Source organism: Trachurus japonicus, chromosome 24 (genome assembly GCF_045865225.1).
Source record: "Trachurus japonicus isolate A0001 chromosome 24, Traja_1.0".
NCBI classification, from domain to species: Eukaryota; Metazoa; Chordata; class Actinopteri; order Carangiformes; family Carangidae; genus Trachurus; species Trachurus japonicus.
Genome location: NC_140930.1, coordinates 26,258,658 through 26,319,605, shown reverse-complemented (window position 1 = coordinate 26,319,605; position 60,948 = coordinate 26,258,658). Strand labels below are relative to the sequence as shown.

The 60,948-nt window shown below is 42.3% G+C and overlaps 4 protein-coding genes and 1 long non-coding RNA gene across 5 annotated transcripts; 2 read left to right on the top strand and 3 right to left on the bottom strand.

Annotated features, from left to right (window-relative positions):
- The first annotated feature begins 1,162 nt into the window (after nucleotides 1-1,162).
- chgb (chromogranin B) lies at nucleotides 1,163-6,880 on the top strand. Its single transcript, XM_085771477.1, has 8 exons — nucleotides 1,163-1,313; nucleotides 1,517-1,563; nucleotides 1,665-1,755; nucleotides 2,150-2,437; nucleotides 2,993-4,019; nucleotides 4,231-4,330; nucleotides 4,443-4,553; nucleotides 6,654-6,880. Exons 1-8 carry the CDS (start codon nucleotides 1,268-1,270, stop codon nucleotides 6,723-6,725), a joined length of 1,782 nt encoding a protein of 593 aa, XP_085627603.1. The 5' UTR covers nucleotides 1,163-1,267; the 3' UTR covers nucleotides 6,726-6,880.
- Nucleotides 6,881-7,111: 231 nt separating this feature from the next.
- trmt6 (tRNA methyltransferase 6 non-catalytic subunit) lies at nucleotides 7,112-13,975 on the bottom strand. Its single transcript, XM_085771476.1, has 12 exons — nucleotides 13,686-13,975; nucleotides 12,947-13,077; nucleotides 12,634-12,743; nucleotides 11,887-11,978; nucleotides 11,698-11,781; nucleotides 11,477-11,601; nucleotides 11,212-11,382; nucleotides 10,789-10,949; nucleotides 10,511-10,596; nucleotides 9,708-9,810; nucleotides 9,295-9,381; nucleotides 7,112-7,775 (listed from the first exon to the last, which is right to left on the bottom strand). The coding sequence occupies exons 1-12, from the start codon at nucleotides 13,790-13,792 to the stop codon at nucleotides 7,611-7,613; spliced, it is 1,422 nt and encodes a 473-aa protein (XP_085627602.1). The 5' UTR covers nucleotides 13,793-13,975; the 3' UTR covers nucleotides 7,112-7,610.
- Nucleotides 13,976-15,026: 1,051 nt separating this feature from the next.
- fermt1 (FERM domain containing kindlin 1) lies at nucleotides 15,027-24,196 on the bottom strand. Its single transcript, XM_085771001.1, has 16 exons — nucleotides 24,078-24,196; nucleotides 22,168-22,322; nucleotides 21,367-21,464; nucleotides 20,314-20,449; nucleotides 20,005-20,145; nucleotides 18,973-19,156; nucleotides 18,758-18,860; nucleotides 18,520-18,627; nucleotides 17,681-17,812; nucleotides 17,444-17,493; nucleotides 16,919-17,043; nucleotides 16,513-16,619; nucleotides 16,136-16,360; nucleotides 15,910-16,034; nucleotides 15,682-15,823; nucleotides 15,027-15,572 (listed from the first exon to the last, which is right to left on the bottom strand). Exons 2-16 carry the CDS (start codon nucleotides 22,316-22,318, stop codon nucleotides 15,399-15,401), a joined length of 2,001 nt encoding a protein of 666 aa, XP_085627127.1. The 5' UTR covers nucleotides 22,319-22,322; nucleotides 24,078-24,196; the 3' UTR covers nucleotides 15,027-15,398.
- Nucleotides 23,959-30,858, top strand: LOC146962089 (uncharacterized). Its single transcript, XR_015035231.1, has 3 exons — nucleotides 23,959-24,256; nucleotides 26,621-26,666; nucleotides 29,149-30,858. It is a non-coding gene; the product is annotated as an uncharacterized LOC146962089 (long non-coding RNA).
- A 16,536-nt stretch (nucleotides 30,859-47,394) lies between these two features.
- Nucleotides 47,395-53,875, bottom strand: bmp2b (bone morphogenetic protein 2b). Its single transcript, XM_085771000.1, has 3 exons — nucleotides 53,212-53,875; nucleotides 51,875-52,242; nucleotides 47,395-48,676 (listed from the first exon to the last, which is right to left on the bottom strand). The coding sequence occupies exons 2-3, from the start codon at nucleotides 52,227-52,229 to the stop codon at nucleotides 47,763-47,765; spliced, it is 1,269 nt and encodes a 422-aa protein (XP_085627126.1). The 5' UTR covers nucleotides 52,230-52,242; nucleotides 53,212-53,875; the 3' UTR covers nucleotides 47,395-47,762.
- Between the last annotated feature and the right edge of the window lie 7,073 nt (nucleotides 53,876-60,948).

Sequence of the window (60,948 nt, the reverse complement as noted above, 5' to 3'; positions counted from 1 at the left end):
AACTAAATAACAAAAAACAAATACATAAATATAATGTTCTGTTATTTTAATGCGGGTTGATTGAACAAGCCGTATTAACTGATTCGGGGAAATAGTGCTCATCTATAAACATACATTGTACCTTAGATGGAATTTGAACTTTTTGGCTGAACATATGTACGTGATCATTGCTGTATGAACTGATCTAGCCATCAGACGGGGTCCAGACTCTTGAGACTTCCATGGCTGAAAGAGACTGCACCCTAATCGGCCAAACAGCAAGACTTGGCCCCTGTCTCTGTTTGATGATCATTGCTGACTACTGCTGGTTGTTCATTTTAATTTGACATATTATTCAGTAATAAATTCTTTGAATCTTCATATGACTCATATATTTTTTTTCCATTCCTCACCATAGAGAAAAGTTTTGCCTCTACAAATATAAGCTACATTAGTCTGCTGTAGCCCACTGAACGCCAATAGAAAGTGGAGGGCAACATTGCAGTTACATAACTTCTGCAGGAGACAGTGCTCTTGTCTAGAAGTCTAAGTCTGCTCTGAGACACAGGGAGAAGACACGAACCACTGGGCACAATAACATGAATAGGCTATATCTGCAATTTAATGCAATGCAACAGCAACAGCAGACCTGCTGTAAAGAGGAGAGGGGGCAACTTTAAATATGAGTAACAAAGAACACAGGCTGAGCTGGATCAGCTTCCTGACATGATGAAATCCACCACAACCATCACGAAGTAACGTCGCGGGGCTCCAGTCCTATCATTATGTTGCGTAAGAGCGCAGGAATCTTCGTGATGTTGTGTCCACCCCCCCGCCCACCACCCTGTGCGCGCGGGTCTTCCCCTCCGGCATCTCGTGACATTCGAAACAAACAACGCCTCACGAGCTCTATAATTCCCCGCGTCTCCTTTGTAACCGGTTTAAAGTGAAACTCCTTGAAGAAGCGTGGTGGGCAATAACCATATTAACTGATTTGGTCAATATAGAAAATGCCAACTCGGTGCGTGCATCACATTTCACTCACAGGTCACTCTCCCTTGCAGGTGTAATGAGTCATGACACTAAGTGAGCCTAAAGCCTCCCACCCACGCTCCTGCAGCCCACTCCTCTCCTTTATCAGAGGCGCTCCTCAGCTCCAGCCTTCAGAGCAGCAGGCGCCCAGTCAGCGCAGCTCTCCTCTCCTCTCCTCTCCTCTCCTGCCGCCGCTGAGGGACGGGACAGGAGTTTTCCCGCACACTTTGTAGGATTTTACCCTCATCGAGCCGAGATGCGGCTCATTTTTGTCGTCGCTGCTGTTGCGGCTCTGCTGACAGGTAAGGTGAAGGAGCAGCGCGTTTCTTTTCCCCCATTTGGACCAAAACGCTGCAAGTTAGTGGGATGAGTTCAGGACCATGGACAGAGACACCGGGGACCTCCCCCACTTCCCTCCCTCCGCTTAAATGCATGGTTTCTGTTCGCATTTTCACATTCAACTTAAAAAATGTTTATTCTGATCTTTGTTCTATTCTTAATGCAGAAAATCTCGCGCTTCCAGTGGGAGAAGAAGGACAGAGAGACAACCTGGTATGCTTCAATGCAATAATTAGAACTAACTCAGCAAATAATAACAATGAAAAAAAGTGTCACAGAGCTGCATATTCACCTAGTTGATGTGATTTCTGCAGAAAACACGGTGTCTGGCCCAAATATATTTCAAACTTTTCCACCCAAGGAACATCCCGCTGGATCAAGAATGCATGGACATTATGAACGCAGGTTTGTAGCGCGTGGTTTACTGTTATCTTTCATGCTCATTCAGAATAACTCACCAAACAGCCTTATGTTTATGAGATGGGATATTCAAGGAGGGTGCTGCTTTTTTAAACTGATAGGCTCCTCAGACACTGAGGAACAGATGGATTCAAACCCATGAATATCTTGCCAAGTAAAATGACTTTAAGATTTAGTATATTCACAGTTTTCATTCCAGTTCTTGATTTAATAAGAAATATACATAGCATTCTCCTTGTCTTTCATCTCGAAAACTTTCAATTTATGGATATGAAACAAACTAATCATGAACCCAAATGACAAATCCATCATAATTTGTCCCTAAGAGCTATGTGATGTGGATCTTTATACCTCTTTTCATCTTCAGCGGCGGAGTCAGCGGCTAATCATGTCCCACAGAAGAGTGGAGACAGTATAGCAACGCATGAGGAGGTGGTCAATGGTAATCCTGGAGATACCGGGGCAAAGACTACTGATGTAAAAGACATTGAAGCACTCCTGAAGTCCGTAGAGGAGAAGAGAGAAACCCCAGAGGACGAGCGCAGCCAAGAATCCTGGAGTCTGGGTGACGAGAAGGAGAAGAGACACGACAACGAAGGAGAAGAAGAAGAGCGGGAGAAGAGGACCAGCTATAGGCCAAGATACAGTCCGAGGAAACACAAACGGGGTGAAGAGGAGGAAAACGATCGCAGTCAAGAGAGCTGGGGCTTAGACGATGAAGAGCGGGAGAAGAGGACCAGCTATAGACCAAGATACAGTCCTAGGAAACACAAACGGGGTGAAGAGGAGGACAATGAGCGCAGTCAAGAGAGCTGGGGCTTAGAGGATGAAGAGCGGGAGAAGAGGACCAGCTATAGGCCAAGATACAGTCCAAGGAAACACAAACGAGGAGAAGAAGAGGAAAACGATCGCAGTCAAGAGAGCTGGGGCTTAGAGGATGAAGAGCGGGAGAAGAGGACCAGCTATAGGCCAAGATACAGTCCGAGGAAACACAAACGAGGTGAAGAAGAGGAAAACGAGCGCAGTCAAGAGAGCTGGGGCTTAGAGGATGAAGAGCGGGAGAAGAGGACCAGCTATAGGCCAAGATACAGTCCTAGAAAACACAAACGAGGAGAAGAGGAGGACAATGAGCGCAGTCAAGAGAGCTGGGGCTTAGAGGATGAAGAGCGGGAGAAGAGGACCAGCTATAGGCCAAGATACAGTCCGAGGAAACACAAACGAGGAGAAGAAGAGGACAATGAGCGCAGTCAAGAGAGCTGGGGCTTAGAAGAGAAGAGGTCAGAAGATGAAGATGAAGAAGAAGGTGAAGATAGAGAGAAGAGGAACTGGAGACCTGGAAGATACCACCAAAGAAAACACAAGCGAGATGAGGAAGGAGAAGAACAGGACGAGCTAGAGGAAGAACGCAGCCAAGAGGCCTGGGATGTTGACAAAAGGCACGGGAACGAGGACGAAGAGGAGAGGGACAAGCGCATTTGGAAACCCACACATCGTTACCACCACAAGAAAAAGCTCCACAAACGTGGTGATGAGCCATCTGAGGAGGAGCAAGACACTGAGGATCGCAGCCAGGAATACTGGGGTCTGGACAAGAGGGACTGGAGGCCCGGCAGGTACAACCAGAGGAGACATAAGCGTGATGAAGAGCTCTCAGAGGAAGCCAGGGAGGAGCCTGAAGAAGAACGTAGCCAGGAGTCCTGGGATTTTGATACTGGAAGAGACAAAAGGGACTGGAAGACCGGCAGGTACCACCAGAGGAGACATAAGCGAGATGAAGAGCTCTCCGAAGACGGCAGAGAAGAGCCTGAAGAAGAACGTAGCCAGGAGTCCTGGGACTTTGACACTGGAAGAGATAAGAGAGACTGGAGACCCGGCAGGTACCACCAGAGGAAACATAAGCGTGATGAAGAGCTCTCTGAGGAAGCCAGGGAGGAGCCTGAAGAAGAACGTAGCCAGGAATATTGGGACTTTGATACCGATAGAGACAAGAGGGACTGGAGGCCCGGCAGGTACCACCAGAGGAAACACAAGCGTGATGAGGAGCTCTCCGAGGAAGCCAGGGAGGAGCCTGATGAAGAACGTAGCCAAGAGTCCTGGGGACTAGAAAAGCGCGTCTGGAAACCAACACACCGATACCACCACAAGAAACCTCACAAGCGCGGTGGAGGCTCATCAGAAGAAGAGGAAGAACAGAGGGGGGATTCAGAGGAAGACGAGGAGGCTGCAAAGGGAAGGGACGCAGCTCTCAGGTACTGCTATCCTTTATTGTATCTAAAAACTGCTGCTTTTCTCTTGTGCATGTTTTGATTTTGTATAGCCTGGAGTACAAAATGCTGTAGGAGTACCAGGCAGATCAAAACATTTAGCATGTCAAAATTAACAAATCCCTTAATTAGGCTCAGGCTGTGATGACATAAAAAGAAAAAATGATGGCAGCGTCTAACTGCAGTTGTTTTTCAGGTATCTGGCAGCGAAGCGCAATCCCTGGATTTTCAGAGGCTACTACCATCCTGCCTGGTTTAAAAGGGATCCAGATCAGCATGCTGCAACTTCAGACAAGGTGGGCACAATGAGATCAACTCATATTCACCCATACCAGAAATATACAGTGTTATTCTTCACAGTCTTGTATTGTTGAGGACATTGTTTGGTTCTGTTTTTAATGTGTGCAGATGGATGACCTGGCCAAGCTGCTGAGCTATAAGATAAACCAGCTGGCCAACCACTCTAATCAAGACGAGGCAAAGAGAAGCACACACCTGAGAGCACTCGCTCCACAGGAGGTAAAAACTACACTCACTCACTCACTCACAAAGGAACGACCTTTATGGCTCATGTGAGGATGTACGTACTGTCATACTCACTGACAAGACTGCTCAACTGAAGTACATTATGTTGTCCACACTAAAGAGTGTAAAAGGACAGAAACTCAATATGTCTGATACCTGCCAACCCTAAAGACTACAGCGTAGGTCAGAGTCTACTCCGAAAAATAGGAGAGAATAGGAAATATACGTTTCATACTTAATATCTACTGCAATTCATATTGTCAATTCATTTACTCTGCAGAGTAAGAATTATCCAGCATGCATTCAGCTGACCTAGTAAATCCATGAGGCACATACCTCCAGCACTACACTGTTTGACTGGGGGAGAGAGCAGCCATACTCATTATGGAAATCTCCAGTCTACACGGAGATGTCAGGATTTAGCCTTCAGAACCACAGAGCATCAGAGAATATGCATCTGTGCAAATGCGCATCAAGGGCCGTCCCTCATGAGCATGTCCTTAAATACATGAAGCAAAAAAAAAAAAAAAAAAAAATCTCACAAGTATATATTCATTGGCAGTGAGTTGTTGTCCAGCTCTGGCACACTTACAATCCACCATTACAGCTCTCAGGTATTTAATCTCAACATTTAACGTTAAACAAATACAAAATGTAAACATTACAATCATTAACATTCATGACTGCCAGAGTAATCACACTGGGAATCTCATGATTAAAGCCTCCCAGATCAGTCAAAGTCATAAAAGGCTAATTAAAAAGAGAGCCCATGGATACCCCCTTATCTTGTCACTTTTAATACTTTACAGCAGAAAAGAAAATCAAAGAGGAAGAGGGAGAGGAGACATGGTGACTTAGTAGCTCTACAGTACCACCACAAAAGGGAATCTGTTGTGAAAGTTTCTTGTAAAGCAAAAAGAACAGGAAACGGATGCGGCACAGTTCTTGGCAAGGGTTAGCCTAACTGTGACCCATTTCCATGTGCTTAATATTAAAAAAAAATAGGCCAGCATTAAAATAAAAGACAAAATTTCACCATACTGCTTATAACAACATTTTGAATGAATGAATGAATGAATGAAAAATCTTAATTTCGGTCAGGTTATTTTAACTGCTGATCATTGTATTTTCCATAACAAAACCACCAAAAAGTAAAATAACAACAGAATTCAGTGCAAGTGTATGTCTGTGTAGCTTAAACTCATGTATAATGGGTCATATGAAAACTGAAAGTAATTCTTTCTGAGTTTTGTTACATATATTCTGAGCAAGTTGAACTCAGTGGACAAACATCTGCCAAATCTGCACCAAACTGACAAAATCTTAGATCGCAAGTCTGTTAATGCGTCCTTTTTTTAAATATTAGTGCCAAACCTACCAAGGCCAAATGCAGCAAGTTCCTAACTTCCTCCTTGGCCCACACCTTATTCCTCCACTAACTTTGTAGATGAGATCAGTTCAGCACTTTTAGTAAATCTCTGCTGCCGAGCCAACAAATAAATAAACTAAGGAAAAGACACAGGTGAAAACATGTTCAGCAGAGCTAATAAGCAGACAAATCTTGGTGTGTAATTTACAGAATATACTCACCAGAAAGACAGACACCAAGGTTTAACTTCTTATGATTTTCCACGAGTAGTGTTCTTCTTAGTCTTGCACTCAACAGCTCCTCCCTTTCTTTTAAAGAGGAAGTCTGAAAATCCTTAAAGTCCCCCTCCCGCGACCCTTTTTGGTTATTTTAAAACATTCTCTGTGGTCTTTAAATTGTGATTATGAAGTTTTTAGCCAAAATCACAAAACCTGTGCCATTTCCCAGGGCTCTCCTTCTGCACAGCACCAGCAGCTCATTAGCAATGCACCTCTGGAGGGTGGGTGGAGACTGCGCTGCCCCGCCCAAATATGAGTTCTGGATGTAGACCCACTGTCAGACAACGTGTCTACAGAACTTACTGTCTTTATCCTGCTCATCACTTTCATCACTTCTGGTCTTAATCATCATGCTCTCTTTAGTTCACAAGAAACATACTGTTCTGTTGTCACAACACAAAGTGATGCTGTTTAGTTGCTGATGTCTAAATTGTCTTGCAGAAGGAGCTGGAAAACCTCGCAGCGATGGACACGGAGATGCAGAAAATCGCTGCCAAGTTGCATGACAACAGTGCATAAGCCATGACAGACAGCATTACCTGAGCATCCATCAGCCGTCGGTGGATAACACTGCTGTCTCACCTCTCATGTCTGCCAATTTATTGTGCTCTGTGTTTCAAATAGACGAAAAAAAAAAGATAAAAAACCCTGAAGCCTTGCCAAAACCACGAATATCAACTTGTTTATTATTGTAGCTGTGATATTTTGATGTTAGGAAATTAATCAGCATGGGAATGATTTTGATGTTTATACATATGAAGAGAAAATATTACAAGACAGATTATTAAAATAAATGTGTTCTGAAGTGTGTTCAGTTTGCACTCAATAAAAAAAAGTTATTCTGGGACCAAGCAAATATCTTTCAAATTATTTCTTAATAGAAAAAAAATCATCACCACACATCACACTGTTTCATACTGCTTTTTAATTCTGTGCAAATACAGATGCAGCCCACAGTGAAACTTTATAACTGGATCATAAAACAAATGGCACTTCTTGCAGGGATAACAAGATTTAAAAAAAAAAAGTTATAACCTAGAAGCTGGAGCACATTAACTGGGGAAAAAAAGGATTGTTTTTACACCTGGTCTCAGGGCATTAAACGCAAACCTGTCACTGACTCTCAACACAAAATACTATTTAAGCAGTTCCTTACACACATACACTCAACTCTCAGAGCCTACACTGGCTTATAGTTTGCTCCTCTACATGACGCCTTCGTCTGCGCTGATCTGAATACACAAGACGGGAGAGAGTGGCCTGATGAATGCAAACCAGACACTCTGTCACCCTTATTCCACATGTGTCAAATCAGTTCAGCTCAAAGGGAAGCCGATGCTTGAGGGAAATCCCTATTGGCCGTTAGTAATGCGCCCTTAAAAGATCCGAATGTTGAGCATTTCTTTATCCCTCGGTGTCTGTCAGTTTCAGTCTCTTTGGTGCTGGTTCCTGAGCTTGCCGGGAGGAGCCTGCAGGTTTGGAGTGGTCCGTGGCAACTGTTAACCCTGAGAGGAGGTAGCCCCCGCCCCCACTCATTAGTAGCACAGGATGCGTCCTGTTAGGCAACACCTAGGGACACAACACAGATATACAGTCAGGAAGTCATGAGGCATCCCACCGGAGGAGTTGAGGGAAATAGCATGTTGGTCTCAAGGGGGAAGAGCCTCTTTGTGTATGCAAACACAGTGTTTTTAGTCAGTTGCTGTTTTGTAAAAGATTCTGAGTCTCTATAACACTGATGATTAGTAGCAAGTGTGTACAAGCATCTCATTCCAAATGCAGAATGACTGCCTTCACATCACTGATGGAGATGTGACCTGAGGTCTAATACCGTTTAGTTAATACAGAGAGGACAGTTAACAATGTTTTTGTGCTTCTACAAAAAGATGATTTCTCATTGGAACAAGCAGTGAATCGTAGCTTTCATTTCACTTATTCAAATGATTTAGAAAGACAAAGCCAAAACATCAGCTGGTCTCTATTGATCAAATGTGACACATTACTGCTTTTGCATATTCTGTTGTTGGAAAAGTGAATATTGATTGGATGTATCAATCATTTCGATATCATCCCCATAGGCTGCAGGAAACTTGGGGGCATTTTCAATTGTTTACTGACATTTAATCAACGAAACAGTAAATAAAAAGTCAACGAATTCATGGTTCAAGATTTATTATTCTTATTCATACCTCTAGGCTTAAAGTACATAAAGCACAGGATCAATGCTATTCTCAATTTACCATTAGACCAGCGTCAATTGATTTTTTTTTCCACTTGAGGGAAGCACTATCTGTAGTATCTGTTCAGTATTACTATTTAGCATCTCTGGTATCTGCAACCATCTTTTAGTTCAACAGTCTTTCTACTTCCAGATCTTTGCCACTCTCCACCGAGGGAAAACAGCTACGCAACGCAGCGAGATGCTATGCTATGTTTACCAGCTGGTTGCTATCTTTGTCTGTCTGCTGTTTGTTGTCGGGCAGGTAGGGTAAAGTGAGCTTTTGGAGGTTTCCTGATTCACCTGAATAATGTGCTAATGAGAGTGTTCAGACAGGCTCAGACAAAACAGGTACATTTTTGACCGTAAAACCAAAACAATGAGCTCAAAGACCCTAAAACAGACCCTGAGGCTGAGGAGAGTCCAAATGTCAAATGACTTATTGTTTAAGGGATAGTTTGGAGTAGGTTCGTTACCTTTAATTGCCTTGAAAACAACTCTGTCTCGTAATGTTCTGTTATTATCTCATAGCATGGTGAATGTGCAGGTCACAACTTGTTCACCAGAGCGTTTTAAAGTTGTTGGATTGTGTATTTGATGAGTTTGATGAGGGAAACCAAGAAATCCCATGAGCCTCCATAGCATAGCTCTGAGCAGCTCGCGACTCTGCTCCGCCGTTCTAAAAATAGCTTGCACCGACAATTAAAGGTAACGAATCTACTCCTAAAACAATAGAGATTATAGCAATGGGCCAATTTGCCAAAAATATTGAACTATCCCTTTAAAATAACAACATAGCTTAGAGCTGCTTCGGCTGCACAGAAAAACAGAAAAATCAAACAAAACCAAAAAAAACCCATCAGACTTTACCTGATAATGTCTGAGCCAGGTGTCTGTCAGTTGGAGGTCGACCGTGCCGCCATGTTCCTTGAGCTTTGTGTAGCACTCGATGAGAGGCTGCAGAGAGGGAGATGGAAAAAGAGGCATTGATGAGGAGGAGGAGGAGGAGAACTGCAGAGCCAACATGCCAACACACACAATGATCTTTTTAGCAACATAAGCACAATAGAGGTTATAAGTGCAGGAACGTGATGGGCATTGCAACTCCTTGGCAGTGACAGTGGTGTGCGCTGCAGTAATGAAATAAAGACATTTACTGCTGTAACTCTAAGCAATAAAAACCTGTGTGCAGAGGCAGCTAATGAGAGATCCCTCTAAGATAGAGAATTATCCTCACTCAGTCAGGCACAGCAACACAATGCCACTAGATGTGATGCACTTACCTCTTTGTACTGGGAGTAGACTACGAAAGGCCTGGAGGGGGCGAGGAATTTGAGGAGGCCCATTAGGACGGGACACGGGTGGAAACGACTGGCTATAACCAACCTGTGATTAGAAAACAAAGAAGATGACCAAGCAATCCTGTCTGATATGAAATACACTGTCTACAGCAGCTCGCTGTGTTTATTGGAAATGTGGAGGTAGGCAATAATCGTAATTTAGCACATCAGTGGTGTATGGGACTTATCGCCGGGAAGCTTGATGATTTAATGCCTTCCTATTGGCCGCATTCATTTAGCATTCTATTAAGCTGAATGAGAGTCTGTGAAACAGGCTGATTTAGGACAGTCTGGAAAATCTGGTGCTTTGTTATAGAGTTTATGATACTGCTGCTATGATGCAGAGGAGAGGTAAGTCAATAGGCTAACCAGATCAATACTTGTTCTTCTGGCGCGGATGTCAGCCCCACAACACTTCATCCATCAATCATACAAAGCCTATAAAGCAAATTTCTTCATTTTATTTGACAGGAAACTGCAGAGCAATCACCTGGTTCCCCTTGTAAGAGCACAGCCTGTTAATCACTGTGCATGAGCTTTGAGGAAGGCAAATGGTTATTATGACTTTTATGTCCATGCTAAACATCGCTTTAATCATTCCTAATCCATTTATCACCCCCGTAGAGCTATAATTGTAATTATGGTTATTGACTGCGTGCTGCAATAGATAAAGAAGTTGGTGCTGGGAGGAGCAGAACAGAGCTAGGAAACAAGCACAAAACAAAACAAAAAACTTTGACACCAACCCGTCGGCATTTCTGCCTTTCAGCTGAGCAGCAGCCGCTGCCAGCTTCTTCCGTTTCTCCTCCGACTTCACCTTTTTTTCCTGAGCCTGGAGAAAACACACAAAATGAGATCACTCGTTTTCTCTTCCTGATCCTGCCTCAAGCAACAAGTGTAATTTTGTGTATTTGTGACACCCCCCCTCCCCCAAAATGCAAGAAACATTAATTACTAATTGATCATTAATGTAAAAGGAAAGAGGAAGATTTTTGTAAGTAGAGTGAGCAAATATTGGACTTACTTTGGCTTCTTTACGTTCGTCCAACTTTTTCTTCTCCTGATCCCGCACTGCGTCTTCAGCAGGGTTGGTCTCCATGCTCTGCTCCTCTGGACTGCCCTGCATTTCTTCTGCCTTAGGCTGCTTTTGCTCCTCCCCACCAGCCGTGTTCGACTGCTTTTCGTCTGGAATTAGGTTATTATATCAGTACCACAAATACATATTAGTTAATGTTTCATCTAAAATTAACTGATTACTCCAGTCTATGTTTTTGTTTATGATTAAATTAACGATAAATAAATAAGACAGCTGTCAGAGGAAGACATGTAAATATTAGCATCTGTTCATCTTGTAACAAGGATATGTTTCTTGGGCATTTCATCACTAACTGGTGTCTTCCTAGTGTTTCATGTTAAAACAAGCTCTTTTTTTAAAGGCGGGTCCTACCAGCATTTGGGTCTTTGGCCGTGGTGTCCAGAGTGCCTGCCAGGAGCGCGTTGACATGGCAGATGGGAAACTCATGCAGCATATCGTGAAAATGTGCAGGGAAGCCAAAGCTCTCCACACCCGCCCGTACTGGCCCCCCTCCTGGGTACATTTGGATCAGTGAGCCGTAGCCTGAATGAGGAGGACAGAGAGAGTACTTAAGCAGAGGGCAAAGAAAAGACTTTAGCGACATTATATAATCAACAGAAAAGTTAAGTTAACTTACCCCCCATTCTCTCCATGACGGATCCCAGCACCAGACCGGCACAAGTCTCAAACACCAAAACTTTGCTGCCAGCGTGGATGTTTGCCAGAGTCAGCATCTGGGCCAGAGTGTCATACCGCAGGTGGCTGCGTTACACAGAAACATCCAAATCAAACACTAAGCTCTCTCCGCTCATTAAAAGGCGAGTTTCACACATTCTTTTAATCCGCGTGCTGACTCACCAGATCTTCCCTGGTTCCCGGCCATGGTACATCATCGCCAGGATGCGACACGACGGCTTTAGAATCGTCACAGTATTTTCATACCTGAAAAATGCACAAGATGGGAACAACTGATAACACTAATTACAGCGCTCTACATTTAGCTTTAGTCTGCAATACATTGGAGTTGTATAATTAGAAGTGACTCACTTCTTCTTTTTCTTCTTTATGTACTTATCCTGGGCGTATTCAGTCTTATCTCTGAATGTGGAGCTGTTCTCTATCAGCTGCTGGATGATTTCCTGTGGAGCACACACACATATGGTCTCTAGATTCTCCTCTAAGCATTTTATCCAACAATTTTAAAAATACGTTTCCTATGAAAAGACAAAAACAAACAACATGTTGGGTTATCTCTCCTGTGAGATGTAAATACAAACATCTAAGATAAAAAAAATACCTGAAACAAAAACTAGTTCTTTGCAAACACTTATCAAATAGGACTAAATGGATCATTTGACATTTAATACACATTGGGTGGGGGGGTGCATTAGTAATAGCACCGGAACTGTAAATATGGATTGACTTAAATTGAATCACTGCTCACAGAAATAAAAGGACCATGTCACAAAGTGAACTTGTAGTTTGTTTATCTATGACAGTGGTTCTCAAACTTTTTTAAATCAAGGACCCCTAAATTGACACAAATTAGACCACGAAAATCCAGTGGACAAAATTTTGAAACAAACACCAGAAATACACAAACATTTGTTGTGAGACGGATTAACGTTATTTTAAAGGAATATATTCATAGCTGGTTTTGATCTTGTCATGGAATTCAACATTTAAAAACACCTGTGCATTCTGCCAGCATTATTCTTTCATAAACAAACCCAACACCAGGCAGTGTTATGATTCTCTCCATGTATGTGTGTAATTTCAAGCTTGCTGCTGTACCTGACCCTTCAGACCTTGCTCTTTGAGCGTCTCGATATCATCCCTGGTCAATTTCTGTGATTTTCCATCATCTACAATGTTTCTGTTGTCTGTGCCCGCCTCCTTTGCACCTGTGAAGATATGAAGATACAATTGGAAGTGAAAATGAAACAGAAACAGGGTGGTACTTGGCAGTGGTCTTGTAATTCAATCAGACATATGCAGTCTGGAAATAGCATGTTTATCAGACATGAAAATGCCAGTGGATGCATTAGCTGTGTCAGCTAAAACGTGAATGGGATGGCTGCATGGCATCAGACAGCAGGTTACACACCGTTAGAGGCTCCAGTGTCCTTGGGCTTCTGTGGCTGCAGGTTCCCCCCAGGAACAATTTCAAATGTGGTGCTGTACAGCTGATCCACTGCACTGTCCAAGAAGAACCACTGCTTCTCAAAAATCACCTTCCTGTGAGGAAACAAGACAAAAATCAACCGTTTAGTTTAGTTTATTATTTTATTAAGGGACAGTGTGCAATTACATTAATCATTTACAGAATACAATGAGGAGATGGCTGCACCAGATTTAGCTCACAGCTAATTTCCATCTGTAGTCCCTACACATAACATAGAAAATGAAAAAATACATAGAATACACAGACCACATGCTACTATACAAAGGTGACACATAGAATGACACTTACAATACAGACACATGTATGAGGTTGGCAAAGTGCAGAGTGCTCATAGCAGCAAGACGTTGACAGCAAGATGTTGATTGTTATGTGTGGTGGGCAAAGTGCTCACAGCAGCATGATTATGCATAGAAAATATTTATAATAATATATAAATATGGTAACCGTTAGAGCAAACGGCTTGAATGCAGCATCTGTGCGGCTATATTTCATTAAATTATACAGGTAATTAGGGTCTGAGTGAAGTGAAAGTAACATTGACAACACAGTAAATCATGTAAAGAGATTCATTCATGCTTGATTGGGTTGCGCCTCGTAGGACACTATGAGAAACATTTGGCTCGTTAAAATGTATAACATTTATTTGACAGTTTCGACTTACTTCCTCGGTTGTATTTGCATAGCTTTATAGATGTCTCCTCGTTTCAACACCACGTAGTCACCCTCTCTTATTCTGTACTGAGAGTCGTCGTCTCCGTGGTCCGCCATGATAAGGCAGATAAACCAGCTCACTAGTAAGCTGCGAGGTAAACGTCGCCTTCAGTTAGAGACACAGAGCCGCCGCCGACAAGGCACGGTTCAAGAAAAGGCACAACACTACCCTGAAGTAGAAGTAAAATACGACAGACAGCTATTTCCACGTGTTAGCTTTCATTTCCCTAGCTTCCAGGCGCGGCTAATAGATTGCTAACTGTAGATAGCACCGGTGCTTCGTCGTACCCGTCTGTGATTGGCTGCAAAGTCTTCGCTGAACGCAATAGCCAATAGGAATGACGTGCGATGACTCAGAAGAAAGAGTCGATCACAGAATCATCGATAAAAGTGAAAACTAGTCGGACGCACAATCAGAGATTGAGTTGAAATCTGGTTGAAATCAGACTGTATGGTGAAATGTAATGTACATTTCACCATACAGTCTATGCCACATAAATTATTATTATTATTATTATTATTTTTTTTAGCAAAATTGTATTTCCACAAATGCAATGGCTTGAAAGATTAACTTCTTGATGAAAACATTAGAAATTGGTAAAAAAAAGCATCAAGCATATTGACTTAAGACAAAACCTACAAGGTAAACATAGCATTACTTTAAAAAATCCTGTGTCAATTGTCCTGACTCAAGTCCATGACAGAATTATAGTTGAATGAAAAACGTATTTTATTTTAAACATGTAACTTTGGTGTTCCCATTATGGTAAATATGGCATGGCACTGCATTCAAAACACCTGTGGTCAGCCACCCTGGAGCATAAAAGCCATAAAAACATTTTCCATAACAAACTAAGGACAAGTGGGTGCATACTCAAAAGGGTGAGTTCTTCAGATGTGTTACAGACAAGATGAGAAGTAAAACAAGCACACACATGTTGGAGACACAGACAATCCATAATCAGAGTTAACTTAACACTTAGGGGGACTAAAAGTCTTGATGACTATGATTGTCTTTTCTGAAGATTTAGTATTGTATATAAGACATTCACATTTTTTGTGAAATTTAAAGCTACTATTTTCAACCTGTGTGGCAGCAGTTAACAGGGTACAGCTATATATGCATCCCATACAGTAGCTGATTAAGAACACAAAAAACTGATTATGTCTACCATGAAGTCTGTTTTCTTCAACCACAGAATATGATATATGTATTTTTTAGTTCTGCTTCAGTGTAAAAAAAAAAACTGTTCAGTTTGTGTGAGCACTTGAACACATGTGAAGCAAGCTGTGAAATATAAAAATTCCTTTTAATCCATTTTTTATTTTTTACAAACATTATGTCTGTTTGAAAGGAAGATGTCTCGTTACCTAATAAAAAGCTTAGATCTCACAAGTTCATCCAAGTTTTGACTCTTGAGTAATGAAGACAGCTCTTCACTACATATTTACATCAACACCATTATTTTCCTAGTGCAGGGTATGTTGCTATAACTGTCAACAGCAGAATATATAATCACAAAAATTAAGCTGTTGTTCTGTCATTGACAACGTATCATTTCACTGCCTGAGATACAGTCTAACTGGGTGTTTAGGATCGCCACTGCAATGTTCAGCTTTCACATTGTAACATGCAAGTAAATAAACAACAGATGCACAGATCTCATTCCTGGCCTCCAGTGAGTTTGTGGAACAGTTCTTCATCCAGCGTCTCGTTCTGGTCTTTAGCTCGTGTGGACAGGAAGATGTAACCACCAATGAACTCATGGACCACCTTGCAGTCGCAGCTCAGACAGCAGAAGGCTATTGTCACATTCTGGTCAAACTCTATAGTCACCTGGAATTACACACAGCAGATTTAATATTAATGTCTCCGAGGTAATATGCTCTGCTTACATCAATAAAGAGCCAGTTAAAATCCTAACATATGGCACAATGACCCCCACCTGTCTTATCTCCCAGTTGACGTTCCACTGCTTCATGTTAGCAAACCTCCACGTGGTGACAGGAAGTCCGGTGGACATATCAATGCGAATCAGACGGTTGTATGAGATCCCAAGAATCTCATCCTTTTTACCACCTTTGAATCTGAAGCACACACAGACAACCTGTCAGATTTACGATGTAAAAAAGTTATATTTTGTATATGTACTGTAAATATATGCACACTGTACCTGACAATGTAGTAGTTGATACCAAACTCTGGGAGTGACTGCCAAGCTTGGATAAAGCGCATCTTGGCCTCCATTAGAGACAGCTGTGCTATGTTCTGATGGGCCTCCAGGATACGTGCTGTCAGCTTGAAACAATCACGAGAGGTAGATTTAGCAAATATTTAATTATGACAGTGATGCTCCAGGCAATGTCAAGCATCGTGCATGACGTAGCCCTTGAACCAACCTGTTTGGTCTTTTGCTTCTTAGTGTAGCGCGGGGAAACAAAACATTCAGCGTTCATCTCCATGGTGTCAATGTCTGGAGCTGCCTGACCAGGAGGGGGTGCCAGGCTTTTCATTTGCAAAAAGGACTGGACGTTCTTCACTTCAGACTTGTAGGAGCTGTAGGCCATTGTCTTGCCCTTAGAGGCCAGAGTGCATGCAGCTTTCCACTTGGCGTACTGCGTTTCCTGCAGCAGAGAGGAACATAACAGTACATCAGTTACAAAATGAGTTACACATTGATGCATGAGTACACACTAGAGAGATTTCCAAAAAAAGGAGGCAATGCCAGTGATCACAGACAAAGTACTCATAAACTAGATGAGCAGATGGAGCTTACGTTGTCACATCGGATGTACACCTCGTTCATCCCATCAGCTACTGGCAGCAGCAGCTTGATGCCAAACTTCTTGTCTGTGACATTGACGTCAGGAACTACCTCACAACCTGTCAGATCAGGAGGAATATGTTGCACTGATTTAACAACAAAACACAACAGACAATGCTAATCCCATAATTATAATAATAATTAAACTGAATTGTTGTGGGGATTTATGCGATTACACTGCAGACTTATAGACACTGGAATACAGTAATTAACAGCTTTATCCTATGACCAATAGCAATATTGCTCATGGTCATGTTGATACCCAAAGATATAATCACACAAAATAGGAATACTTTAACTGAGGGTTATTTATCCACAACAATACAAAAACACACAATATGGTTCCATTTCCACTGACCTCGGAGGTGCAACTGCTCTATGGGTCCTCCACTGGCAGCCTCCTTGTTCTTGTAGTAGGAAATGGTGGTGTCCTTGAACACGAACCAGTACTCTTTGTACGGTCGCAGCGTCAGTCTTTTGGGCCTAATTTAAGACAGGAAAAACAAAAATACTTTTTTTGTTTTGCCTGTGACTCCCTTATCTGAGTAAATGAATGAAGACTGTATTTTATATGGTTTATGAGGAAAAAAACCAGCACAGATTTAAGAAAGCAGCTTGACAGAATCCATCTCCTTTCACAAATTATTACATGACCAAGATGACATTGTGAGATAAAATGAAAGCACATCATAAATTTCTATAGCAAATATTTGACCCCAGCCGTAACATGATCTCATGACTTATTCCATCATTCACTCATCGTCCAACATTACTGGACAGATGAGGGATTAAAATACAGAGAAGCATTAGTATCAGTAATTACCAATAATTATCAATAGCATCTTCATGTGATAGAGTATAATGTGTATTAAGTTGGGTTTACCTAAATAGCCGGAGGGAATCTGCCAGCTCTGGAATGTCTGTGATGTCTTCCTGGAGGCGGGACAAACAACAGTCAATTATCCTGTGTCTCCTGGTTACATCACCGTGTTAAGACATGCAATCATCTGAGGCCTACACATCAACTTCAGTTTGAAAACAGGTGTTCAACTGTAACAGGCCTGAACATTACAGTAAATATTCACACCAGTGTAGCTCCATCTAAAAAACACATGTTTACCAGAATTCTGTCCGTGTGTCCGCCTTCAAGTGTCACCTCCAGGTTGGACAGAGCAGCCTCCACTTCATCTATTTCTGGTTCATTGGAGTTGTCCAGTGGTTCACTCGACATGGTCAGTTTACAAATGTGATACTGAAAAGAAAAGAGGGTATTTATTCCTGAAGGGAGAAGCTTCAACTTCATTTTAACGATTAAACATTCAGTTTTGTAAATAACAAGTGCAAGTCACAATGAAGTTCTCCGTCATGACTTAAGAGGTTATACAAGACTGGCATTAGTCAGAGCAGGGAATGAGCACAGCCCTGTGTGCCAGCCACTGCATCAATGTGTAGGTGAATGTAACACTAGTCTCCTTTTTGAATCACTGGGATGTCTGAATCACTGTCCCAACACTTGCACAATAACAACAGATCAGAGAGGGATGAAATGTAGACACTCAGAATGTTGCAACTAATTTTTTTGAAATTATCATGATAATCAATAGTTCCTTTGAGCAAATACATCTGATGGAAAACTACAATTATCTGTATATACCTTCCTTTCTGCTTCTTCCTCTATCCTCCCACTCTAGTAGGAGCTTCTTGCAGGGATTTACTGTAGATGCCTGACCCACTCTTCCATAGACGTAATGTTCTGAGCGGCACGACACATACATACTTAATACTGTATATACTTAATATACAAAATGTATAATACTTTTTATTGTGGGTACCATCACAAACAAAATAATTCTGAAATAAAAAATACCAGCTAGGGTTAAAGATATAGCTTTTGCCACAAATAGTAGCCACAAATTTACTGAATTCTGTTCTGAGTATTAATGATGGGATAATGTTCACCTGTAGTGAAGCGAACATCAGCATTTCCTCGTCAGTGCAATCTATCTCCTCCAGCAGGATGGACCAGCGAGCCTGTTCATACAGCTGGGTTATCCTGACAGCATCGTACTAAAAGTGAAAAACATGCAAAAAGGCACACACAAACACACACACAATTTAGATCAGGATTTTCAAATCATGTTCACCCTGCTGTTGTTCCAGGGAGTTTTTCCTGAAGGATAAATTCTGGGTCTCTTACTTTGGGATTGAGGTCAAAGAAGACATTGTACTTAAAACGAAGCAATAGCTTGTCTTCATGTTGGATTTCTTGCTCCATGAGAGAACGAGACGAGTCCAACCACCTGTCAATTATAACAATAACAAACTGTATGAGCTGTGGATAAAAATATCATTCAAATGATCTGACACCATCAATTTCAATCAGCAGTATTACTAAAATGTTTTGGTTTCTACCCTGCATTGTTGATGGCTTTGTCCACTAGCGAGAGCTGTTGGTACATCTTGGCCAGTTCAGCAGGCGGTAAGTTTGGCTGAGATTCAGCTAGAGGGTTGTCTCCAAACCAAAGGCTGGTGGCAGACACAGGCATCCCGTTCTCGGGGTCATAGGTCGCTGTCATCGTCTTACTGTACATGGGGCCTTTGTGGAAAATAAAGTTTGATTAATTACAGCTAAGCTGATCTAGCAAAACTTTATATTCTTAGTGAATTGGAGTAAAAATATTAGGCGTGCTGAAACTTGAGATGTAGTGAGTACAGTATGATGATTAGAACAAAGGTTTTAATCAGAGTGACCTAAAGCTTGGACTAGGATCTAAACTGGTGAAAGAGTGGGAGATCCTGAAAAACATGGCAGCACATTGAGCACTTCTTTTAGATCTCAGTGACAAAAACTGTGTCCTTGTGGATCTCAGCAGCAGCCTTTATGAATGTGTCTCATTCTCTCTCCTCACCCTCGTTAGTTTACAGGACCACAGATGCTACGTTCTCCTCAGATCGATAATAATCTTAAATTTGAATTTGGGACTGTATGAAATCCAAATGACTACATTTAGTCAACTTTAGTAACTGCCTAAATGCCATATAAATAAACTGGGAATAACTATAACAACCAATGATACTTAGTTATCTAATAGCCCAGTCAAGCACAGTCTAGAATTTCAACTTGTCATAATGTTGTTAATTAATCAGGACAAACTCATAGCTGTAAGTGCTGCACCAGAGCAGGCACTACAAACACTGATGCACACAACTACCGTCAATTATGGTGGAAATGTTATTATAATGATTATGATTAACTGTGCAGCCATAAAGTATGACACAAAATTGAATATAAAATAACACAACAAAATAACATAAATAATAATAATGGCCTGTATCTCCATTTCTGACATCAATTTATAATCCTAGTGTGCGCCACCCATATGTGAATGTTATTCTCATGTAGTTCTGACCTGTGAGACTTTTTTAGCCTTAGTGAAACAGTACCTGTGCTTCCTGGTCCGCCACCACTGAGTAAATCGATGTCCCAGATGTCATCATGTGGTGAGTTCTTGTCTTTTTTCTTCTTCTTCTTGGATGGATCATCTGGGGGCTTCAGCAGGGACAGTTCCTCTGATCTCCTGATGTCTGAAATGCAGCAATGAAGAGGAAGTGTGTGGGATCAGTGAGAATATGGAAGGAAGGTGAATCTTAATTTTTACATCAGACAAAAAGTATTTCTGACCGAGAGACACGAAATTGAACAAAAGTAGCAAAGAGAGAGGGGCACCCTAATCAGAGAAGAGAGAAACTCACTGAGCACTCGACAGATGTCTGCCACAGCCTTGAAGACCACATTGGAGAAGCTGACGGTCATTTTGACGGTTTTCATATTTGGGAGCTGCAGCAACAGAGGTTTGTGCTGTGGTGTGTAGCGCAGGTCAGCATCAGCCTGTACAGAAAAATCATTTTAAATCATATGAGCTACACATGCAAGCTTTATCTTTATGCTTTTAGGGAATATGTCGATATAAAATGATGTTTGTAAATGCACTGTAGATAATAAACACCTAAAAAAGGAAGTACGACTGTTTTCAAACTGATGGTTTTCTGTATGAATTTTTTGTCTCTCCCTAGAAAATTATGTTTTCACCTGTTCCTGTTTGTTCCTTTTAATTGTGTGACAGATTTACTGTGAAGACTTTTCTAAAGTTAAACAACAGTTCTTTGCTTCTTTGGTTTTAAACTGCATGTGGCTGTACAATATGGGTTTCAATTATACACCCAACAAATGGTTTTTATTTAGTGTATTAAGGGACAGTGTGCAATGACATTACTCATTTGCAGAAAATAAAGAGATGGTTGCACCAGATTATACATTAGATTAACAGCTAATTTCCATCTACAGTCCCAATATATAACATATAAGAATACACAGAAAACACAGACCACAAATTACTATACAAGGGAAAGCCTGATACATAGAATGACACAAATAGACAATAGACAACATAGAGACAATACAAAAACACAGTTTCCTTTCCACATCTAAAAAGACCAGGTCAAATGCAATACATTTTAGAAAGGTATACCCTATCCTATATATGGTCAATGGAAAGTAAAGCTAAGTCATACATGATACAAAATAGCTTTTTAGCTTTTTAGTCTATTAGTATGAATGATTTTCAATCAGAAGCTATATAAAACTAATATGAGCTCCCTCTGCCTTAAGGGGCTGTTAACATGGACAAGTTAATTATTATGACTTTGAGTGAAATATTTTATTGAGTCATGGGCTATTGGATCAGTAATACTTCACCAATCCCCTGCAGGTAAATGGTATGTATTGCTTTGTAATCAAGAAATTACCTGAATTCCATACTTGTCCAGGGTCCAGTGTGTTTTCAGCAGCCAGCATTTCCTTTGTTCCCACCATAAGGCATGGTCTGACCAGTCCTGAGGAGCCTCTGCAGATAGACAGATTCATATTACTGCTTTATTAGGACCATATTAATATCATATTTCAAGCTTAATGAATTGTGGGCACCAAATATTATAGCACACATTTACAGTATAGGTCCTGCTAATACCAATACAAACACTTCCTGGACCAACTGTCCTGTAGGTGACTCAGTGTGTAAAGTGTGGTTTTATGAGTCTACCTGACATCATGTTATGCTGCTGGGCTGAAATCTGTCTGTTGATGATGATACGCTACTTAGTCATCTACTATGTCTCATACTCTAAAAGCACCTTCTATAGTTGGGCTCCTCCGTTTGTTATGGAGAACTGTGAAACTATATCTAAATCCTGGCTGAACTTTGGCACCTAGGGCTAGACAAGCTAATGCACCGACACCAAACAATGTAGAAAAATGTGGGGCAAACAAAGGTGTGGCTTGACTAACAGACCTGCTGCGGTAGGGTGGTGTTGGCGGTGGTGAGGTGAGGTAGGGGGCAGGTCCATGTGCTTACAACAGGGTAGCATAGAGTTACGTTTTTTTTTTTTACCAGGTCATGAAAATGAAAGCAATTGAAGGAGAACTTAATTCCTAAGAAGCAACTGAAACATGCCTATTCTTATGTCTCTCCCCTCTGTCGTAACATACAGTGTAGTTGATAGTCCACTGCTTCCAGTAGATACAGTATGTGTAGTTTTCCACACACTTACTGATCTTCTCCACCAACTTCAGCATGAGGCCTCCAATGTGCAAGTCCCCCTTCACTCTCATCTTAAATTTCATGGAATCATCTAAATGTTTTTGATCCACCTGCACAGACAGCTCCCATGATGTTTCTCCAACCTCTGCTGCTGTAATCATTGTTCTGAGAAGACAAAGGGAAGAGGGGTGAGGTGACAGTGCATTGATTACAGACCATGTGCTCCTATTTAGATATCGCCGTCACAGAGCTACACTAATTAGACACACAGTAGGTGAATTCCACTACCTGTGTGGATTCTTTGCTTGCTCTATTTTCTTTGGGGGATTAGGAAACATCTGGGATGAAAACATGACTCAGTGGATTAAGTGTTTCTCAACATCCTGCGGAAATGTGGCTAGCAGTTAACAAATGCAGATCTCTTTAGTTTTTCTATTTTAAGTGGTCACCAGTGGAATAGATTTATGTGCAATGACACTGCAGCCTCTGCAATACTCCTCTCAGCCAACACATTTATGAATAAGAAATCAGCAAACACACAGTGGCAGATATACTGGCTAATGCCAGAAGGAAAAACAGATGATGAGACTGCAGAACACACAGTACACACAGAGTAGGCACAAAGCAGCGGCACTGCTCTGTACATACAGCAAAAGCACAGATGTAGTGGACGACTGTTGGATTTTTTAATTATTAGAAAGAGGGAATGGATGAAAGGCTTTGTAGGAAAGGGGAGAAGAGTGGAGGAGGAGCAGGGAGGGTGCTGCTGTGGAATGTGTGACGAGCAGGGACATGAATCTGGTGCAGGAGAGACCATGCAAAACATCTCCACACACTGCACCAGTCTCCCTCCATTCCATCCACACATGAACAGTGACAATTTGGTGAACAAAGAGATATAAACACACACACACATACGCACACTCTCTCTCTCCCTCTCTTTCTCACACACTCTAGCCTGGAGCTATCAATAGAAATACCTGTTTCATTTGTCCTGGGTAGGCCTCTGTGTGTGTGTGTGTGTGTGTGTGTGTGTGTGTGTGTGTGTGTGTGTGTGCGCGCGCAGTGTAAAACTATGTAGCTGGAAGGCTAGGTTTTATGAACACACTCTTCTGCTTTCTGCAGCTAGGGTTCCGTTAAAAGTTTGAGCTTGCATGTCTGCCGAAGGAATACTTGAGTTTGCCGAGATGTTACGTATCAACAAATATTCCTTCGAAAGACAACTGGAGGAACTGACTCATGAAATATGACAGAACACTGCAGAACACACCCAAATGTGATATCATATGGATATAATCCTAGCATTTCAGGCTAATCAAAATGCAAATAACCCCTATATTTTGCATAGCCTACATAGTATCCAGTTTTAAAGAGGTCTGTAGGCCTGTTCATTCATCATGTCTAACTTACAGGAAAGCCATTCAGTGTCTCATTTCCAGCTTAAAACACATTGATTTACTGGTAGCCTAGTACTCCACAAATTCAGCAATGGAAGAAGACAACCAACCCTTCTTTAAAATACAACTGCACCCATACAGTGACAGACAGTAGGCCTACTCAGAAGCAGCATACCAAATTACCCTGTTAGAAATCCTTTACAATGCTTCAAATGGTTTGGATCAAAAAGAAATTATTAGAGTGAAGTCTGTGGCATAAGATTTTTCCATTGAGCCATAAACAGTGCTACTGTTACAGCCAAGCCTGGGTATGATAGCACAATAAAGTTGACCATTAACCTCCGTCTGTGTAGGCCGACCACAGACACATAACAATGTCCCAAAGGGGCCATTCCCAGTTTTCTGATGTGATTTCTTTGCCCGTTAGGAACATGAGAGTCCCTCCTGTGGTCAAGCCCATGGGGATATTAGTCCATAAAAACTGACGGTACCGGGTTAGTTAAGAGTCTGAAACCGCCCTTACCTCGAGTCAAAGTTTTTTCTTTTTTTTTTGGCCGGCAAGCCTTTCCAAGAAATGCCTTGTGAAGTGGAGTATCCTGGGAATGAGCTCTGCTTTGGGAGCGAAGCAGGCCACGCCCCGTCCCAGACAGGTAACCCGGGAGAGAAACGTCGAAGGAAGTGAGCTAGTGGGGCAGACCTCAGGTGAGTCAACACAGAACAACCACAAGTTTGGGTTGTCCTTTCTGTGGGTCTACAAAGGTTGAGTGGCGGGCTATGACATGCAGAGACTCTCTGTGGCCCCATGTTTAACTTAGGCCCGCCTGAAACTAGCGGGCTTTATGTTCATGCTAACTAGTTTGGTCAGCTAGCTTGATGCCACAACAGCATCAATGCGAATGACATTATCTCGTGGTAATAACAGAAACATGCTATGAGATAAGATGCATTTGAAAAAAAAAAAATTACACTTTCATGTGTGTCGGGTTGTTTCAAGTGTAATAAACATGATTAATTAATCAAAATCTAAAAAATTAAAAGCAAACGTTAGCCCAAATCAGTGTTAGAGCTGTTTTATAGCCTACAGTCACAGGTGCAGTGATTAGTGTCCTGTGTGTGTGTGTGTGTGTGTTTGTGTGTTAGCTCAACCCTAATATAATACATCCATGGCTCAACCCAGCAAAAATAAGGTTACCTCATGTTTAATTTGGGGTCTTTTTTTCAACTTGAAGAATCAAGTACACACAAAAAAACACACAACCCCCCCCCCAAAAAAAAAACAAAAACAAAAAAACAAAACAAAAACAAAAAACAAAACGAATGTATTTTGAATTAGAAGGTGTAGGCCTTTTTAATATTTATTTATTTTACATTATTTCGTGCCTTTGTTTTCGTAAACATATTAAACAAATTACTGGTTCGGAATTAAACATCCTCTGGACACCATCTAGAAGCATATCTACTTTAGAGAAAGACATTTGAACTATAATTTATCCTACATGAATATAACATTAAAAGGTCACAAATGTGCAATCTATCTAACTGTTCTGCTCCATTGTAAGTGAATATAAAGAACCAGACCCACAACATGATGAATAATGGTTTACCTCAGATGAATCAGCCCACCTCCCTTAATGCCCACATCCTGCCCAATGAGTTAATCAAGATGAATCACCACAGTGTGCCTTTTCTACATAACGATATTGCCAGTTTATGAAAGAACAATAACACATCATATCAGTAACACTGACTACACTGACTAGCTAACTTTTTTCCCATTTGGACAGATGGTGTTCTCCTGACCACTGACCAGCCAGCCACATTAAGTTGGGGCCAACTTTGTAGCTTGTAATATGTAGGTGTGTTTCTTTAGCTGTTAAGTGCATGATGTTGACTTTTCTGCTTGATTGTGATGTGAGTCCATGTGTGAAGTCTGCCACCCGCTGGTGTAAAATCGTACAGTAACTTTTTTGCCTGGTCCTTCAGCAAAATGCATCCTTCAGCCAGATCCAGACATCAGCCCCAAATGCATGAGCACAGGCTGAAGACTGGGCTAGGTTTTCAGATACTGTGTATACACTTTTAATTTATCTTTAAAATGCAAAACACATTAGCTACTTCACAATCAGCACTAGATTTATTGAAAACACAGCATCATATTCTCAGTGGTGTGGTCCTATAACAAAAACAACTTTCTCTTGGATGACTTAATTTCCTTTGAGTGAAGTAAATAATCCTCAATTTGGTATCCCAATTACTTATAGACAAAAAAGACAAACCAAGTTTAAAATAACATTTTTAAAAAGGCTGACACTTCTTAGTCATTCGTTATTTACAGTTATTTTGGTCAATAGACACATTGTATTGATTTGATAAGTAATTTTGAATGGTCTGTAGAAGAACAATAAGTTATTTGTCATCCTGTAACTGTAACCTCTAGTAGTGGCCTGAGATTTTCTCATCAACACATCCTTATGTGGCATACTCACAACTCACATGCTACCACACAGTGGCGCCATAAGACCATGCCTTGAGTTGCAGAAGCGCTTAAAGAGTTTGTGATACAGGTCTGCAAGACAAATTCCAGTCTGTTCTAACATTACGCTTTGACTAGCTTCATTGGGGTGACCCTTTTATCAGCCACTGTATAAATGTCTAAATGTGTTTCCTTTGTGATGATGTGTGTGTGTGTGTGTGTGTGTGTGAATAAATAAAATAAAATCAAAAAGCATTAAGACCAACGATCATCTCACAGTACTTTTTTTTTTTTAATCTCTGGAAGACAGCTTGGTGTTCAAATGTCCGAGTACTACCAGCTGCTTTTTGCATCACAATATTAAATGTCAGTTTCATATTGTATAACTCTTATCATAGAGTGAAATAGCCCTTTAAATGAACATTGCTATACAATATGGTTATTTTTGAGTAACTCTCAATAAGTGTAGTAACAGACCTAGGTTTTTCACTTGCTCATAACCAACCATCTGAAAGGGCAGGAAGATGTGTCTCCCTTTTTCATGAATGATGTAATAGTTTATTGATTAAGTGAATATCTCTCTTCTTTTGCAGGGAGGACAGTCAAAGAGTACGCTGCAGAAGAACACCTCCAGAGTTGGTAAGTGTTCAAGGACACTTCAACATGGTGTTTACTTGCCAGGAGAAGGTCTTAAAGTTGGATGCTCCAGTTGAAGGACAGTTTCTCTGACCACTTGACCATTTTGACCACACCCAGTGGATTAGTGTAGCAAACATGCCTGTGAGTCTGTCTGAGCTCTCTGCCCCAGCTGAGTGTTTAGTGCTGGCACACGAGCTCGTCTTGAGTCCTTGTGTAAGAGAGGAAATGTAAGTTCCATGACAAAAACAAACAAATAAACCTTGAGCCTCATAAACCGTGTCACTGGTGGACAGACACATGGAAAATAACATCATTTGGACCTGTCAGCCTTGGACGGAGTACAGACAAAGTAACACCATGGCCATGTCATGACACCTGTGATTCTAATGGCAACATAGCACCTTCGGTGCAAGCTAAAGTAAAGGACAAATATCATTTTTACTACGGTGCCTGGGAGAATGATAAAATGTGCAGTCTTTAGAGTGATGAGGAGAGAGAAGGAGAAATTTTGGACTGTGGTTTTAGACACAATAAATTACATCTACTGCCTGAAGCTGGTCTGAACCTACTTGGAAGCGGGTGGGAAATAACATCTGTAGAAGCCTTTGCCGGCTTTCTGTATTTATGGAAAGAGAAACCTCCCGGTGACCTGGGAACACGCTTACCCAATTAGCAGCCTCGCCGACGGATCAAATGGAAGTGAAAACATTCACTGCCGTGACGGAGACGCATCACAATGCCCCATTCATGCTGCCGAGCCCCATGCTTTTGGGGGTGAGGCGGAGTGGGGGGTTGTTCTTCTAGGGATGTAGTGGGGAGGTAGGATAGACGAGCGGCAGTAATGAATGCAATGAGAAACTAACTTACCTCACCGCCTTCTTTGACGTGTCGATGGAGACCTCATGCATGGTTCAGAGGTAAACACTGTTCAAAGGTGTTGTTTTCATAAGGCTACCAACCACCGCTCACCTTGGCGTTCCACATCCCCTTCACCTCAGCCCCCGTATCCCCTCGGACGTTCCCACCTCTACAACCCAACACAACCACGGCTCTGATCCTGTGGGACGAGGGCTGAGGAGGTCAGGAGGCCTGAGAACCAGCACTGCAAGAGTCTCTTGACAGCACAGGGCTCAGGGGAATAAAGGCTACGCTGCCTCATGGCCTGCAAAGTGTTACAGCTTTGATTCATTTTCTCTCTCTTCCAGCCTGTCAAAATCATGCCTTTGCTCTGTTTCTTATTTACTGTTTTAATGTGAATTGGGTTATTCTTAAGCCACTGACCTATGTAGCTGTCAAGAAATTCCATCCCAGAACCCATTAAAAAAAGAGAGAGAGAGAGAACAACCTGCACCTGGCAGGTTATTTGTTTTACAAATGTCACTGTAATGTAAAATTCAGTTTTGATGAGAGTCAATCAGACCCAGGTGTGATGGTCAAGTGAGGATTTATGTCTTAGGGCAGAGTGATTGACTCAGTATAGAATCTTTGTTGATAAAAGTGTCTATATTTGACTAAATATTACAGACGTCCCCTCAAATGGACTGTGAAACCCTTGCACTATGAAAGCTCAGTATAAAGGCTCTTTTACATCTAAAATTAATTGTTTATTTATAAGGGTGGGGCCATAGGTGCTCCAGTAAATGGTGTCTCACGTTGCTGCTTGTGGATATTTCCATTGAAGCTTATAAAAATGTTATTAAGCCACAGCCAATGCTATAAAAAAATCAAAATACAAAAATGTTTTTAAAAGTGAAAAAGAAGCAAAAACTTGCAGAAAGTTCATGCATTTTCAATTACATTTTAACTTTCCATACAACACTGCCAAGACTGATATTGTTTTTTTTTCAGTTCACATCTCCTTGCATGGAAACATCTGATAGAAATAAAACTTTTCATGGTGTCAGGTCAGATAGCCATAAATACAGGTTGTCAGCGCAGTGTGACCCTCACATCTAGAGGAGAGGCTGCTCTGAGCTGTGGTTTGGAACAGGATATCACATGTTTGAATATTGCACTTCTTTCTGAAAAGTGGCTACTGTAAAACAACTTCCATTACAGAGTATCGCTTTACCTGTCACCGGCAGTATTTCATTCCTTTGCTGCCCAGAAGCATAAAAGATATAGAGGAATACAGCCATATGGATGATTTCTGATCATTCATCTCAGGAAGATATTCTGCTAGTCCGAAATTAAAGGGGGGGAAGGCAGATAGATGGCCTTTTTCAGATGTTAAGACAGATGAACTCACTGTCCTCTTTGTTGGCAGAATTTATGATGAAATGCTGTCGGTCACATCAACTGTCTCAATCCTTCAGTTTTAGCAAGTACCCATAAAGGGTTTTGTTCGTGTGTGAATATCAGATGTGTTGAATGAAGCCATATGCGATGCTGTAACTTTTATTAGGTTTGTCAGAGCGTACAGAGACATTGTGGGAACACTGCCCATATTCTGTTAAAGATAAAATAACACCTTTTCTTACAGGTCCTGTATGCAGAGGATGTTGGACGATTTGGCCACATGTGCACGGAAGCATTTAGATTCCATCCAGCCACGTCCTGTGCTTCAGAGCAACATGGAAGAAACAACCCTTGACACCGGCCTTGAAGTTGCCGTGACTGATCTCACAGGTACAGCGTAAGAGGAAGCGGGGCGTTGTGTTCCTTTCCTCCCCACATCAATTTGCCAACTGGTGGTGAATGGGTGCCATTTTGAAACATGCAAATGTGGGTAGCCTCTGCCTGTATCAGCTGATGCAGGTCAGTGTTGTTTTTGGCTGAGCCTTAAAGGCCTGAGGGGAGAAAGACGTACTGAGAGTTAGAAAAGGTCGCATAAACTCTAGCGGGATTACTTTACCAACACTTTCCATGGCTGAGATCCTGTGAATGGATCCATTGTGGGGTGGGTCTCTGCTCGCGGAAAGCAAACCCTGTCAGGATCCAGTTCATTAGCACCTAGTTTACTGTTTGAAGTTATTTATCCGGTGTCTAAAGGGGAACCCCGTTCGGGCACATGTAAGTGTGTGTGTGTGCATGCATGCGTACATGTGTATCCATGCGCAGGCATGTAATGTGTAGTACAAACGTACAGTGCTCACAGGATCTACAGGGGGTTTCCAGAGCAAATTACTAAAGAGCAAATAAAACTTTCCATGGTGCAATAAAATGTATGGAGAACGAACAGGAGGGACATTGGTGCCGCTCTGAAGGTGGGAAACAACCTTGAGAATTTGTTGAGAAAATATGTACTCAACGGTTTGTCATATATATGTATGTATATATGTTCCGACAGCCACTGACCTTGACTTTGTAAATAGAGAATAGTATCACAAGGATAGGAAGTTAGAAAAGTTAAACAAAGTATATTTATAATATATTGTTTTGTTTTCCGAGAGGCACTCTCTGAAAAACTAACTATGGTACTATATTACATAATTTAGCCATTCAATATAATGCTATTGGTGTTAGTAAACAGTGTTTGAAATACAGTTTGCTTGTGGATAACTCTGAAGCAGCAGTAGTCCGTCCTCCTCTGAGTTATCCTGCTGTGTTTCAAACTATCGTGAGTACGCCTGTGTGTTTTCCCTTCTCTTTTCTTTTGTGATCTGTTTGTTCTTTGGAAGGCATCCTTGTGCCTTTGGTCAGACAAAAGTGCCGCGTTGAGCAAAACCTCCACTCCACTTTTATGGTCTGTGTGGGCCGTCCTATTTGTACATGCTTAGAGCAAATTAGACCAGCAGCTGCGCATGGCCGTCCCATTCCATGTTGGCTTTTCATGATAAAAATATGCTTCGGTAAACCTCGCAGCTCGGATCCAGAAATACGTGGTTCATTTCTTCTGGCACTGACACCTCTCCATATTTACAATCAGCGCTTCCATTTTCCGGCATGAAAAGAGAAAGACATAGACACACAGAAAGAATAGAAGGGTGGAAGTAAATGAGGAGGGGAGGGGGGCAAGAGGGACCACCTATGCAGATGTTTTCCACATGTAGAAGGAAAACAAGCTGTAGTAAAATGAGCATGAGGAGAGGGGAGAGAAGGCTGCACCTGTTGTGGGGTGATGATCTGGCCATGGGTGACATCAGAACTTGTAACGCGCTGCTTGAGTCATTAACCAACTACAAGCCAGTGAAGGCTCTTTGTATGCATTTCAGAAACTGTGTCCTCAGTTTACTTTGATGTTTGGAAATTTCAGGAGAAAAACAGTGTTTTGTAAGAGAAATGACCAAATAGGAGAAAGTCCGTAAAAAACATTGAAAGCTACAAAAAGCTAACTTGATATGAATACGTTGATTCAAGCATGTATTTGTGAAATGACTAAACTAACTATCTGAGCCTTTCTAAACAGATTTTAGGGAAAACAAACATTTAAAAACATTTCACAACCTACATACTGAACTAGTAAAGTGGCTTCTTCAAAAATCTTTCTTCCCTATATCTTAGGTAAATTGAAACCTATCATGAGAGCATCTGTTAGTTAGTGAGGTTCTGAAATTAGGTTTATGTTTTTAGTATTTAAATCAAGATCACGCACCTGCCTGCTTTCCAGCGGTCAGTCAAATCTCCCCTTATGTCTTGGGACAGTTGAGAAAGGTAGTAGGTAAATATAATTTCTGACAGTGTGACAGGAATAAGGAATAGTCCCCGCTCGGAATTGAGTTCTTAGTCTAATCATCCATGATTACAGCCTTGGAAGCCAAAACACACTCCATGTGAAAGAGGTTGTTTTCATGTGCATGCTGAAGCAGCACGGCTGGCTGACAGAATTACCTATTCTCCTGAGGGTTCTCACTCTCCTTCTGCCTCTGTTGGACTGGCCTGCTGCTGGTCTTGTAGCCCCCAGGGACTGTCCTGGGAGACCTGGACAACATTGGCAGCAGGCGGCTTAGCGGTGTCGTTTCGCCACGGTTTGCTACGGACAAAAGCATCTCTTGTTGTCGCAAGCTGTTTGTGGTGCTGCTTTCCCAGCTCTGTTGAAAGGAAAGGACAGCCAGTGACCAATGCCAAACAAACCTGCTCCAGCTCACCTGTGCAGTGAATGTGGAACCGAGTGACCCAGATCTGGATGGAAACCATTGCAAATATTTCCCAGCAAGCTCTGTGGAAGAAGCATTTAGCAGGGCCCTCAGCAGGGAATTTAAGTAACTGTAAATGACTCTTACTCCCTTCAGTTTGTGTCATCTGTTCCTAAGAAGTAGTAAACAGTCGGTTGACCATCAAACCATGCTGCACGTAGCCCGTTGGGATGAGAGGTGGGGACTGAAGTGCAATAAGACTTTAATGCCGAGGACTATTGTGTGTGAATCTCTTCACTTGCTGAAGAATTTGTTGCACAACAGAGCAAGTAATGAGAATGACAGTATGATTAGAAGCAGAGTTGTTGATGAACAGGGAATCTGTTTATTCCCCAGTCTGTGCAATGCTGCTGGCAAGACAAACTGCTTTTGCGCAAACTACAGCTCAGTTTAGAAGCGTAAGCCATGCTGCAAATATTTGGCTTGGCCACAGAAATTGAATTATATTGGCACAGAAAGCCTAGAAATAAAAAACAGCAACCTTGGGAACAATTATGCAAAGTGAAACGTGGTTAAACCAAGTGCTACTGGTTTTCCTTTCCATCCAGGAAGGCAAAAAAGGAAAAAGATGCCTTAGTAAAGTTTATCTCCTTTAATAAATATGATGAAGCATTTATCTTTGCTACAGCAATTGTAGCCATAGCTCATTTTTGTAGTGTTGTAGCTTTTTGGTATTTCACATGGCCTTAAAGGAAAACACATCTTCTGGGAAGTTCATTCCTGTGAGGCCAAAGCTGTGGTGACTTGATGGTCCATTTCAACCACAGATAAAACCCCATAACAAATAGCATTTAATAAATGTTTCCTGAGAACATTTCACGCTCTGACAACACAATACATATAATTTGAATTTGAAGCAATCATGTCTGCGCCTACAGATGATTTATGCATCTGTTAAAGCATTCATATTTTTCTGCTTTGAAAGTTATAAGACAATAAACAAAGACCAGCAAGAGGTTCACATTGAACTGTCGGATAAAATTGAAGATAGTGCTGTATATTAAGAGGTAATGGTATCGCTCATTAATGGTGTACATTGCCACAGTGTTGGTATTTTCCAAGTACAGTTAATGTTGTGTGGCCAAGCTGACATGACTTTGTAACACTGTACACAGACAGTCTTTCTTTTACTGTATTCAAGTTTGACTAATCTATCATCACCAGTGACGGCCAACTGGCAAATAACAATCTATGCGTAGACTGTGTATTTATCCCCAAATAAAGTATGTAGAAAATGAATGTCCTATAACTCATTAGTAATAGTAATAATAATAATATGTATTATTATTTATAAGTATGTTAAGTATGTTATATAATAAACACATTAACAACTGAAAAAGTGGCTAAAATATTTTCCTGATATTGTACTAGAAAAATCATATAAACTCAAAGGCGAGTCGCTGAATACAGAGTAGAGTCCAATTCAATACATTATTATGTCTGTGAATGTGAAAGAAATACATTTGGATAAAGTCATGTATACATTACTGAGTGACAAATGAACACTGTAAGAATATAGTGATGTAAGAAAAAAAATCAACTTTAAATTAATAATACTAGTAATTTCAAAGACTGCCAATGCATCGGGTGTGAAATGTGGATCACACCATGAATCATTAAGCTCCATTCCCATTAGCCACAAGAAATAGGGTTACTGGTTTTAATGATGGGCCCCATCACTGGGGCATTGACTGGGTCTTCTCTCATTAGCCATTGAAGTCCCACCTGCAGAACACAGGAAACACAAACACTAATGTGGCTAGCCAGCTAGCTAGCTAACCGTCATGCAAACCTTTAAGCCAGCTTTGTTTGCTCACAGCTGAGGCTCAAAAGAAAGACAGGAGCAGTGCAGAAAAGGGCCAGCTTTGACAATTTTCACACAAAGGGAGCACTGTTGGCTAACAGTGAGTGGCCTGTTGCACTGTTCCTGGGGCCCATTTCATGGAACAGTTAGCAAGGCCAAAGGCAACCCATGGACTAGAGTGATAGTTAAGGCCTTCGGGGCCAAACCTGTGTCTGGCCCTGCAGCTCTCCCCGCTGTCCCCCACCCAGTTAAGAGGCTTTTACAAAGTCAGCTGGGGACGCTGGGTGCTGCAGGTGTCCTCTCATAAAGACCCACATCACACGGGCTGGTGAACCGACTGACGGAGCTGCTGTGTTTGGCTTATTTTTTTAACTGCAATAATGAAGCGCTGTATACTCAGAATAAGAATAGTTGAATTACTAGTTGTAATAATGATTTTCCTACTTTGGCCATATGTAAATAAGCAGTCAGTGTTTCAACTGTGTGTGGCTTTAATAAGAATGTGGTTGGCCTCAGTGGGCTTTACTGTCAACAAAGGTGTGGTTGACTCATTCACGTTGAAGCAAAACAGTTCAGGCAAGTTTTGATGGAGAGATTAACATTAAGAAATAACCCAGACCTCAACTTGAGCTGCTGGTCCAATCCATCACTGGACTGGGCTAAGGCCAGATCATTAATTTCTTTCTAACATCCAGAGTGTCAGTGTTTGAGGAGATGCTTCCTCCAGCTGCAACTGCACTAGCTATCAAAAGAAATAGTTTCTGCCTCCGTTTGATTTAGTCTTAATGGGATGGAGAGCCCAGAAATACGGCTTGCGTGGTGAGAAGGGGAAAGAGGAAGAAAGCATGCGAGTAAAGACGAGAGAGATTAATATCCAGGCTTCTCTCCTCTTGACCACAGAGTGGGCATAAAGAGCCCGGCGCCTCATTGATGTCAACCCTAGCTGTGCCTGTCCTGTAGTTTTCAGTTTGGTTTGGACAGAACAGGCGGCCTGGCCTACAGGGGTTGGGAGGACAGGGCCCAGGGTTTCCCACATCACTCAAGAGCCTCTGATAGGCGGTCACACAGGCCGGTAATGACAGGGGGAGAGATTTAGTATTAAAGTCTCCTCTGCTGCCTCCTCTGCTCCTGTCTGACGTCAGGCTGTTAAATACGGGGATGAGAGCATGGCATGGCCTATGGGGAAGGGAGTTAGACCTGTCTTAAGTATACGGCTCTGTGTGAGAGAAGCCTGGCTGGGTTCCCCTGGAGTGTTGCTAAGGACACAAGCTGTACACAGCGAGGGGAGAATTTGGGATTACAGTCAATCATTAAAGGGATTTACATCTGCCATAAATATGAATTCAGGCAAGGTAAATGGTGATAAGATTGAAGGAGGAGGGACCTCCATACACTGACATAATGACTCATTCTCAGTGGCGGTTTGCAATTCACTGGGTGGACTCTGGGTTAGTAATACAATAAGCCATGCCAAAACTACCAGATAAATTATTCGTCATAGTCTTTAGTTTTTCGGAAATCCTGGCTTGCCATTTTTTCAGCCTTTAACCACTATCCCACATACGATACTGAGGGTTTTTCCCTGTCTATTTGTAGAGTCTTATAACATTTGAGTTCATGACTAATAAACTTGGGGAGTCACCTAGATAGCTGGAGGCTGGTTAAAAATTGTCATATATTGAAAGTAGGGATGCTATTGGCAGGTTGTCATCAATGTGACAAGTAGATTGGAATTAACACTATGAATCAATCACCTTAAAATTGATCACCTGTTGTGAATACTCTGCAACTGAAGGAGCACTTTGCTATGTAGTGTGGTCTCCCACCTTGTTAATCTTGCGTGCTAAGGCATGACAAAGGCCACATGTATGGCATTAGCATGGGAGCAAGTGTTTAGGTTTCTGCATCCTGCACAAGTTTTCAAAGGAAATACCTTACAGTAATTTTTTTTTTTAAGTATATTTTTTGGCTTTTATGCCTTTATTTGATAGCCATAGTAGAGATAGACAGGAAAGGGGGAGGCAGAGAGGGGGAATGACATGCAGGAAAGGTCTGCCCGACGCGGGACTCGAACCGGGGATGCCTGCGTTGAGGACTGTAGCCTCTACATGGGGCGGCTGCCTTAACCACTGTGCCACGCACCGCCCCACCTTACAATAATTTATTTTACATCCTGAGCAGCAGTCTAACATACAATCAATTGTTTGTTGAAATATTTTTATGAAATTATGCATTTGTTACAATTTCAATACATTCGATCCTGCATCTAACTTGAAATCTCATCATCTTAATCTTTTGAGACATAGAGCTGTGAATTTATTGAATTATTGGCCTATAATGTAGGCTTGTCATGTTTTCAATCTATTAATAATGACACATATAGATTAACATATTTAATTAGTTCTTAGATTGTTCATCATCATCATCATTCAGTTGTCCTCATTGTAGGATACTTGTTGCATTGCTCCATGGGAGTTTTTTGTATTTCCTTGTAGAACAAATTGAAAGCCTGTTGTTGACCTAATACGGATGATCCTTTGGGGTCTTTTTTACACTACTGTGTGTGGGAGGTCCCAGTACACAAAGATAAGCAGACTCACTACAAAATCAGCTGCTATAACAAATGACAAAAATCATCTGTATCGGCTGATCACATTAAAAAAATATGATCGGGGCATCCTGAACTCAGAAGACATCATTGTCTCTGCCAGTTAGCACCCAGAGCAGCAAACCAACATTAAAGCAGCCGAATGCTGCACCTGCATCCACAGATCATCACACCATTGTGGCATTTAAAGAAAAGGCCTCAGTCAAACACGCCCCCTGACCTTGTCCAGCTAACATAAACTAATTAGGCTGGCTCTGAAAGGAATGGCCCGCCATTGGATTAATCAGCCTCCACAGATCTGGACCATGCAATCCTGCTCCAGCCAGCTCTCCCCACTAGAACCTCATTATCTCACGTTTTCAAAGGAGCGCCATGGTAAATAGCAGAAGGGGCAGAAGGGATGGAGAAATGGAGGAGGTGGCGGTGCAGGAAGGGGCTTCCCCAATTCCTCTCTTCTCACATTGGACTCAGAAAGGAAATGTCAAGCGTGAAGCTCTGAGAGTGGTCAGTACCGTTCAGTCCAGCAGGCAGCACAGAGGGGGCCTTTGTCCACCATCACTTAGCGCCAATTACAGCCCGTCAAAATAGTTTTTCTGCTGTGGGGCGACGTGTTAATGGGCCCGACGTTGGGTGTGAGGAGCGACCTTGTCCACACACACCAACCAGGGGTCAGGGGTTAATAGGGCCTCTCTGATGTGGCGGATGAGATTTCGGCAACCTTTAGCTGGCGAGGGAATGCCAGGACAAAGCCTGTAGAATGTGATACAATTAGGTGGACAGCTAGCCATCCTCAAATGAGCTGTTCCATAGAAGTAGGATGGCTGCATTAGCTAGGAGCAGATGGGCGGCCGGACGCTAGCCAAACAGGTGCCATGGAAGGTCAAAATCTCTCACAAATGTGAAAGAGGACCCAGGTGAGGACACGAACACCAGCCAAGCTCAGGGCTTTATTTGCAGTGAGCAGCAATTAAAAATCCTGTTGAACAAATGACTGCTGTTCTGAACACAAAGAAGGTCCTTTTGTACTTGTGAAAAGGTCAGAGACCATCCAGTGTTCTGTAGCATTTCTCATCCCAATCCTGAACCCTTGGAGCTGAAGCCTGGCGCAAACAGAGGACCCGGGCCAGCGAGCCTGTGGACCGCCCTCAGTCAAACTTGGAGGCTGTGTACTCTCGCATATGAGAAAGTGCACTTGGCACGATTGGCGTCTGACCTATACTGTGTTTCCTGAGTTTAAGTAATCAGTGATTATCTGATGCAAGATGAAAAAAGTCCTGGCAAAATGAAACATTCATAACACTGAATTGTGCTACGTGTGCCTGGTCTGGGCATGTGAGCACAAAGCCAGGCCTCCGTTTACACCATAAGTGTGGGAACAGAACCAGTGCCAAACTACCCATGGGCCCTTAGAAGGCCTACAGCACTCTGCCAGGGAGAGCTGGAGATTTTTGAAAAAATACCCTACACCACACTGAGCAAATCCAACCACATGCAAGCCTGTGGGAACTAGCGGATGACATCTATCCGCATATAAATACTCTCAAAATACTTTCTGGACTTATTGGTCTGCAGATCGTTCCCCCCACCCATTCCCCTTGGAAATGGTAGTGGTGATCTGGACCCAGCTTCATCTACTTAATGTTGAAATAAAGGAGGTGATTGAACTCAGCCTCCAAATTGGATTTGTTTAATCTGCATCAAGTTTGAACATCCTGTGTAAACACAAGCGTGTGCAGATGCCGGAAACGCCACGGCTGGAAATGTAAATGCTCATGGTTGACTTTGGCAGGGAATCAGAGGAGAAGTGGGAATGAGGCCTGAACAGAGGATGGAGAACTTCCATTGTTACAAGAGGGTCAAAGGCTACCTATCCAATCTCCAAATGAGTACGTTGAATGGGTATGGTTGATTGTGGGTGACACAGTGACAGAAGAATTAAAAGAATTTCTTTAATTTTGATAATTTACAGATAAGTTTTACCCACAAAGCACAAAGCCCCCTCTTCAATTATTGTTGTCATTACATAAAATATCCAGAGTGATAGGAAGTGTAAGGCTTACTAGACTCACAATGTCTGGGAACAGAATCTGCAAGCTTTGCTCATAACCTTTACACCAAATTCTACTTTGGCAAATGATGTGGAGGCAAAATTGAATAAACACAAACATCATTAAAAGTTCATGTGTTCCAGTTAAACAACCCTTTTTGTTAGACTCTCATTTCCTTAATGGCTTTGCAGCCGCATTTCACCCCTATGTTAAGTCACAAATCATTGGCAACCAACATGATATCTTTTGCCTTGTTTTCCTCAGAGATAAGTGAGAATATGACTTTTCCCTGATAGGATTTATTTGCCTTAGAGCCAAGCCTGCACCCCTTAAAGCCCAACTCATTAGGGAGCGAGTTGGTCTTGGAGGAGGGGAGGAGAAGTGAAGGTCACTATAGGTTAATTCCAATCGCAGTGCCTCCTTGAAACAGCGTGACAGCATGTCTCCTCTGCTCACAGATTGGATGAGTTCTCGGCCATCAGACTGACCTGATGACAGCATGTGGAAGATTAAGTCTTTTGCTCACATAGACACATTTCCCCCTCCTCTTCCTGCATATATGTATGTATATTGTTCATTATTGAGGTGATTTGCACTGCGAATGTACATTTGTAGTTGTGTTAATTAAGTTTATTCAGGATAATCATGGTTGCAACAGCTAGATGATTTGTGGTAGTACCTTTGCCAGAACAGAGGCAATTCCAATAAACTGAGTTCTAAATCTAATTTGGATGTTTTGACAGTTTCACTGTTTTATGTGATTTGTTATGTTGGATGTCTGGCTGGGCTGATATGTGATTGCGCTGCCCTTGTTCTTGCTGTAGTCTTTTATTGTTTTCATCAGCACAAGCTGCTGCTTTATGACTTGTCAAAGTGGTAGCCTACACCTTGATCTTGGAAGGAAGCAAAGAGAGCAAAGGGGATGAATGAGAGATGAGGGAGACAAAGGAGTGACCACAGAGTGGTGAAGACATAACAGCAAATAAAGAAAGAAAGAATGTGAAAAAGAGAGAAAGAATCCAAGGCAGAATGAAAAATAAGAATGAAAGGAAGAAAAAAGAAAACAAAGACAGGTGAGAAAGAGTGAGATGTGGGCCATTCATAAGCAGACTTCTCCAAGGGATCTTGGGCCAGCACACCTGCTACTATTCACTTCAGAGGAAATAGACACTCTATGGAAGAGAGGCTCTTGGCCTCGGGACAAAACCGCTGCAGCGCCAAATTAGAAACAGGAAGGACTGTGGGTAAGGCTCAGATTAAAAACGCACTCCCCACATGGACTCAATATACTGCAGCCCTGATCCCACTCTGGAAACCCAAAACCCAACAGCACTATTTTATGTCCCAGTCAACAGAACGCCCGCTGTTTGCACAGTGACAGTACAGAGATTCAGTCCAATGTCAACCCCTGAATGTTGGTAAACTGTGACTCTCTAAATGCTGTCCATTCTAATGAGGAAAAAGTCTTTTCTGAGTATACTTGATCAATTTTCACAGTAACAACGGTGGTTATTTCATAACAGCACGTAACGCATTTTCACAAAGGTAATGGGGATAGTTTAGATCAGTCCAGTCATGAGGAAATGATGTGGATGTCAAAGAAAAGCAGTTTGGGTATGAGACCTCTTTTTCTCTTGCACTGGCTTCTTTCTGGTCTGTACCATCTATCAGCATCAGAGCCAGATGGATATGACGCACACACCAAAAAGGAGGACACAGGGCTGAGTTTCCCACAGACGACCATTAGAGCAGCTAATGTTGTCAACAGGCAGCTAGCAAGAACTAATGATCCGTAACACACTCTATAAAGGAGTGAAACTAGCAAGAGGTCTGTGAATGTACCAGAAAAGGAAATGAATATTGATATATTGCCGCTGCCTTCCTCTTGCGACCCTTGACCTCCAATGGGTTTCTCCTCTGCTGACTGGACCTGTAAGGCATTTCCTGCCCATTCACGTACATACCCATTCAATCTGAGGGAGAAAAAAGAAAAAAAAAGTTGGTTTGGTTAAAAAAAAAAAAAAACACTTCTTACGGCCCAGGATAAGGGAAAAAACTATGCACTCATTCTCATACAATATTTCCATTTACTCATGGGCCTGTCCAAGTAGTGTGTTCCCCTCAATCTATCATTTTCACTGCGGTCACCGGTGGTAGAAAGGCCTACTATAATTATTCCTACAGATATTGAGGACATCTAGAGGTTGTTTCTCCTCACTGGAAAACAGAACTACTCCTTTCTCATAAAGGTCAAGTTTTCATTACGTGAAGCTCAGAAGGATTCAGAGAAGGATTCTAACAAGTAATTGAATGCACAGACACAAGGAGGCAACAAAAGGACATATTTGTGTCTTAGAGAAGAAGGAAGCGAAGGAGAAAAAAATCACAATGATCCAGCTTTGGGAATGAATCCATGTTCCATCTACCACTGTCCTCTTTCTCCCCTGTCTGTTTGATGTGCCTTTCTTTTCTGAAAAGCCTTTTCCTCACAGAGGAGGTCATCACTAAAGCAATGAAGGGCCACATTCACTGCAGGTCCCGCTGACTGATGTCTGAGCCAGGCATGCTGATGGATGTACACACATAAACACACACGCATGCATACGCGCATTATGCCAGATGGGGAGTGTGCTCGGTAGTGCAACTCCAAAAGGAAAACCTGCCATGACATCACCCAGGGGAGTGCAGGTGCAGGGCCGGGACAGGAAGTGAGTCACAGGAAGCCTGGTGAGGCAGACTTTGCCATGTCACTGACAGGCTGTGGGAGAGCGGGGTGAAGGAGTGTGAGTTACACTCACTGGCTGGGGCCTGCAGGTTGTGGACCTGCTCTTTACATAAACAGGCTTCTGTCATCTCCCACTGCAATCGGGTTGATGAAGCCTCCTTTGAAAATAAGTGCTATGTATGGACAGTTCTCTTCCCACATACCATAGTGCAAATAGTGTTTCAAAAGCAATACATAATATCATGTTAATATTGAAGTTTTTTTTTTATGTGTGCTCCTTTTTATGTACAGCTGACATTGCATATTACTGCTGACCATCAGTAGGTTTTATCTGAGAATTTGGAATTTTACTATATATATACTTACTTTATATATATACTATATACTATACTTTACTATATATAGAACTGTATATATATATATTTTTTTTTATTATTATTATTTTTTTTTAAAGTGACTTTGAGGACTTTCGGAAAGCGGAAGTGTTTTCACACTACATTTCCCATTTCACCGCTTGCACGGTGAAATTCTTGGACCGGCATTTGCCAAGAATGTTTTCATTAATCAAGAACGAAAGTTGGAGGTTCGAAGACGATCAGATACAGTCGTAGTTCCGACCATAAACGATGCCAACTACCAATCTGGCGGCCTTATTCCCATGACCCGCCTGGCAGTGTCCAGGAAACCAGGAAATGCTGGGCGAGTCGACCACTAAAAAATAATATCAAATAACTATAAAGACAAAACGATATATTTATCGAAAATGGACAAATAAACAAGTGTGGGTAACATAGATTCATCCACATTAATATGAGACTCTTTTTTAAAAGCAAACTTCTCTGGTATATTTAAAGTATATTTTTGGGGCTTTTGCCTTCATTGATAGGATAGTTGAGAGCGACAGGAAATGAGGAGGCAGAGAGAGGGGGAATGACATGCAGTACATGGCCGTCCGATGCAGGATTCAAACGGGGCTGACAACAGTAAGGACAGTTAGCCTCTGCATATGGGGGGCCTGTCCCCTGACTTCTCTGCATATTATGGCAATGAGAATACAACAGTGCACATGCTCAGTGGCTAGAATTTGTCATTTTCAAATAGCCTTATTTCAACATTTTACAACCTGTTTTGCAGCAGCACAAAGATGTGGGACAGATGTATTGTATAGATGGATGGAGGAGATGGTGCGTGTGTCCTTGACAATGGCAGACCAGTGGTTTATCCAGAGCATATTATGCTAATGAGAAAAGTGTGGGGAATGGATTTGTCCCATACCACCCAGAGAAGGAGAGCCTGTTCCCCCTGGTGCACTGCATCTGGAAGCAGCCTCCTGGTAATCTGCTCTAAGTACGAAAGGTTCAGCACCAGCTTGTTCTCATAGACCACCAAGCGAGGCCCCCAACTCCATAACAGGTCTCCTTTCATATCTGGGGATCAACTGATACTCGGTGAACTGGGTTCCAGGTCTGGAGCACCTCAAGGTGCCATATCAACACTGTCCAACTTGTGTCAATAATCTTAGTGTTAGAAGTCTCTGTAATCTAAGAGTTGACAACTATGATCAGAAAGAGTCTGTTATATTATCTCTTATATCTGATATTACCTTTCATATCTGCATTGCTGCCAGGCAGACAGTGAGGGAGAGAGGAGACTTTGTGGTATCACACAGACAGTGTTGGAGATAGGTTGTTGCCATCTGCTGGCTAAAAGTTCATACAAGCATAAACATTTTTATACTTACATAACATCACAAAAAAAATGTGAATGTCCCAAAGTACGTGAAATATTTAGTAAAGTAAAAAATGTAGAAAGTTCTAATCAATTTTACATCAAATAGTATTTTTTTCAATCCTAGGTAATGAAGAAGAGTGATCAAGGCCATTCAGTATACAATATTTGGTTGTAGAGAGGTTGATATATGAATATGTGTGTAAATGTCTGAGGGGGAGAGTTTTCTGTTCTGTTTTATATTGTAGCTGCTTGACATTATTCACGTGTATTATGAGCTTTTGCCAGCTCTGAAAGAGAACACTGATTTGAAGTTGTACGCTTGGTAATGCATGAGATTTACTGTGTCGGAGATTGACATTTATTTAACAGGCATGCTGGGGGATGTCATGTAGCTCCCTTTGATTGATCTCTTTACTTCCTGCTACAAAGATGGAGGCCGCTCCCGTAACCACACAGCCCCTTTCAAGCTCAGGGTGTAGGAGACGCCCTTCGGCAAGCTTCCAGGATCAGTCCGGTTCACCCCTCCCCCCGAACCTAACTGTAACCATCAGAGGGGTAAACATGACACTGACCTTAGATCAGTGTCTAGAGGCAAATCCAACCTCGAGTCTGTTTTAGAAGCCCATATGTGGTCCACATGGAACTCCTTCCTGTATCCTCTGTGGAAACGTGTTAGTCCACCAAGTGCAAGATACACATCCTGAAGGCCATTCCTATTTGATCACACAGTAACAGATACTACTGTAAATAAAAGGAAAATTAATCATGTGAGCAAAAGTGCACCCAAACTCCTCTAGTATTTTCTGTTGCTTCACTTCAAATTATTTGCAAAACACACAGAGAGAACAGGATAGGGAGAGAACTGCACACTTATAACAAGAAATGTGTCAGTATTCTATGAGACATGAACGGCTCTGATGTTACGAGGTCGTTTCCCCCCGCTGTTGCCCCCCACCAATCATCGATTAAAAAGTGTCTGGCTTAAGTTCTTGCCCGTCCTCTAAGGTTTCATTGCCTTGTTCTAGAAAATATTGTAATGGCAGACAACCTTTTAACTCTGTTCTATAGCTTAACGGCAAGACTACTCTGCTGTGAATATAAGGCTATATAATGGTCTCTTCAATTGAGCCCCAGCCAGAGGTAATGATTTCAACATGTCACTCCAAGCCAAACTCCAGTGTGATTGCATGGATGATTAGTTCTTACAGTAATGGTAGTAGCAGGACATATTTCAGCAGGGAGGTAGTGATAGTTTTTAGTAATGTTGCTGTCATTTCCTACATGCCTTTTGCAATATGAATGTATCATCATTCAAAAAGTCCAAACTAGTGCGTTTGCGCACATGTGCTCAGGTATGCATTGATTCATGTGTGCCTACATTTTGCAGACATACTGTATGCACGTGGGCAATTGTAAAACTGACATTGTATATATATCTAAAAGAAAAAAAATACAATCATCTTTATAGTCATTCTGGAAAAGTAATATCCATATTTGCTCTGCTTCTGAATCTGTGGACGCCCGTCTGTTTGATGTGTTCAGAGCTGCAGCACAGATGCCACAGTCTTAGCTATGCTGGACGTCATCTCGCTGGCTGTTCTCGGAATACAGAAAAAACACCATGTGCACCACCTCTAAAATTAGCGTGTGCAGCACATGAAGGAGAAAAGAGCCGAAGTTAAAAAAGACTCTAAAGTGGCTGCTGTCTCTCTTCACTTCTCTACATTTCCGTGTCCCACCTTGGCTCGGGGCCAGTCGAGATCTCCCATGGCGACTGAGTCCTCTGTTTCATCAAAGATACACGGCATGCCACATACTTTCCAATTCTGGGCCAGCCAGAAATCTGGAAATCTGATTTTATAACCCTTATGATTTGGGTTGTTTGGAGCTGCAGATAGTTTTGGTGTGGTTTACTGCGCACCAAACAAAATGAATGTGCCTTGCCACGCTAGTAGGTCTCAGCTCCCAGTGTTATGCTCATCAGTTGTGCGGCTGCTCTGTTGTGTGTTTGTGCGTAAACAAAGACAGCGAAGGACACCTTTAACTGATTTACCAGATGTTCATGGAGAAGGAAGGGGGAAATCTGTTTTCAGAGAGTGACTTTGCAGAGGTCTGTGTAGCAGGTGAAGAGAATCTTGCCAAGAACACATATCTCACAGTTGTGCTTTTATAACTAAATCGTGGAGTACACAGTCACACACACACACACACACACACACACACACACTCAGACTAACTTTTTAGCTCATCATCAGCTCTTTCACGGCATGAAATAAAACCTTTAACAATCTAGATTGTGCATAAGTAGGATAAACGGAACAGGCTCTGAAATGCAAACATGTTCTCAGTCCCAACCAGTGGCTGACCACACTTGAAGCTACTAGTCTGTGATGACGTGATGAGCCTGGAAGTCAGTCAGTAATGGCGGAGATAATAGGTCCTTATTACTTTGACCCCCGACCCCTGTTCTTAGTGAGAAGTTTAGGAGTGGTCCCTGAGGAGCTGTCTGATAATAACGCGGCTCTAAAAATAAGAAGCCCCAGAAGTCGGAGTAGCTGTGGCCAAGTCACAGCACAAATGGAACCCAGTTGAGCCGGGATGGGGTACAGAGGGGGAGTTTCAGGAGTGCTACCCATGTGTCACCCTCTCTGGGAGCAGTATTTCCACCCAACCCAATGAAAGGTTTATGGACTGGAACTATAAATGCAAACCACTAAATCTCACACTTTTTTTTAACACAAAATCCACCGCCCCCCTCCCCCCCATTCCACTCCTGACGTTACTCCTGAAACTCTTGGCAGACATTTTTTGGAAGTAAGTTTTTTTTATTTTTTTATTGTTGAATTTTATCAAATGTTCATTAAGTGTGCCAGTGAAGTGACTTCCTCCTGAAGTCCATTAAAACGGTGCTGCTACTGACAGAGGTATGTGCAGCCCATGTGCGGGGTTGTGGTATGGTGTGATCCGCAGAGGAGAAATGGACACCAGATGGGACCGAGGGGGGTGGAGATGCAAGGTAGAATAAAATAACACATGCAGAAGATTGAAACTGAACTGTGGTGGGAGAGGAGGTGGTGTGTGTGTGTGTGTGTGTGTGTGTGTGTGTGTGTGTGTGTGTGTACGTACGTGTGTGTGTGTGTGTACGTGTACATGTTGGGAGGGTATAAAATAATTGGATGGTTGCATCATCTAGAGTGAACGGGTGCTATACACCCTTGGAGGATAAGAATGGGTAAACAGACATGATCCGAGGCCCGTGAAAAAAAGTGACATTTCAGTGTTTTTACTGCCCGTGAATAAAGTCTCATGGCTCCTTCTAAATGTTTTGATTTACATTTCCTATATAAGTAACAAGCGTATCTTTGTTCAATGCACATTTGTTTTTGAAGAGAAAAAGCCCACCAGGAAACCCTTGAATAGATGATTGAAAAAACAAGCACGTTGGTTTTCCATGCAAGCGTATGCATGTGTCTGAGATTGAAAACCAACATTCCACGGTCCCAATGTGCGCTCACATAAAAAACATTCTATTTAGAGCATTTTGAGCTGCCTTGTGATCCCTCCAAGCCCTTTCTAATGCAAACACAGCAGAAAATGCAGTCAGTCAAACTCCGCAGAACTCTGCCTCTCTGTTTCTCTTCTCCCTCTCATTATCTGATCTGCTATTGTGGCTACACTATAAATTTCCATCTGTGTCTTTCTGGAGCACTTTTAGTCCATTCAGTTTAGTCTACGTATTACATTGTTTCCACCGAAAACATCAGAGAATGAAGGTATTGACTCAGGTGTTCGTACTCGAAGCCGCCGTACTGTAACATACGATATGTTTTGTTTTGCCAGTCAGCCGTACCCACTGTCTTAGTGAATAAAACATAGCTCTTAAGCTGCTTTTGGTGTCGTATGATATTGTTTCTGTTGCAGTTCATTGTCTGCTGCCGCTGCCGAGTCGTTTTGTGAAACATTCCTGGATTTCTTTTCCCCCCTTAGTGCCGAAACACATCAGAGCCTTATGAATCAGAGATGACAAAGGAAGGCAGCCAAACTCTGAAGTGGGGCTGAATCTGTCTGAGCATGTGCAGTATGTGGACAGGTGCAGGTGTGTGTTTGTTTGCCTTTAATAATTAAAGTGCCAGTAGGCTCTGTTCTTGCTGAGTCTCTTGTCTGTTTGTCTTACTTTGCAATCTTTCAGGCTCAAATCTCATGATAAATAAACCTTGTGCCCTGTCAGACCTTCTGTAGAGGTGCTGCACAGTCACTTCTTTTTGGTCAGTAATATTGGTTAGGAGCAGAAAAAACAAGTTGGCCTTCAGAAGCGCCTTCCCATGGATCTTTGCAGTGACATGTAATGCATGAAAACATGCTCTAGTGTTTTCCTAATCCTCCCATGGGAGTCTATCACATTTATGGGCTTGTAGCTTGTCACTCCCATCCTGTGACCCTACACCCCACTACAGTTCATTACACCAGTGGCACCTTGACCCGGCCCTGCCACTTTCCTCTCTCCACTTCTATTGTTGTTGGTTTCCAGTTACATTTACCAAAAGAGTCCAATGCTTGGTTTGCAATCAGTGTAGTGTGAGCTTCTCGTAGTGTGTGATATTTTTGGAGTTAATTTCTGCCAGAATTTGAAACTTTGTTATTCATGTCAGTAGCACGTTTTGGCCCCCTGACACATATACATCAACAACGGCTGCTTCACTGTAGCCCATCTTCAGTCTGAAAATTGGAGCGACCATGTTTTTTCACGATAAATACACATTATTTATTTACAAATAAAGTGGTTATAATAGAAATAAATACAAAATAAAAATCTGAGCATTATACTTCATGTGGTATTGCACCCATTTCGAAATGTACATCAGAAATACATTTTCAAAACCAGTAAAGGAATATTCCTCTGATTAAAATATTTATTTTTTCCCAACTTTACGTAGACATAAATATATTCATATATAGTTTTTTTTCTTCTTCCACAATAGCTCTGTTTGTCTTTCTTTCATATAAATAAACGTCTTCATTGGGAAACCGGGTGTCCATAATAACCTCTGATGCCTCTCTCAGTCTTTCTTGCCCACTCTCTCTCTATCCATGCCACTGTCCGTTGCTCACCGGCAGCCACATCCCTCCACCACCATGTCCTGGTAGTTTTTCAGGATGACCTTCTCATATTCATCCAAGTAGAGCAGGGAGATGGCGCTGAGGTCAGTGGGCACACAACAGGCTCTGGGGATGTTCGAGTTGACTGAGTTGACCAGCGTCTGCACAATGGCATGATTGGTAGAATTGAGGTGGTCTGCAAGGGGGAACGGACATTCCCCATGGCAATAAAAGGCATGGTAACCGGGGGGTGCCACTATCCACTCGTTCCACCCCACGTCACTGAAGTCCACGTACAGGGCGTGCCTCTTGCAGCTCGCCTTGTGCTGCTGCTTTCTGCGTTGTTTGCGGAGCGCCGCTTGACGTTTTTCTCGTGTGTGGAGCACCGAGTCCCCGCGGCCGTCGTGGCCGTACGTCACCAGCAAGGGCCGAGCCTGAGGCCATGAGTTCTGGTCCTGGTGAAGGGACCGGCTCACCCTAACGTGCCTCCTACGTTTCTTGGCATGCTCCCCGTCCACCTCCCCTTCCTCCGGGTGAAGTACCTCCAACATGAAGCCGTGGTTGTGGCCTTTGCCGGAGGTCCACTGAGATACAGCCGGGCTGACGTCAAAGCTCTCCCAGCGGCTTAAAGAGTCCTGCACTAGCCGAGTGTCCAGCAGACGCGCCAGAGGCTCCCCGCCATGAGTAGCAGGAGCTCCGAACATCTCATAAATGTTGATACGATGGAGACCCCCTGCAGGACCACTGTCGCTAGTGCTGCTGTTTCTGGAGCCATTGTTAGGGGTTGCAGCTCCGATGACCTGATCCCTGTAGATACGTAGCTCTGCAGAGGTGATGAGCTCCTCATCTGGGATGGAAGTAAGGTTGAAGTAGAACTGTTGAGTCGTTTTGCCTTTCAGGCTGGCCAGGGCCTCCATAGACTCTACAAAAGAGAGACAAACAGTGTAAGATGATAGGTGTCTGAAATGCATGCCAGAGATGAAACAGAATTTATGCATGGAATAAGAACGAGAAGTAGCATTTATGATTAAAGCCTCGTTAGTGTGATGGATTCACTGTGAACGGGGAAAGACTGGAAAGTATGAAAGGAGGGCTCCTCAAATCGTTTCTTGCATTTCATTTCTTTCATACACACACACCCACACACAACTCGCAGCCTTCTTTCTATGCAGGCAGCCAAGGTGCCACGTGGTTGCAGTGAGTGGGTGTGGGCCATTATCATAGAGGCATAACACATACATCAACACTTTGCATGTGTGACTCAGTGTAATCGCAGGCAAATTCTCATGGCAAAGTAATTACATCATTAGACTCGTGCTCATGAATTTACCTAGTTAAATGTCAGAAGATGAAAGCAGCACGCTTCCATCTAATGATAAGATCGAACGTGCTCGGAAGCCCGACGTGAACCGGCTGCTGTATACAATGTATCCCACTATCAGTGCACATGGAAAAAAGGTATACCATATAATAAAGTTGCGTCAAAGATCACTATGTTCAAAAGAGTAATATGGAAATCAGTTTACAATTGATTAGATAGACGATAGCATAAATGTCAACTGTTGCATTAACCTTTACAGAACCGATCATCACAGAAATGTCTGGTAAATGTTGTTACCAAGAGAAGACAAGATATTGTTTATATCTAGTTTCTGGAGAAAATAAGATGATTTAATTAGACTACAAAGGAAAAGGTGAAAATATAATGTTTTATATCAAAAATTATATATATATTAATTGATTGATATAAACTACTTTATTTTAGAACTTAATGGTTATCAAGAACAGAGAGAGGCTATATGTATACATCCATGAGTTCAATCATTGGTATTCCCCTTCATTGTGCACAGCAAGTAAAAGCTGCAATTTTCTTTAATGCAGCCCCACTTTGAACTCTTACTTTATGAAGATCATAGATGATGTATAGACACACTTTTTAATCTTTTGGTGTGGTAAAATAAACACAAACTTTGAACTCTGTGCTTTTTCAAAGGAGCCATTTAGGAAATTCCAGCATCTCATCCTAAACCTCCCTCCAGAGGCACAAAGACCTCAATTAGGCCTATCACTCCTCATTTGGTGTGGGAAAGCCCCCTGTCTCTCGTTCCCTCTCGTCTGTCCCCAATCCCCCTCTTTCTTTCCTTCCTCAGCTCCCAAATCCCCTTCTCCCCTCTGGTCTCTTAGCCCCAAATCCTCTTTTCACTCCCGTCTCCCTCTCTTGTCACTCTTTCTCTGTTTATCTCTGCAGCAGAGTTCTCACTCTCTCCCTATCTCCCGCTCCTTGGAAGAACGGCTGTGTGAACAAGTTGATGCTTGTCAAAAACGTGTGAACCACAGATATGAGTGTATCAACATTCCTAATTTCTCTTTGCGCTGCATGCCAAAACAAAAGATAAAGGCTAATGTCGGGTCATTCATCACGGACCTGTCTCTGGCAGCCACTTCCTGTGTAATAGTGGAAATGTTCTATTTGGCATGGAAAATAGTCATTTTTTGAAAACTGATAGCAGTGAAACTAATTATCCGAGTGAAATTAATATCAGCAGGCACGAGTGATGAATGATAAGGGCCGTTGGCTTTGATGTGCGGCGCTTACATCTGTAGATACATGCTTATTATATGGAGCAGCCATCAATTGCATGTCTCTTGACGTGGGAAGACTAACTACCCTGCAGCTCTGTTAGCATAGGATGAAAGAGCCAGGGAGTGCATGTAAACACAGTCAGAACACATTTGTAATAGCCGGTGGTGTCAAGGTGTGTGCTGGCCGGGTGCAGAGGTTTCCAGTAGTGGGCAGGGAGCAGTCACTCAGCCTGGCTGCTTCGGGCCAGGCTTGTTTGTAGTGTGTCAGTGTAGCCACTGGGTGTCATTGCACTAGGCCTCTGGAGAGCACCCAAGCAACCACTCAGCCACCCCTCTGACTCACCCCTGATGGAAACTTCCCCACTCAAACACTTAGGACTCTGTATAAGAACTTTGTGTCAAGCCCCTATGGCCTCAGTAACTTGTATGTTGTAAAAACTGTAACACCGGCCATAGGAAATTGGATGGTTGATACAGTTGGTGTATGTTTGACAGTAAATGTTTTATCTTTTTTTTTTATCATAAACAATTTGAATATGATGAACAGCTGCACCTCTCTGCTGCTTGGCAGTTTAACTTAGTAATTAAATAAAGCGCTTGCAGTGTTTAAAATTCACCTGTTCGATTATTCAAGACAGTTTAGAATAGGCCACCTCATTAATAACACTGTATAAACACATAGTGTGTGACTTGAATTTATGCACTTTCCCCCCAGACCCTATAAACCCTCGGTGTGTGACCGTTATTCATCTGAGCAGCACATGTTGCTTTGGAACTAAAATGCAACTGAACTGAAACACTGAATTCAACAATCAGTGGGTATCCAGCATATAAACTAAGAGAGCAATTATGGTGTTATTGGAACGTGCGTAATGGCGCACAGCGCGGAGAGAGAGGGGTGATTTGGAAAGAATAAGGCGCGCAACCCCTCCTCTCCTCCCCCCTCCTTCACCAAGGACTAATTTCAGTCCTGTTAGAAATGACTCAGAATGCCGTCTGACACGATGACTTTGTCATAATACGTGTTAGTATAGTGTCATGTCGCGTGTTATTGAAGTAACGGGGTGATGACTATCACCTGCGCGTACGCACACCGCCCTTTATCCTGCTCCTGTGGTGCGTGTCTGGAAAAACTGTTTTCAGAGCCCACGCAAACACCATCAATTATTAAGAAACAAATGACCCCAGGGATACCACCGCCCCTTGATGCTTCGGAAGCCTGTGACAGCTCCGCCAGGGGAATGATTGGTTAAAGGCTGCATCCCAATAAATATATCAGAGTTCATTTTCACCGTGCACGAGCTGCTTTGTTTGTAAATCGTGTCAGTTCAGTTTTTAAGCGATCCCAAACTTATTTGAGAGTTACAAATAACTCTGGACGCGTGTCACCTGTTAAATGACTAACCCTCCATAAAACAGTGAAGACTCTGAAGTTGAGTGTTGAGGCACTGAGTCATGTTTAAATATAGGTTTGGGTTGTCTGAGAGAGCCGATGAGCTCTCCGGCTGACAGGTAAAGGTATGTCACTAATACATACCTTCATGGTGAAAGCTTCTAATCGTGTTGGCCTTGCTGGCGGCTCTATCTGCGTGTTTCCCCATGCTCTTGGGTCGTTTAGTGCTGTGGTCTCCGTTCGCTGAGTGCATGCGGTAAAGGTCCACCATGTACTGCGGCACCACGGCTTGCTTGCTCGGGGTCGGTCTGCGCCTCAGTCCAAACATATTCAGAAGCCGAAGCTCAAACTCGTTGAGGAAGCTCTCCGACTGCTCCGGGGTCTGCTTCCCGGATTCGCTGTATTTCCTCCGGCCGACCTCGGGGATAAGTCCCGTAGCACCTTCCAGCAACACCTGAGCGAGCAGCAGTACCATGAGAGAGCGGACCACGGCGACCATGATCAGTCAGTCCCTGTGGAGAAAGTTGGTTTCTGTCAATACACTGGCGCTGAGGTATTGACATGAGGTAGACACAGCAGGGGCTTCACTGCAGCATTCCCCAGACTGTGTGTGATCCCTCCATACAGTAGGAATGACTGAAGGAGAGCAGGTTAAAAAGGGAAGACACCTCTCCTCTTTGAAGTACAACAACAAAAAAAGAGGGAGGCTGTGAATAGAGCCCGCTGGCAATATAGCGCGTCTAACTGAAACGCAGGATTGATCTCAACGTGAACACAAACGCGAAAATTTCAAGGTGAGGAAGTTATGAAGGAGACGGAACAAAAAAAAAAAAAGAGAGAGAGGAATGACACAAGAAAGAGAAATCAAAGAAAGTTGCAGGGGAGACTGCAGACAGAAAGTCTCCAGTCAGAAAAGATAAGGAATCATGCGTGGTGAAATGATAGAAGAGGAAAGACGATTCAAGTCTGCAGAACCCCCGAAAGATCACTAGAAGCATGAAAGAATGTAGTGAGAGAAAAAGAGTGAGAATCCCCAGCAGCAGGAGAGGCAGGCAGACGGTGCTGCAAGCCTCTATTTGCAGAGGCTTTGACGGTCATGTATAATCATAAGGGATAGAGTTACTTCAAGAGGCTCGCAGGTGTTAGATCTGACGAGCGTACCAGGGCCAGATGTAGCCCGGGACAGGAACATCAAAAACTCAAGTATCATTTCACAGGCACAACCTCTAACGAAACAACTCGTTATATACTTTGTATTTTTCTATTCACTGTCTTTTCCCCGACGTCCAAAATAGGAACGCTTTAACTTTTACGCACACACCCTTTACGCGTATAAAGAGAAACTGACGGCTTTCTTTGACTGTTAAGTAAACGTTTCTACGTGAATAAAGTTATTTTTTTTATAACCTGCTGATATTCTTAAGATTTCATTCCCAGTGGATATTTCAACAGTTTAACCAAACCAATCAGTCTTATTTTACCTGACGAGGAAGCGCTGTGTCCGGTCGTCGTTCCACCTTTGGGCTCCGATAAATTCCACATTAATTCGTGTTTAATCCACGCTGCTTCTCCTTGGGGGACCAAAGACAGCCCATACCCTTCGCCGATCGCCTCTCGCACATATTCTCACCAGCTGCAGTTCGGGTTAGGTCTTGGCCAGTACGGAAAGAAGAAAAAAAAGTGTTAAGTCTATGAGGAAGCGGGCTCGCGTAGGCAGGACCGATCTAAGTATAAAGCGTCTTGGTTGAACATCTTCGAACTAGAAGAACTCGCGGAGACAGAAAGTTGAGCGGAGCAGGCTCTTCTTTTTTTTTTTGGACAGATAAGCGCACTCAGAGTGTCGCTCCTTTGGACCGTGCTGCTGCGAGTCTGGGAGCGCGTCGCCTCTTTGCGCCACAGTGTAGTGGTTCAATTGATTGGTGCCTTCTCCTCCCCAGCGACTCTTTTTGTCGTACAGTGATGTCACCAAGGGGCTGTCAATCATTTGTCCACTGTAAAGCACCTCCTGCAGACCACAAACCCGGAGGCTCCAGACTTTTTGCATGTCTAACGATGTCAAATCAGCACACATTAGAGCCAAGGAACCCTATTTTGATAAGATTTGACACAGGGGCAGTTTGTTTAGTATTTGCTTGCACAAATGGAGTGAAAACAACCGAAATACTCACTTTTATGCCATCTTCAGTGTTGATTAATTATTCTTATTTTACATTAGAATGAGTTTTAGTATATTTCATGAAATACTGGGGAGCCCTTTGGCCCCCTGCTCTATGATCTCTGTGCCCCCCCCTCCCCCCCCAAAAAGAGACAAACATCAGCATATATATATATTTTAAATATCTGTCCTTATTACAGCCAGCTCTTTTTTTCTTGCATCTTTACATATCCTGGAAAGTCACACCATAAAAATAGTTGTAAAGTCAACAGTTAAAACCATACTGTTGCTTTTAGTGTGTTTTTGGGTGATTTTCCATACATAGGAATAGCAATCGCCTATTTGCGTAATGCTTTTAAATAACATCAAAATGGCTTGTTCACTAACAGGGAGGTGTAGATTTGACCACAGAGCAAAAAAAAAACAAAAAAACTCAACACATGTTTTTTTCAGATAGATAATTGACTAAGAGGTGTTAATAGCAGGTTCAAACACATTTAGCTTTTGGAATAAGGCTAATAGATAATGGCATCACAATGTGTTGCTTCTGAGGTTTTAAAGGATTAGACCCTACGGAGGGACTATCACATCCTCCTGTTGAACTTCACTGTGTGTGTGTGTGTGTGTGTGTGATTGTTCATGTGTGTCTGACATCAGAGCTGATTTAGCATGCTTCCCAGTGGCTGGATTAATCTTTTCATTTCATTACAATTCACAGCAGTTCATCAATATATCAGTGGCAGAATTTGGCAGCAAACGGTCGTCTCATATCTACAGGACCGTGTGAGAGCAAAGTGATTTAGTCTCTAGAGAAACTCCATCAGTTTCCCAGGACGGCTGCGTTTTTTCTCTCCTACTTTTGGTTAAATGCAACAGATTGAAACTCTTAAAGACACTGCATGTCCTGATGTATATGTAAAATTACCTGTAACTCGTCTTTTTAACACATGTAAATATATTTTTCACTCATTTAGAAATATGAATCCGGGTTGGAGAGAGTACCTGCTGCATTCGTAGAGTTCAAGCCCTCAGTGGCAAAAGAGGGACGAGGGAAACTTTGCTGTGTTGTTTTTAGCCTGTGGGGTGTAGTCAACAGCATTAATGTTTGGGTCATCTCCATAAGAAAAGCCCCCACTGATTCCCTCTAGTGACTTCCATTAGGTGATGATGGTGGGGCAGGCGGTGGTGTTTTGGGGAAAGCACAGAGCCTGTTTTCTTTGCAGAGATGGCAATAGATTAAATCCCACAGAGATCACAAGATATCTTTGTCTCCTTTCAGGACAATAACATTTTATGAGGGATAATCCCAGATCATCCACTTAGCAATTAAAATACAGAGAGGCCAGTGGGTGCATGCCATTACATGGCTGACAGTGTGCACTGTGTCTCTGCTTCCCCTCACCTGGAACCAAGCACTTTTGATTTCACACCATTCTGGCGGATTACCGATGTTCATTCTACTTTCCAGAATTCTTTTTGCTTTTTATTCAATAAGCAAAACCAATTAGAGCTCATTTGTTCTGTCATATACTTCCTCCCAACCTTCTTCCAATGAGTTTATTCCACTCTGCTCCACATCACTTCATTCATTCAGTAATTTATTAATCCCTTCATTCATAAAGTCAGGGTGTGGGAGAACATGTTAATTCATTCATGCTGCTTAGATTTGCTCTATTGTCGTGTTAATCTGTTGGCAGTGATAGTTGGGTCCCGGCTATTGCCAAAACACCACTTGGTTGAACCCAGTGCTCTAAACTCAAACCCAGGTAAAAGCTGCTCGGCATTTAGATGCTGTAGATTGGCGGATAAGAGCTCACACAGTAAGCCGTGAGTATCTTTAATTACCCGAGTGAGAGGATTAGAGAGAGGGGGCTTTATGTGATGCTGTCGCCCTCTTTTTCTTTTTGTATATGTAAGTGTGTGTGTGTGGTTTGAATGAGTGGGCATGCAGAATTGTGTGTGTTTTGAGTGCATATACACACTTTGTATGTGTGTGTGTCTTGGCACAGCTTGTGTCAGACCAGCTCCAAGGAATGTGTCTAGCCAAGGCCGTTGAGGGAGTTGATCAGCGATGGCCAGAGTGGTTTGAGAAGATCACGCGGCTTTGATACTGTATATATATCATTGTTTTAAAGCCAGATACATCACGCTTATCTAATCGCTGCAGCTGATCCAATTACACGCTGATTGAAAGGACAACATTGTCGAGCGAAGCCCTGGCAGCCAGAGAGGCCAGGTACAGATATGTTATCTGAATCACCAATGAACGAGCTGCTGAGGAGGTCTCAGAGAGGTTAAACTGTGACTCAGCCAGACAGTGTCCCCCCAGCGCCACCACCACCACCACCCGCACCAGTGTCACTGTTTCCTTCCACAACACATCTGTTTGTTCCTGATAGCTGGAAGTCGTCTTTGAATGTCGCAGCAAAAAGATTCAATGTCAAGACAGATGTGCAGATGCTTTGGACTGTTCTATAACGGCGAGGAACCGTTGGGACGGTGGTTTACAAACTTTTTCCAGCAGTATTTCTAGACGCGCTGCAGCATTGCCCCTCAACTTATAGAGAGGAAACATTACTCAAGTGAAAATGCAGTTTTGTCAAAACAAGCGTATACACTGTGTAGAGTTTCCCACACTTATGTTCCAGAGGTCTGCACCAGGGGGTCCGTGACCCCCCCGGGGGGTCCGCCGAGGTACAGTACCACCAGGGGGGTCGTGAATTTTTTTGCTTAATTAGACATTTCGTTTTGTATTTTTTGTTTCCATGTTTTATGTTTATAATAAAAATGTCAATGCAGCTTGAATGCATGATGTTCATGCAATTGACCGACATGGTTGATATTGACGCTGGTATCAGTTAACAGGCTCTGTTTAAAATGAAAACATGAACCTGTGTATTATTTGAATAGCTCAGTATTGAATGTATGTTTATACAAAGCACTGGGCCAAGTTTAATATAAAACACAAATTTATATATATTATATATATATTATATATTTATACATATATTTAATATAGTAGGCTTCGGGGTCCCAGATCCAGCTTTGCAATAGTTTAGGGGTGCTTGACCTGAAAGACGTTGTAGACCCCTCCTCTATTTTACAATATTTCAGTAACAAATAGTTTAACATAGAGTTCTTCTAATTTAGTGGTGTTCTAATAGTATAGCTTTTATGGACGCAGTTGCATTGAACATTTGTTACCATATACAGCAACTTAAAGAAATAATACAGAATATTCCTCAGCTGATACACACACACACACACACACACACACACACACACACACACACACACACACACACACACACACACACACACGTCCTTTGACCCACAGGTGGCTGGAAGCAACAATGCATTAGAGCATCTGTGCATCCTCATAACAATGATTTAGCCACAGACTGTAGTTATCAGCTTAAACCAGAGTTGTTGGAAATCAGTTTGTCCGAGGGGTAAAGACTGAGCCGACCGTCTCTGAGCCGACCCGGGAGGCTTCAGCATCTATGATTAAGAACAACGAAATTTAGATTTGACCACTGAACACACTCCTGTCATGAGTCATGACTCACTCTGCTTTGTCCCGTCTCCAGTTACTGTTTTTCCTTATGTCATCCTCTGCCTTTGTTTTGCCTTCATTATTTATTGCCCCTCTTTGACAAGTGGGAGACAATAGGAGGCTAGAGTTTAGGTTAGTGGTACAGACCCTCACCTGCATATTATATATTTTTCTTGCAATTAGAAAGTCAAATTTTTACCATTCATCCTTCACAGAAATCATTCTTTGTAACCAAAAGAACAATATACAGTGAACCACACTCAGTTAATAGATGTATCTTTTTCTTTTATGGAAAACCCCTCAAGGGAGAACAATGTGCAACACATAACACTTGTGACAAAAGTATAATAAGTCTATTCAAGGGGGGATATTTGGGGTTATTTGAGGGAGATTAGGACAGAATGTGTTTTGTTGTTTTGGTACATCCTGAGCAGGAGAAGAAGACATGCTTTATTGTCCTCTGCTCACCGGGGTCCTGTGCAGGTTCACTTCTTCTTTGCACGCTGCAGTATGTGACCATGTGCACACTGTAATGCTGGATGTGGATGGTGCGGCCCGCTCTTGTCATCACGTACATTCCAGGAGTCAGGGGGGCAGACGAAGCCCTGAGATGACACTGCAGATCCAACTATTAGCCTTTCACCCGCTGTTAACAGCAACTTGGCGAGACGCAGGGCCTGCATTCCTCTGCCTTGAGCCAGCTGTAGCCTTAACACACAGGAACATGCCTACGAGGAGATAATCTTCAGAGATGCTGCTCCAAAACCAGGGAGCAATTTGTTGCTGGGACTCACCTCTAATTCCAAAGTTGTCTTTTTAATTAAGAGCCCTATAAAATCTTCATCAATCCACATGTGTTTGACAGCAGAAGCACGACTGCTCGGTCGGTCGGTCCCTGAAATGGAAACCCACCAAGGTCAGAGACGGCCAGCTAGAAAGCCAGAGTCAATATTTATGGACACTGAACATGTGGCACACTTCTCAACCCACTAATTTGAGCAACAAGTCCACCTCCAGATTATATGGGCTCTCCGAGATCACAAGAGACGGGTCCAGACCTCGCTTGCACGTTTCAAATATTGAGAAACACGTTGAGGTTGGTCGCTGACTAGAAGTTGCACGTAATTTGGCAAATTGGCACACTGTTTATTTGTTTGTGTTTTAATTTCCTGTGTAAATAGGGAACAAGGGAGCTTTGATCAGGCAATGAGGGCTGCTCTCTTATCCAGACGTGCGGTTTGCAGGCCAAGAGCGTGCGCTCAGTAGGTGTACATATCATTGTGGTCATCATATTGTGAAATTACTTTTGTTAGGTTTTTGTAAAACCTAACAAATAGAATTCCATGTTTGTGTTTGAAGTCATCTATCACATCACAAAGATGCACATAGACTTTTATTTATGGGCCATGTTTCTTTTGAAGTCAACGTGAAAACAGATTGATGCCTGATGCTTCGGCTGTGTAACAGTAATAACACACCACAGCTATAAAGTCAGTTTATCAGTAAGAAACATTTAGCTCTATACAGACCTCACACTTTAACAACTTACAATAGGAATCATATAAACACATGCTCCATTTGGCGGACTAGTTGGGATGAGAGGCAGCTACTTCCATTTTAGAGCGAGAGAGAGAGAGACATAAATACAGGGATCTGCCCTTTGAATGCAGCTCCACTCATAAAGACACCACGCGTCACTCAATTATACGTCTGCTTGATTAGAAGGTTGGGCTACGTAAACAGCCAGCGTCAAGATTTACATTTTACTGCTTAAGCACAAGCAGCTGTTTACAGGCCACGGAAGGAAGGAAAACACTTAGCAAGTTTCTATACATGAGAGAGAATCAGGAGCTGACACATCTCCAGCGAAGATGGTTTCAATTAATAGTTGTTTATATAGATCTAATGCGATATGTGGTTGGAACACTCAAATTGCTTTTTTGTGCTGTCACTGCTACTGATTCTGAGTTTTAAACATTTTAATATGTGTAGGCTGCTAAGTTAAACTGCAGTGTTAAATGAGGCTTGCTTCCGTGCGATCGCAGGCCCTTTAAAGGTTCAGGAAACCAAAAAGACAAATAGAAACATCCTGATAGAAGTGTTGTGACCTTCACAGGCAAACACGGACTGACAGCATTTTCAATCACTGGTTGGGTAAGATGAAAGAGCCGCACGCCCCATAGATTTTATACGCAGTCTGGAGACGTAGGCAGTATGAGTAACAGACTGTAGCTTCAAATGTTCGCCGAAACCATTTCAACCGTTTCACTCCATGACATTAGACCAGGGATTCCCAAACTGTGCTGCCAGGCATGGTGTTATATTTTACTACTAAATATATAAATAGCTCATACATTATTTCTAATGGGTTTTCACAATGGAAATAGTGAAATTAAAGAAAATAATTTGTACATTTTAATTAAAAATGTTTTAATGAATAAATAACAATAAAAAAGTATCTACTGTAGAATGCACTTGACTTCCTGCCAGAAGTTTACAGTAACTACTGGCCGCAAACTACAAGTAGCTTGTTAGGACAGCTAACGCAACTATGCAGAAATACAGAATTGTTTGAAAATAGGGAAACTATCATTCTCATTTGTTCTTTGTGTGGAGAATTTGTTTGATTGTTTGTTATTTGATTAAAATGACTGGTGTTATATTTTCCTTTAACAACAACTGCTGCTATGATCGGTAGCCTGTAGGCCGGTTAATTGTGAGCTCACTCGCGAACATACTGTTCATTATTATTCTCCCCACTATTTTCAAATGCGAGAGCTCAATATTGCAGATTTTGTTATGTGTTCTTATTATCTTATTAAACCCGATGCCTAAAATCCGGTATAAATAGATTATGCCATGTGTTGGGTATTGGGGTCGGTCAGATAGGTATACAGTAGAAGGGGATGCATGGCCTAACAAGTTTGGGAAGCACTGACCATGGCATGGCATGAGGGTCAGGGTTAGACTGAACAGTGATGACCTGACAGAGACTCTGCAGCTTTGTGGTTCGCTGTATGAACTTTAAAAAGTGATCATATGTCACTGTTGTGTTGACGGCTTGTTTCTGCTGCCCCCAAGTGCCCAAAAGATCAATTCATACAGGTTTAGGGGCAAGATGAAAGCAACTAGCCATTCAGTTATGTTACACTGGCAGTGATATAAACCTTATAAGAGCAGAAGATTGCATGTTATCACATGCTGGCAGTGCTGCTCCTAAAGTTTACCCTACCCTTTATTGCAGTCTTCAATACAGTGTTTCCTTTCAAAGCTAAATTGGCCACATCTGAGATAGACAACGGACAAATTGTAATTCATGACAAAGACTATTTTGGCAAAAATGTATCAATCTATATTATTATTAATGTGGTTTATTTCTTTGATTTGAACACCTGCACAGTTTAGAAGAACATCTGTGTGTTGCAGCTGTGGTAGCAAAAAAAGAGAAGAACTTTTCCATCTCCGTACAAATATAAACAGCTGTAGCAAAATGCAAACAGCAGCTTT

Coding starts and splice junctions, on each gene's coding strand:
- trmt6 (XM_085771476.1), bottom strand. CDS start 13,792: ATGGCGGACCACGGAGACGACGACTCTCAGTACAGAATAAGAGAGGGT. Junction 13,078..13,685: donor ATGCAAATACAACCGAGGAA/GTAAGTCGAAAC, acceptor GTTTCCTCACAG/GAAGGTGATTTTTGAGAAGC. Junction 11,383..11,476: donor CGTCATGGAGAGAATGGGGG/GTAAGTTAACTT, acceptor CTCCTCATTCAG/GCTACGGCTCACTGATCCAA.
- chgb (XM_085771477.1), top strand. CDS start 1,268: ATGCGGCTCATTTTTGTCGTCGCTGCTGTTGCGGCTCTGCTGACAG. Junction 1,564..1,664: donor AAGGACAGAGAGACAACCTG/GTATGCTTCAAT, acceptor TGATTTCTGCAG/AAAACACGGTGTCTGGCCCA. Junction 2,438..2,992: donor TCCGAGGAAACACAAACGGG/GTGAAGAGGAGG, acceptor AACACAAACGAG/GAGAAGAAGAGGACAATGAG.
- fermt1 (XM_085771001.1), bottom strand. CDS start 22,318: ATGATTACAGCAGCAGAGGTTGGAGAAACATCATGGGAGCTGTCTGTG. Junction 21,465..22,167: donor GAAGTTGGTGGAGAAGATCA/GTAAGTGTGTGG, acceptor GTCTATCTGCAG/AGGCTCCTCAGGACTGGTCA. Junction 16,035..16,135: donor AGAAGCAAAAGACCAAACAG/GTTGGTTCAAGG, acceptor GATTGTTTCAAG/CTGACAGCACGTATCCTGGA.
- bmp2b (XM_085771000.1), bottom strand. CDS start 52,229: ATGGTCGCCGTGGTCCGCTCTCTCATGGTACTGCTGCTCGCTCAGGTG. Junction 48,677..51,874: donor TAGAAGCTTTCACCATGAAG/GTATGTATTAGT, acceptor TCTCTTTTGTAG/AGTCTATGGAGGCCCTGGCC.